We start from the raw sequence: 72,089 nt of genomic DNA on the forward strand, positions 1-72,089 counted from the left end.
GTGATAATATCACGTCTCAAGCCTTTCCTTTCTATTCTCTTCATCTAAATTCTAACAACAACTCAAACCCGAGATCTCTTATTAAGGGAGGAGTAGCACCATCCATTGCACCACCTCCTTTTCGGTGGTCACACATTCCCTTTTATATACCCACGTTTCCTACACAATCTGAATATTGACAACAAAATTACTAAAATTGGAATTTAAAACAAAATTAATAAAATTGGAATTTAAACAAACATCTGGCAGGCACTCGATATATACTCGTCTTAGAGAGAACTGATTACCATTTCTTTTTTTTATTTTTTATACTTGGTGTGTCCATAAAAAAGTTCCGTTCCTGAACTACTTTAACTCGACACTGAGTTTAAAACAATTTTTTGCGCGGATTGTCCTTCTTATGGACTGGTTTTTAATTTTTGTCCCTGCTTCTCATTTAATGAAAATTTGTAGGCCAAAGTAACCTTATTCACTGGTCTACGAAACTAGAGATTCTTGGTCCGATCCCCAGCAGACTCATAATAAAATCGAAAGGAAAAGTTTTTATACGGCATAAGTTCTGAAGAAATGAAGTTATCCGGCATGAGTCATGTAGTAACCAATTCACTTGACATAAGTTTATAGAAACTTTGACTTGTCAGACATAAGTTACTTAGAAATGAAGTTATGGCAGAGAATTTAATTCCTACGGAACTTATGCCGGATAAGGTAAAGTTTTTGTATAACTTTGCCAGAAAAAGTTGCGAAATAGGTCATAAATAAGGGTAGACTGGATTTTTTATTTTATTTTTCGATGTCAGGAATATTTTTGACCCCTTTTTTATTACTTAAAGTGTCGAAAGACAAAACTTAAAGATGAGATATTTGAGGGCCAAAAATCTATATATAATATAAAGCTAGGCATAGATAAGGTGATGTGGCACCTCTCTATGACCTAGAACCCTAATTATCTTTTTTCTCCTTTTTTTGAATTTTCTCTCATTTTAAAATCAATATACTATCTATTTAATAATTCGAAAGCCACTCTATTAATTAGCTTAATTACACCTCTTAATTATTTAATTGCACCTTTTCATCCACTTCTATCCGTTTGGTTTTTTCAATTTTTCCTAATAACTCATTTGTAACCGTTTTTCTTAATTCTTAATTAATAGAGCATAAAAGCTCTTCTACTATTTAAGTTGAAAACAAGAAGGTTGCAATCAATCATTCGATTAAATTCTTCCAAATGATAGAGTAATAGTGTGTTCTTTTGTTCTTCCAACGACGGAGAAATATTATTTATTTTTGTTTGATTATTTTGTTTTCCTACATTGTTGTTTTATTTCTAATATTAGATTGATTTGTTTTATCATACATCTTTATGTTTAATTTTTGTGCTATTGCGAATTTTAGATTGTTGTATTTTTTGTCTTCCCCTGCTTCGACAAAAGTCTAGGAACTATGATTCAATTAAATATGCTTTGGTTTCATCTACCCTTTACGAAATTAATGTTATGTCCAAGATTTTTCTTTGTTCTTCTTCTATTTTGTCCGCTTTTAGGATGAAGACCTTAAAGGAGATTCCTTGAGTTTTCCGGCAATTCAAGCAGGAGTAGAATATTGTAAAAAGACTGGAAGAGACAAGGCAATTCTTGAGGTCCTTGATGTAATTATGATATAATCTCAAAAAGTTACAAATGCAATTCCATAAGTTATTGTATTCTTTTTCACCTTTATATAGATTCATAGTAATTTTATGTCCAAAAGGAACATTGAAGAGGGATTTTATCTTTAACATATTCGGTTTCATAGCTTTTCTTTTCTTAATTATTCTCTATATATGTGAAGACAATAATTAATTGACTAACGAAGAAAAAAATGGAAGAAGGAAGACAAAAGGTGGAGTTGTAGAAATGAAAGGCTGTAAAATCTGCTTATTTCATTCATTATAGTATATCTATTTTAGTAGTTATATTCTTTTTTCCAAAACCCTCGGTCACTCTTTGAAAAATTAAAATCATTTTATTTAGAATAAGTCCTTTTAATTTGATAGTACGTATATTTTTCTGAAATAATTTAATTATTCTGACATAGATGAGGAGTTTTAATCATATTTTAGGTTTAAGTGATGGTTCAATAAAATAGATGTTATTTACGATTTAATCTTCTAAAAATATCTAATTAAAATAAAAAACTTTAAATTTTCAATTTTATTTACAAAACTAATCCAAACAATTGTATTCTCAAAATTATTATAAACTAAAAGCACAAGACATCCAGAGTATTCCAAGGTGAAAACTGACGAGCATACTCTCGGGTGAGAGATATAAATGAATAATAAAAACTAAAATAATTTTGAGTGTGTAATTGTTTAAAAAATATTTTGTGAGTATATACAATAAAACAATGTAATAATATATTGAATTTACAGTGCCCCCTCCACTTGCGCATAAACGAATTTGATGTTTAATGGAAAATGAGCAGGTAGGGAATTAAGAAAGAAAATGAAAATACAAAAATAAAAATAAAAGGAAAACGGGCAAGACAATAAATATACGAGATTCTGAAAATTTTATTCAGTGGATTTCAGATTATATGTATTCAGTTTGGTTTTAGTTTTTCCCTTTCCTCTTCTTTTATTGTTGTTATTAGTAGTTTAGAATGAAACATAAATAAAATCATAAAGTAAGCGTTAAAATTTAATTTTAAATTAACATTAAAACGTTAAATTGGATCTATTTAGATGTGAAGTCAAAGCTTTTAAATTAAAAAATGTCTATAAATTTTTTATATATTTTTCATTTATCTATTTTTTATAGATCTGCTAATGCAAAATCCTCTTCATCTAAGTTTACTTTTTTTAAAAAAGTATAATGTTTATTTAATATAAATTAAATTACTATTTATGTGCATAATAAATTTAATATATTCCATCTTGAGTAAATTTATAATGGTATCAATTATATCCTTTATTTATTAATATCGTGGTTGTATCGCGCAAAGCGCGGGTACTTCCCTAGTTAAAGATAACCCCAACATAGGCCATTCGTGCCAGTTTAAAGACTTTTAACAAAGTAAAGACCGGCCGAAAGAGGGGCATTTCTGGGAATGACCCATTGGGAAATTATATGAAAACCTAACAGTGTGTCGCAAAGTCATTCTTAAACCCTTACTTAAACCCTGCCTCGTCCGACAACAACGTCGTATTGTTCCTCTGAAACCTGAAAGAGGAAAAAGAAAAGTGTAGAAACATGGCACCGCCGAAATCTCAAAGCAAAAAAGTTTCGAAACCTGCTTTGAGGAATGTTGACAAGGGAAAAAGCAAAGATAAAATCTCAATTGAAGATGAAGTTCCCGACTTCCCCAGAGGTACGTGCTCAAACACCTTTCAAAAAGTTATAAAACCGTGTTAGAATTCCTGGAACGGAACAAAATAAAGTTGGGCCAATTAAATTATAGGGAAAGAAAAAACCAACGAGCTTTTGTTCTTAATTTCCCGTTAGAAATTTATTATATCGTTTGTTTGTAGGTGGGGGAAGTAGTTTGAGCAGGGAAGAGTTGGATGAAGTTCGAGGTGAGGTAGATGCTGAGTTTGAGGCTGAAGAGAGATTGTTGAAGAAGAGAAAGAAGCAAAAAAGGACTAGTACTAGTAGTACTACCCAAGATGATGATTTGGGTTCCCTTTTTGGCGGTGGCATCAATGGAAAATTGCCTAGGTTTCCTAACAGGATCACCTTAAAGGTTGGTATCCAATGGAATTTCTTACTTTCATTTTTGTTGACAACTCATCATGCGCCAGAGGCAGATTCAGGATTTAAACTTTATGGGTCCAACCTGAAAGGATTTTTAGTCGAGCTCATTGTATTTTCAAAGTTATGGGTTCATGTCTACTATTTTTACACATAAATTTATGCTCCGCGTCGAAAATTAGTTGTTCAACCAACATGTCTCTTGAACATTTAACTGCTTTACTTTCAGAATATATGTCCTGGAATGAAGCTGTGGGGAGTGGTTTCTGAAGTAAATGAGAAAGATATTGTTGTCAGTCTCCCAGGAGGCTTGCGCGGCTTAGTTCGACCATCTGAAGCACTTCCTCCTTTCCTCCACCATCAACCAAAACTGGTATGAATTGTATTCTTATTCAATTCCTGAACTCCTTTTATTAATCAAATTTAACAAGCCCGAGTTTTAATCGTTTGGCGAATTTGAATTATTATCTTGTGTACGGTGCATTGGTTTCTTCAATTTAATCTACTAAATAAATGGGAGGATAAAAGAAGAAGGTGAGGTACTGTAACCAACCAAAAAGTGATGTTCCAACACTAGTTCAATCTTATTGACTGAAATGCCCAGGCTATTGGATTAGATCTTCCAACTAATTCTCTCTGTGTTTACTTAAAATTTTTTCTAAAGTAAATAATCTCTCTTTTATAATCCCCATTTGAAAAGTGTCTAAACTAAAATATCCTCAACTTATCCAATAATTGTTCATGTGTATAACATTGAATTTCTGAACATTGCACTAGAAATACTTTTTTCCCTCTATTGAGAAAACTAAAAAACAAAGAAGAAAACAAGTGAAACTCAAATATTTAGGAGTGAATGAACTTAAGAAAATACATTATATTAAGTCCTAGTTAATGAAAAAAATATGTGTACCAAAAAATGTTTTTCCTTCTTGACATACTTTTAGCATTCTTAGATTTGAATTTTGAGAATTTTAGTTCATCCTTATGAATATTTTGTTTTTGATTGTCCCCATCCTTAAATTTTTGGGTTGTTATTTCCGAAAGTTTCTTTTCATTTTTTTGTATTTTTTCTTCGATAACCGAGAAATTTCTCTGAGTTTGTGGTGACATTTTGGTCAACACTTCAACAAAGCCAAACAGGTGTTGAAACATCATGCCATGGGTTGGGAATATTCTCTCATTTGAAGAAATGCAGTAGAAGCAAGTAGCATACACAGAGGATAAAGATCGGTTGAGATGGTTTGGTTATGTCCAATGTCGACCTCTAGATGCACCGGTCGTAGGTGTGAATCCATGGTGATTGAAGGTGTTTAAAGGGGACGGGGTAGGCCTAAAGTCACATTTAGAGAAGTTGTATAAAAAATCCTACAATCTCTCGGAATTCGTGTAGATTTGGCACAAAAATAGGGTAAAATGGAAGAAAAGATTCATATAGGCAATATCAATTAGTTGTGGTTAAGGTTTAGTTCTCTAGGAGCTTTCAATCTTGTTAGAGATTAAGAGCAATTCACTCCAGAAAGCAGTGTTATTAAAAGCGAAAAGCACTAAAAAGCTCTAAGGTCAGCTGGGGCTTTAAGCACAAAGCGCAAATAAAGCATGGACTTTAATGAAAAAAGGGGCAATGGTGAAAAAATGCATATATATATATATATATATATATGTTTAGTCCAATACTACTAATAATAAGCATGAACAACAAATATATTGACAAAGAAATTGTAAAAACATTACGATAAAGTGAAATATCAATTATCTAGCCTCACCTCTTCAAGAGAGGCTCATTGTCAAGGAAAAGTATGTCTTAGAGCCTTGTTGATGACACTGAAGCACAAATAAAGCGAGGCGAAGTGATTAACATGTTTTGAGCCTCGCTTCAGGGCTTAAGCGCGCCTTTGACAACACTGCCAGAAAGTTAAGATGAACTGTAACTTGATCTTCAGTTTTTGGTGTAAAGAATTTTGTATAGAGGAGGTTGACTCCATACTAGGCTTTTTAGAAGCCTTGTGAAACGTACATAGGCTTTTTACTTTTGCATTACAGTGGCCAGCACTCCCTTTGTGCTGATGAATAAAATGTTACCATTCTCAAAAAGTATTTTAGAGACTAATATTAGTAGAATATCTAGAGAATTTCTAGTGGCAGGCAATCTAGATTTTCAAATATTGAATTAGTATTGATCTAAATGAAGCATTATGGTTAGTGATGATTCATTTTGCCGATTCCAACTTGCTTGGCATTGAGGCACAATTATTTTTGTTGAAGAAATGCACTAGAAACAATATAATCAATAATTGGAGGTTTTACCTCCACTACTGTTTGGTTAAATTAAATGGAAAAGTTTTTGATTCCATATGTTTATTGTTTCTCAAGGCTTACTAAACGATCTATCGTTATTGCATCTCAAGAAAATTCTGTTGTACCACTTCCTTTATTCCTTAATGAAACCTTCGGTTAGCATTTCAATCAATTCATATCGTTTGAGTTCTTAGCCAATTTCTTGAGAATTACTATTTCACGAGAACCAACATGTCAGCGGTAAAATGATCTTATTACTTTAATTGAGTTCCCAGATATTACTATTGCAAAACATTTCCATTGTAGAAAGGTATTTTTGTTTAGGTTCAAATATAGATAAACATTGAGCAAATAAAACTTCTACCTTATCTCAAAAAAAAAAAAACATTGAGCAAATAGCATATTTGAAATATGTTATATCATGAGAGCTTTGGTCAGTCTTTTAATGGATTCATATCCTTTTAGTTCTCTTAGCCAATATCTTGAGAACCATCATGAGAGGTGTGGAGTAGTTACTATCTATATGAAAACCAACCGGTCAAGGTTCAAATGATTTTTTCCCTTGGACTTGAGTTTCCGGCTATTACTGTGCACCATTTTTAGAATAGAAAGGTCATATTTTTTATGGTTAAAGATGGTCAAACAATTAAGCTGTAGTGTATTCGAAGTATATTACATCCACAAGAGTCATTGTTTGGTACAAAAATTGATATTTTGTGGAGAGGAAGAGCTCAACTTTTTTCACTTTCCATGACCAGGAAAAGTTTATTAGTAAAATCGTCGAGGCTTGCACCACAAATCAAAAAGTGAGGGGAGATTTCCATATGTAACCCCATTACTTGAGACATATAATGTGAACCTTTGAATTGGAAGCTTTTACAGATTTATACACATACTTGGATTTGTGAGGATTATTCTAAATTGCTGATTTACTGTTCTATGCTAGAGGAAAACATTGGTAGTCTTTTCTAATAATGAAATGATGATATAACATCCAGATATGACATCTCTTTCGCAGTGCATAAATTAGATTGAGTCTTTGTCTATAACCTTTATGACTTATTAAAGATATAGTCCTCCAAGTTTTTTCCTTTCACCAAAGAGATCTTATCATTGACAGAATTTATCTATTTTTTTGTTTAATTTTTGAGGTAATAAACAAATTAGACAAATGAATAATAGCTAAAATATTGTGTGCAGACAGAGCGCTTGATTCCATATACATCTTGTATGAGGAGTTTCCCCTTTCAGTTAAAAATGTGTATTGCTTTATCAAATAGGGGGAAAACACTTGAATCAAGTAATTCTAGTTAAGGTAAATTGAAGCCAAGGTTCCTTTAATTTCAACATAGTTTATTGTCTCTCCTCTAATAAAGTAGTTGTTGAAGATATTGCCTATTCTATTATTGTGTTATTTTATTTTTTCTAATAGCTTAATTTACCTTCACAGTCAGAGATGGGCCATCTTCTTTCTAGCGTATATAGATATTGCCTATTCTTAATGATTGAGTTGTTTTGTTTTTCTAATAGCTTAATTTACCTTCGCAGTTGGAGACGGACACCAATTTTCTTTCTAGTGTATATCACGTCGGGCAGCTGGTTTCTTGCATCGTCTTGCACTTGGATGACGATAAGAAAGAATCAGGGAAGAGAAAGATTTGGCTTTCCTTGCGTCTTGCTTTATTGCACAAGAACTTAACACTTGACGTTATTCAAGAAGGAATGGTATGTTAATTACCTTTTCGTTAGCACCATTTTGAGTTATATTTTACTGTGCTGTAGCCTAAATAAGGAGGTTGTTACAAGATGAGGTTGTTATAATTACCTTTTGCTAAAAAAGAAAAAGTGAAAGGCTTCATTTTTCCCCCAAGAGAAATAGTCCTGCCTTTTGCTCTAGGTCGAGGAGAAAATTAGGAAATACCCGTCAAAAAACAAAATTAGAAATTATACAACAATCTGATTTGTGTTTCTGATTTTGAGACATAAGATGACAACAAATACTTGAGAAAAGAGTGAATAAACTTGACAAATTGTTAATTTTCTGTTACGGGTTAAAGCAATAAGGAAGATTTATTGTATGATAACTCAGAAATCCACCTTATGGAAAAGATAATTCAGAGATCCAAGTGAATGTATACATTAATCAATCAATCAATTATGTCTGAATTCGAAAAAAGAAGATTTGGTTATATGAATCCTCTGTAACCATTCTTCTTTATTCAAGCCAAGATCATTCCAATATTACTTTGCACTTTAAGAGGAATTCTCTCTAATGGTATAGCTGCTTTAAGTTCCACACTGAACTCTACACTGGCATACAGGTTTATCCAAAACCATTCTGCTTTATTCTAGCCAAGATCGTTCCAATATTTCTTTGCTCGTAAATACATCGCCCTTTAAGGCGAATTTTGGACTCTCTAATGTTAGAGCTTCTTTAAATTTCACACTGAACTCTATACCAGATACCAGTTTGTTAAAAAACACACACACACACACTAGCACGGTTAATATATTTTTTTTTGAAAAGGTAACACTTGTATATATATCCAAAAATAAGACCTTCCACAAACAGTTACAGGTCTCCATAGTTACAAAGGAGTAGTGAGAAGATCTTCAATCCTATAACAAAAACTTATATAAAACCTAAGACGATCTTCCATATACTCCTGCTTACACCAAAAATAGAATAAAGCAAGATTGTTCATCTTCATCTTATGAATAGAGTTTCACTTATCTTCAAAACATCTAAGGTTCCTTCCTCTCCACAGAGACCACAGATGCAAACTGGTATGATTCTTCATCTCTCTTTTTGGCCAGAAAGGATGCCATAACTACTCCACATCTCCAGGACTTGTACAATTCTCATAGGCATAATCCATGATAACCCTTTCATATTGATAAATAAACTCCATAACTGAAAGGTAATCCTGCAGTGTATAAAGAGCTAACATTGTCTCTTCTTCTCCACATAAGAAGCACCTTGGACTATGATGAATACCCCTTTTCATGAGATTTTCCCGAGTCAGAACTGCCTGCTTAATTAGCAGCCAGAAAAACAAGATACTTTGTGAGGGATCTTAGCTTTCCATATCAATTTCCAGGGCCAGTGATCAATCATGAAAATGTTAAAAGTCTTATATGCCTCCTTTACAGAATACATGCCTTGATTGTGATTCTGCCAGATTAGGTAGTCTTCAGCATCAGATAGTCCTTTAAATTGCTCCAAGGTCTTGAAGAAATCTGCTAATCTCTGAATCTCCCAGTCATTTAGAAGTGTTCTAAAACTCAAGTTCCACACTTGATTAGACCATACCTCTGCCATTGTAGCATTTTGTTGCTGGTTAGGGATGTATATATCTCGGAGTAAAAGTTTCAAATTACCCTGTTCTATCCAATTGTCTTCCCAAAAGGTTATCTTCATGCCATTTCCTTCCTTTAATCTGCAGTTTCTTTTGAGCTTTGGCCATTGATACCTGATAGCTCTGCATAGGCTAGTTCCATAAGTACTTGTTACAGTCTTAGTTGTCCAGTTGTTTTTCCTTTCATATTTCAAACCTATCACCTCTTTCCAAAAGGATTGTTCATTGGAAGCAAATCTCCAAAGCCATTTCATCAAAAGACTCGGATTCTGACCTTTCAAATTCCTTATTCCCTAGCCCCTGCCTTTTGCTCCTTATTAGTTCCTCCTATTTAACCAGATGGATCTTCTTAGTGTCAGTGTTACCCTGCCAAAGGAAGTTCCTTCTCAAGACATCCAGTCTCTCAATAACACTATTAGGAATGGGGAAGAGACACATCATTTATGTAGGCATGGGATTAAGAACACTATTAATCAGTGTTAATCTCTCCCCCAAAGATAGATATTGGCTCTTCCAATTGACTAGCCTTCTTTCACATTTCACAACCTCCCCATTCCATATTCCTATGGACCTGCTTTTAGCACCAAGGGGCATGCCTAAACAAACTGTTGGCAATTCCCCAGATCTTCCCCTAGGACCTCAATTAAGGAGGATAAATTGTTACCTCGTTTGCTGGATATAAGAAGCTTTTATTCCAGTTAATGTGTAAACCTGATACTACTTCAAAAAGGATAAAGATAACCCTAAGAATCTTTAGTTGCTCCGGGTTAGCATCACGAAAGATTAGAGTATCATCAGCATATTGGAGATGATTAATCTCCATATCTGCCTATTAGAAACTTTGAAGCGACAAAACACGTGGATAGGGTAAATAAAGCAAATGTGCGCACCGAAACACGTGAAGCGACAACCGAATGGATTGAGTAAATTAGCATATCAAATCGTTCAGGGTGAAGGTTGAAGGTTGTTTCACAAAATGGGGCGAATTTTATCATTAGGAGAAGATATATTATGAATTACATTGTGATTGTGATGAAGAAACAAAAATACACTAGGCAATATGTAGGAAGTTAAGATAAAAGGTGATTGAGAAATCTACAATGCTTTTTAACAGTATTATTACAAATGCCAGCATTCCTATGTATGCATTGTTAAGTGCAGGATCTAAAGGGCAAGAGTTCAACGCTTTTGCTGAGATGTGTGTTAAAAATTGGAGAGAGTAATCAGAAAGCAAGGTCACTATGTCTGCTGATTGACAGAAGGAACACACAGAGTAGGAAAGAAAAACTAATTAGCTTGTAGCTTAAACGGTATAAAGATCTGGTGGGATGGCCATTTTTCGGGCCTGCTTTGCGTTTCGAGCCACCATTTGAAAAGTAATAGGGAAATAGCCATACTTTAATGTGAAAATAAAATGTTCTTAGTTTTGAACTTATAAAGGTTTGAATACGATGAATCCTTCGTTAGTTTTGAAACTCCAGCAATTTTTTGTGCCTAATCAACTTTTGGAACTGGTGTAATAAACTCCCTTTTGTATTCTGCTAAATTCTTGTTCTTTAAATGATAAATTCACATTCCTTTACCTGATATTATGCGTTTTCCTGAACATGTGGCATGTTTTTTGCTATGTACAGATTCTTAGTGCATACGTGAAAAGCATGGAAGACCATGGCTATATAATTCATTTCGGGTTGCCTTCCTTCTCAGGATTTATGCCAAAAGAATCAGGTAATCTTCACGTCCACTCAAATACTCCCTTTTGATTCATTCTCTGACTGACAAAAATATTAGCTGCTCCTAGAAGCTGGATAATCTAAACCAATCAGATCTACATATCGATATGCAGATCCCTCAACCGTCTTGCTTTATTAAACCTAATGTAGCTCTGTAGGGCTAAGTTTTCTGTTTCTGTGGCTTTTATGCTGTGTTTATCTGGGGCTTGGATGTCATTTCTTGAAAGTGTGTTCTTGATTAACTTTCATAAAGCAAAAGGATATGCCTTTTTTCTTCATGCATTTGTTTGAAGGGAAAAAGAAATCTGATTGTAGGAAGAACCAAACTTCCTTATAATATCCTGCCAACAACAACAACAACATACCCAGTATAATCCCACCAGGTGGTGTCTGGGGATGCAGAGTATACACAGACCTTAACTTGTGACGGGTAGAGAGGCGGTTTCCGATAGACCCCCGGCTCAAGGAGAGATGAAAAAGCAGTAGTAGTAACAATAAACAGTAATAATAAGCAGTAATACCGGCAAGATAATAAGATAACAGAGTGAAAGAATAAGCAAACATAACGAAGATACTAATACTCCTAGTACGAAAAAGAAATCCGTGCGCAACCTACTAACTCTCTACCCTGATACTCGATCTCCACACCTATCAAGGGTCATGTCCTCGATAAGCTGAAGCTGCACCATATCCTGCCTAATGACCTCCCCACATCACTTCTTAGACCTACCTCTCCTTCTTCTAAGTCCAACCACGGCCAACCTCTCACACCTCCTCACCGAAGCATCTGCAGATCCCCTCTGCATGTGTCTGAACCATCTCAACTTCCCTTCCCGCATCTTGTCCACTATGAGGGACACTCCTACCTTGTCCCGAATAACTTCATTTCTAATCTTATCTTTCCTAGTATGCCAACACATCCTTTTCAGCATCCTCATTTCTGCTACCTTCATATTCTGGACATGAGCTTTCTTAACAGGCCAACATTCCGCCCCATACAACATAGTCGGTCTAACCACCACTCTGCAGAACTTGCCTTTAAGTCTTGATGGCACCTTCTTATCACACAAAATGCCAGAAGCAAGCCTCCATTTCATCCATCCCGCTCCAATACGATATATGACATCCTCGTGAATCTCCCATGGCCTTGGATATCAGACTCCAGGTGTTTGAAACTTCCTTAATTGGAGATGACTTGGGTATCAAGCCTCACGTCCTCGACCGCTTCTTGAATCACGCCACTGAACTTGCACTCTAAGTATTCTGTCTTAGTCCTACTCAACTTGAAACCTTTAGACTCCAGGGTCTGTCTCCACACTCTAGCTTTGTGTTAACACCGCTCCGCGTCTTATCTATTAGAACTATGTTATCTGCGAATACCCCATGCGCCATGACACCTCCCTTGAATGTGACGCGCCAGGGCGTCCATTAGGGGTGGGCACAGTTTGGGCCAACCCGAAATCCAAACCGAAATCCGAACTTTTTAATTTGGATTGGACTTCGGATTTTATTTTTTAAAATTTATGGATTTTGGATTGGATATGGGTTTAGTACTATGGATTTTTGGATATCCGAAAATCCAAAATTTTTATACCTTTTATCTAGCCCTACCTACATCATATGTGCCCAGTACTAATAAGTATAGTTTCTAAAGGTCCAATAGATTAGGACCTAAGGCCCTACCCATTAAAATATTAAATTCAATATACAATTCTCTACTAAATCAAATATAATATAGGGTTTTCTTACTTCTCAAGTCTCACGTTAGTATCACCCACGGCAGAATTCTTTGTTATTTTTCCAGATGACTACTTAAATTTTATTTTGTTCTTTTCCACTTTTCCAGAATGCTTTTATTTGGTATGGATTTACTATGTTGGATATGATTTGGATTTGTTAATCCTAATTTGAACTGGAATGCTTTTTTTACTGAGCAATTAAGATTTAGATTTACCTCTGTGGAACTAACACATGAATTTCGTTCCTAATAAGTTTGCCTTAAGTTTCAAGAGTCAAATCTGAAATATCCAAACCGAATAATCCGAAACTGAACTTAAAATATCCTATCCAATCCGAACTTATTTGGGTTGGATTTGGATTGTAATTTCTTCAATCCGAAAATCGAATATCCAAACCGAAATTTCATAGCCAATTCGATGGCCCGAACGCCCACCCCTAGCGTCCATCACCAAGGCATTTATAATATCCTGCCAAAAGTACTTAATTTGGATGATTGATGTTGCTCTGCTCCCAAAATGCAGAGAGACTTGCGAAGGCACATCCGGGTGAAGTCTTCTGCAGAAGAAAAGCCTGTTACGAGTAAGTGGAGAGGAGAGATCTCCAGAGATTCTTATCTCATTCCATTCCAGTGGCTCAACCAGTAACCAACGGTGAAAACTCAAAAATCCATGGTTTCCCGGTAGAACCCTATTTCTCCCAAGTTGTTTCGGAACCGGAAAAAAGAAGCGGGTTTTTCACACTTTCGCCTTTATTTAGGAGATATAAAACAAGCTTACTTACTAATAAAGCGGCAAGAAGCACCTTCTTTCTCAAAGTCAACTTTCTCTCCCTTTTTACTAGTAGTTGAGTGCTCGTTGTTGTTCGGATCTTGATTGGATCCGAGCTTCCCAAGCTCTATGTTGTTAGGGAACTCTGCAAGGGTCTTACCACCTTCTTGATTGACTATATTTGTGAAATAAATATATAGAAGTGTCTCCTATTTAAGAGTTAAGTTCTTATTTGAGGTGGTTCAAACTATTTAACGTTGTATTAGAGCAAACCCAACTCTTTGTATGAGCCTAATCGTCACTAATTAATAAAATACTTTCATGTGGTGGAGTGTGTTCCATACTTAAATATATAAATAAATAAAATTATCTCATCTCTAAGAGTGAAAAGTCAACTGTCAGGCACTTTTTTATCCTTTTCTATAACTAAGTTGAACTTTGATGTATTTATATGTTCAGGATATCATTTTTAGAATCAATATTACTTTTCGTTGTGGGATATGCTTATATCCTCTTTTTGCAAGGCCAATTTTGATAGCGATGGTAGTGAAGTAAATTTCAACCTTTGAACGGACAGTATGGAGCTAAAGTTACCATTGAGCTTCTTAAGGGGCATAGAATTTTTTTGGTTTGACTCAAAACATTCTTTCCTGTTGTCTTTGTTGGAGCACACAAGAATAATATCTTGTACAAATGACAAGGCGAATTTGATGATAGACATATTCGACAAGAACTTTTTCTTTTGTGGATATCTTTTATACATATTTATGTTTTATTGGAAATAAACTTCTTGAAAAATGAACAAATTAGGTCTTGTTAGTTTGAACCTTGTAATTTTGTGATGTGATGATTTTGGTGAGACTGTCTTTAAGAGCATTTTTCTTGCATCTAGTTTGAATCATATTTAGTGAGATGGAGAGTATACGAGGTTGTTTGGTTCACATATTAGTTATGCAAGAATTACGATGTAGAGTGGAGGGATCTTTTTTTTCCCCGACAAAAGTTAGATAACTTTATGAATGATAGGACAAACACCAATACACAAGTTACCGAAAAGTAGAACACCTACAAAAAGTATAGTTTTCTACGAATGACACCAATCTTCAATACATATAGGAACCTCATGGGTTCCCAAAAAGAAGTAAGGAATAAGAGGTTATTCCTCAAACGTGTAATATCATTCTCTACCCCTTCAAAAACTCTCCTATTTTTTCCCGCATGATCCACCTAAGTGTTTTTTATAAGGTAAGTAATTTTATAAATGATGGAAAAATATTTAAGATGTATACAAAAAAAGAGAGAACTTACAACAAAATATGGTTCTCTATGTGAGAACACCAGTCCTCTATACTCAAAGTCACCTCATGAGTGCACAAAAATAAAATAAAAACAAGAGACTATTTGCAACTTAACAAAATCACCAACAACTCCTTCAATTGCTCTCTTATTTCTCTCTCTCCTTAGAACCGACATAATGGCTAATGGAGCAATATCCCAAACCCCCTGTATTCTCTTCTCCTTGAAGGCCCAACTATACAATGCCCCCTTCACTGTACCCATAGTATCCCAAACCAATTTAGGACCACTGACCATAAGTGCTTAGCCAGTAGCCATGTGGCAATGCAACAAGAGATGATCTACATCTTCTTTCGAACATCTCCACATGTAGCACCAACTAACATAGGTGATCCTCTTCTTCTTGAGGTTCTCTGCTGGAGGATCACAACCACGCAAAGAAACACACCTTCCTAGGCATATATGGAAATTCAAATAGACTGTTGTCAAAAATCTGATTTCTCTCTCACTAGCAAGGTTTGGTAATATGATTTGGCGGTGAATAAGCCATCCCACTTTCACACCGTCTCCACAAGTCAGAAGTGTTTTATGGTGCATTTTGCCTATATAAATATAAAGATATAATCAGGAAGATCAGGCACTATTTAAAGAGGTGATCCCACATAAGTATGGCCAAAATGGGAAATGGTGTACATATGAGGTGACAAATACCTATGGTGTGGGGATATGGAGGACCATTAGAGCTTTCTGGCTGGCTCTGAAGGCAAATGTTAACTACAAGGTGCGTAGGGGTGACAAGATTCTTTTCTGGAAGGAAAATTAAGATGGACAGGGGACATTACAACTACTGTTTTCCGGCTTATTTTCTATAAGCACAAATCCAGATAGTACAATAGAGGAGATGTGGTCTCCCCAAGGCTGGAATTTAGTCTTCAGAAGACTTTTAAAGAATGGGTGGGGGAGAAATACCTAAATTTTCAACTCTCTTGGTTTCTCTTCTCTTTCTTTCCATATATGGTCCACATAAGCACGATATGAACTATTTTTCATGTTCTCCTCTTTCATTTCCTTCTAAACTTCCATTTTAGTTGCATGTCTATGTTAACTCCTAACATCACCCGTCCCTTTTTGAACATATCCGACAATATACCATAGACTATTGGTGAACTGGTAAATGATTAATATCCTTATCTGCCTTCTTCACATGAAATACCTATTTATGTAGGCCATTTTCTTTTTTCCAAGTTTAGAATTATAGCCCCATGCTATTGTAAATTAAAAAGAGACACCTGGTGCCGTCGGCACCCATGTTTAAGAATGAAGAAAGGTCATGTTTTACCTTGTCAACAAGTTATTATAAAATGATACCCTTGTAAACATGCCATTCCCTTATTCTTTTTCCATCCATCTATAGAGCTTTGGTTGTTATTAATTTGAGCAATGGTTGATCTATCTACATAGAAAAGATAGAATAAATAAACCGGGAGTATTTATTTAGGAGTACAATGAATACCAACTCAGTCTCGACGTAGAAAAGAATCCAAAACATAAAAAGAAAGTGGAATCACAGTGAATTTAGACTTGGAATTGGATACTTCATCAACACTTGGTATCTCTATACTTCCTGAACAACAACTTCTAGCAGCTCATCTAAGAAACTATTACAATACTGAGAAAGTTTCTCATGGAACGGGTTTCATTACGCCTTGTTTTTCGAATGGTCATGGGTTTATGGCAAGGGAACCTGTTATGTTCAATGTTGTTCATACTGAGCATGTAAATCTTCAGCAAGAGGATGTATACAATCACAAATGCTGTTATGTGAGATAGTATGCAGGTGTATTGTCTTCCTTTTGCAAACGATGCGCTTGTGTTATGCGATGCTAAGAAGGATCCACTACATCACCTGAAGGGTACTCTTTTATGGTTTCAAGCAAGTGTGAAGACTGTGGGGAAGTCTTAAGAAGTGTAAGGTTATTCTAGTGGGTCAAGTCGCCAACATAAAGCAGGTGGTATAGGTTATCCGTTTTTAAGGTAAGATCCCTCCCAACATCTTACCTCGGACCAGTGTTTTCGAGAGTGCAAAGCGGGAAATAAGTGTCGGGGGTCTACTTTGCTTAAAGCGTGAAGCGTTTAAGCGGTGTGAAGCGAGCGCAATTTTTATTAAAATGAAAAAGCACCAAAAAACCTTGCAGTTGGCCTGGTGGTAATTGGCTTGAGCCTTGGGGTGCTCCCTTTCAAGGTCTCAAGTTCGAAACCCACTGGGTGCAAACAATTTATGAGGGCCATTGGACTGGGGTAAAACCTTGAATTACCTATGGTGCATTTGCGGGAAACTCCTTGCCGAGGGCCTGTGCACCCCCGGGATTAGTTGGGGCTCAAAGAGACCCGGACACCCGGTGCTTAATCAAAAAAATAACTAAATAAAAAATAAATAACTCAAAAAAAATCTTAGAATATGATCATCCACCGGACCACCAGGTCAGCTTCATTGCATGGACTTTGTTGAGAATCTGTACGAACACGGTAAGAGATGTGATTAATACTCCCCATTTTTCAATTTAAGTGTCTTACTTTTCTTTTAGCCTCTTTAGAAAAGAATGCACCTTTCTATATTTATTAACTCTTTAATTGCTAGATTTTACGTGGCATGTTTAATACGACATGATTTGAAGGGCGTTTTGGTACATTGCACACATCCAGTATTTTTGAGAGCGCGAAGCGCAAAAGAGCTACATGGGTCCGCCGCTTATAGTGTGAAGCAAAGCACCCACACAACTTTCTTTAAAAACTGCCAAAATAAACCTTACACAAAGTAGGGTAACTAAATAGAAAAGAAAGAATTCAACAAAAATCTTATATATAAACAATTGGTTCAATTTAAGCAGTAGCAAACCCTAGACCTGAAGAGAAGCAGTAGTGAAACAGGTCTCTGAATGTATTTCTAAGAAACTAGCGACCCTTTTCTTTTCCTTCTTTAGAAGTCAACTTATTTTGTTTAAAAAAGAAAGAACGGTTCTTTTGCTTCACGATTCTGTCCAAAAAGCGGTCACGTCTTCACCTCACGTCGCCTCAGCCATCTGAAGTGCCCCACCACTGCCTCGCCTCACTTCATCGCTTAAAAGTGATGAAGCGAGCGCTTTTAACAATACTACCTCAGACTATCTTTGGTCACTTTTCACAAGGAGTGTGCCTTATGGAACTCGAGAGAGAGAGAACGTTATATTCTTTGCTGTCCTGAGTGTGGCACAGAGGTTGGGGAAATTGATGAGAGTTTTTTTTGTGGGAGGTACCAGAAAGTTCCCCCTAATTAAGCGGGAACCTATGCATCTCTTGTGAAGGTGGGGATATTGGGATCAGAGACTTGCAGGTGTTCGATAGAGCTCTTTATTAGGGAATTTCAGTTGTCAACCATATCCATAAGGTCTGTAAAGTCTTCAAAAGACGGAAATATTACGCATTATACTAGTTTCTTCTGTGTACTTCTGTTATCAATTATAAGAAATCAGTTGTGTATCACTAAGTTAATTTTTTTCCTCTAAATCATGTAGTCCTATTGGATTAAATTTTGCAAAAACTGGAGAGCTTTCACTAGCTGGATCTTGAAGCAGTTTCATGAGTTTAGGCTGAAACTATCGGACCATTTTCAGCAATATGCTTGCTGCAGTTCCTTGATTTTGATTGTTCTCCTTTTCCAATTTCTGGCAGTGCAAATTCTTTTTGCTCTTTCAGATACCAAGTTGGTACGATCAGTCTGTTCGTGAGAAATATTTCATCGGCACGAGTTTCCTAGTATAGAAATTGCTGTCTAAAAGTCATTTAAACTTTAATTTGCATATTTTCTTACCTTTCAACATCATTAGGTCATATTGGAAACAAAAAAACAGAATATTCTCTGCATGATAAAGCTAATTTATTGTTCTGCACCTTATAAAATATGTATTGCTGCTGATTTGTTCTTGAGGCATTATTTTCAGTTTTTCAAGATAAGTGCTGTTTTATAATGTACCTAACTTCTTATCTGCTTTGTTATATTGAACCTAATTTCTTATCTGGTTATATCCCTTTTGCAGAAAATGTGGAAGTTAAGATTAGAAGCGGGCAGCTGGTACAAGGGGTTGTTAAAAGTATTGATAGAACACGTAAAGTTGTTTATTTGAGTTCTGATCCTGATGCTGTCTCTAAATGTGTGGTATGTTTTTGGAATTCATTCTACGGTTTTGATTGTTGTTAACTTTTGCATATTGTTTCTTTTTGCCTCATGATGTGTTTATGTATAACATACAAAAAATTTACTTCTGTACAGACCAAGGATCTTAAGGGTATCTCAATTGATCTTCTCGTTCCAGGCATGATGGTTAATGCTAGTGTGCGTTCAATACTTGAAAATGGAATTATGTTATCATTCCTCACGTACTTTACTGGAACAGTAAGTTTGCTGTGTTTCACTCCTGTTCACCGGAGTTTAGCATTTTCTAGATTCATGGTTTCTACTTTCTATCTACTTATTTTACTTTCTGCTGCTACAGGCTGACATGTTCAATCTGCAGCAAACTTTCCCCTCTTCCAATTGGAAAGTTGATTATCCGCAAAATAAAAAGGTAATAACTCCTCACTTGTCTGTTTAATAAAGGCGAAACTGAAAAGGATTTTAGAACAATGCTTCGAATGAGCAGGTCAAATAAATTTATGCAAGTTGGTCTAAAAATTCATTGTGGATCATGAATGAAAGACTTGCTACGCCAATATATTCTTTCTTCCTTCTATAAAGAACGAGCTTGTGATTTCTAAATTTATAAAGAACGAGCTTGTGATTTCTAAAATACAAACCTCTTCTCTTTGGAAGACGATATCCATTGAAAATCAAGGCATTTACTTGGTGCGTAGCACATGATGGTATTAACCTATGATTTTCATTATTGCTAACTTTTAGATGACCGTACAAATTCATAAGCAGTATGTGTAGGAAGAGCGATGAAAATTATTCTCATGTGTGTTTGCATAGCAATGAAAATCAAGGTATTTACTTTGGTGCTTGGTACCTGAGAGGTTTAACACCAATGGTTTGCGACCATTAAGAAGACCTTACATATCCATAAGTTGTGATTGTAGCGTAATGTGTAGGAAGAGCAGTGAAAGTCATTCTCTTTTGCTTTGCGTTTGTGCTTTTGGATGGTTTATGTTTTTATTGTTTGAGGGAACTTTTGTTGCTCCATCATCAAACACCGAGATGTTTTCTTTTAATGAGAAATTTTTTTGGTACCATATGGAGGACCTGAGTCCTCTCAAACAAGAAGTGACTAAGATGAGTTAAACAATTAATGTTCTAGAAGTTGAGAGGATCAAGTTGCCCAATTGTGTTGTTTATCAGTTAATTTCACCATTAACCATTGCTTCTGTTCACAGTGTGTAAGAAAATCACTATCCCAGACCAAATACTATGGTGTCTAGAAAGTCCTAGCAGTTCTCTCAAGCCAAATACACCATGCGGCCACAAAATGGAAGTTGGGAATGTTACGCCCCATTTTCTGGAGGAGCACGTGACCATTACCCAATGTGTTTAACCTTCATCGAACGAACCAACAAAACATGTCTACCCAAAATCATGAACATGCATACAAAATTTTATAAAAATCTTCATATTTTTATTACGAGAAACAACCTCTTGGAGAAATGCGTTGGTTAAAATAGACCGGCTTGCCTGGACCCCGCGCATAGCGGGAACTTAGTGCACTAGGCTACCCTTTTTTATGGATCAATAGCCTAACCATAAATTTGAAAATCATAAGTACGACCCGTGGCCTCAAAACATGGTGCGAAAATCATATATAAATGTAACATAAAAGTCTCATGTACTACCTTCCACAGTGTGAGTCCATACACACCTCAGGGCTACTTTAATCACGTCATTTGGGTTGTAATTAGCCCGAACTAAATATTAAATTGTACGGGGCTTTACAAGGAAAAATTGTAAGTTGATGGTAGAGCAAGAAAATTTCACCAGTTATTCGGAAGCCTCTTCTGCAAGTTGAAGCAAATTTTCGGTGTCGGAAGAGGTGATTATGGGTTTACATTAGGCAAATATCAGGAAAAATTTAACTCAGTCTGTGCACCTGTAACAATTCATCTGTTTTCAGTCTATTTAAAACCAAGGATCATACATATGCCTTCATTTGGAGGAGTATTAGATTTTCAGTTTAAAGTCCAAAGGAAAAGGAGAGTGAGTCTGAGATTGCACTGAGTAATGGTTTGCAGATTCCATTTTGTCCACATCCTTGTATCAGGTCAAAGCAAGGTTGAAACAGATAAGTTTTTAAAGTAAAATAATTAGATCATCTACTGCTCTATCACCTAAAACGTGAAAATATGGAACTCTCGCAGAAAATTGCCTCCCTCTGATGAATTAAAATTTCCTAATGAGGGATTAGTAGATAAAGGAGTATTTCCCATCCACCTATCCCCCAGAATTAAGTGCAAAGTGCATAATTTATAGTTAGCAAGAGAAAAGGAGAAAGCATACACCCGAGATTCATTTCAGGGACTTAAACAGTGGTTTTAGCTCCTACTTTAGCAACCCAACCGTTTGCAGCCCATAGTTGCTTTTGATTACAGTTGGTGCGTTTTTAACCGTTGACTATTGATTTTAGTCGCAGCAAAAATGTCAGATCACCGAGATGCTTACTGTGTAGTGTGGTGTTTCTGTCAGATCTTATAGAGCACTATATACAACAACAACAACAACAACAACAACAACCCAGTGAAATCCCACAACGTGGGGTCTGGGGAGGGTAGAGTGTACGCAGACCTTACTCCTACCAAGGTAGGACGGCTGTTTCCGAAAGACCCTCGGCTCAATAAAAAAAGCATAAAAAGAGGTCAGATAAGGCTAAGAGCTTCAAAGCGATATGGATTATAGAGCACTATATAGGATAAAGTATTTTCTTATCCTCCGTATGGTGCAAGGCAATCAACCTGATATACACTTGATTGATCTTTAGTGAGGTTGTGGAGCTCTATGTTCTTAATTGATAATGATAGACTTCAGCCATCTTTGTGCTCTTCTTCCCTTTAAGTGAATTTTTTTTGGGTAAAAAACACAAATGAGTTGCCAAATATGTTTATCCTGGGCTGTGTATCTAAAAAAAGTTAGGGTTTATATTGAGTTTTCTTGCTATGCTTTTAATTTTTTCCAGTTAAGTGGTCCTCTCTTCTTTAATTTCAATGAGCACTTTATTTTCTTGGTATAGGTTAATGCTCGGATACTATTTATTGATCCCTCAACTAGAGCTGTTGGTTTGACATTGAATCCTCACCTGGTTCACAACAAGGCTCCTCCTACCGTAAGTTCATAAAGACCCTAACTATCCTTCTTTGTCTACTCTAAAATATTGCAAGCTGCAGGTTTGTTGTTTGCCAATAGAGAATTTTCTAATGAAGCTGTTCGTTTTGTTATACTTGGCTTGCACTTGTTTGATTCATAGCAGTGCCTTTGCTTAGTTGAAACATGCAATGAGGGAAAAAAGATTTTGGATTAGATTCGCCCTGAGAGCTGATGGAGAGAAAAGATTGTTTTAGTCAATCTTAAGGAAGACACAGACCCTCTGGACCTTTTGCAATTCGTGGGACGGTTGCAGGAAAAATCATTGTTTATTCTATGGATGAATCTTGCTAAGGTGTTTGATTGTCTACTGTGGATGTTATAGGTCCCGATTCAAATGTTTATTGTAAGATCTTGCGAGGTGCTTTTTAATGGGTAAGGCATTGCAGCTGGGTCTGTTCCAGGTCCTTCAGAGATGTCAGACCATTTCTCTGTGTTTGCTTTTTGTGCATTTTGGTCTGATCCGGCACATACATATCGCATCCTTAGTCTGTGCCCCTCAAAATGATTAACGAGATGATGAGAAACTGTTCTTTGATCTTAAGGGCATGAGAAAGAAGATGGAATGGACTGCTTCTATTGGCTGCTTAGAGCCTTTACCCCTCGAACAAAGAGGAAGTTAAACTTCTCTTGTCTTATGTTGTTGACTTTTCAAGTTTCTTCTGAGATGCAGCAAGTACAGTTTTACTTTTAGTGTTTAAGATGGAAGCTAAGAGGTCATTACCCGCATACAGTGAAAGCACAGTTCAAAAACCAGCAAGTAATCTACTAATATCCGTGGAAAATACATCTACTAATATCCACAAATTAGAGGATTCTCCACAAATCAAGGTTTTCTGTTGTTTTAACTTATGAGCCGATGATATGCAAATTGTATGGGAGTAAACTTTTATCTATTTAGTTAGTCCTATTGAAACACTAAGTTTTGGCTACAGTTCTTCTATTGTATTGCGAACTAAGAATGGTTGCATGCATTGCATTGTATCAACTCCATGTTTATATATTAATCATTTCATATTATAAATTAAACTAAGCTTTTCTGTTATGCAGCTTATCAAGGTTGGAGATATTTTTGATCAATCAAAAGTGATCAGGATTGATAGGGGTTTGGGTCTTTTGCTGGAAATTCCCTCTTCTCCAGTTCCAACTCCAGCATATGTTAATGTAAGAATATTCCTGGATTTCGTAGTCTTTGGATGCCTTTGAACTCATCTTTAAATTTCAGTATTAAATTGGCAAGTTTTGTAGGTATCGGATGTTGCCGATAAGGAAGTGAAAAAGCTGGAGAAAAATTTCAAGGAAGGGAAACTTGTTCGCGCCAGGGTTCTTGGGTTTAGGCATCTAGAAGGACTTGCTACTGGGGTTTTGAAGGTCACACTTATTTATTGTTGGAAATATTTTTTTTGGTCAAAGTCAACTTTAGATGCTGGACTGGTGTTTATTCAGTGCAAGATGTGATAGAGTCAAGTCCGATATACTTGTATGTGGGTACCTTAGTTGAAGAACTCTGTCAAGAAATTACTATTTTGGTTCTTGCACTTGGAACTGGGGCATAACACAAATTGAAAACTTTACCTTCCTCTTGATTTCTGTCTTGCCCTCTGTTTTCTGCTTGGTCTTGATAAGCTTTATGCATTGCTGTGTCAAATCTGATTAAAAACACCGTACTTTATTTTTACATATCGATTTTTGGAAAAGCTGAAGGAGCTACTTTTCTTTTTCCTTTTTTATAAAAGAGGGGAGCGGGGGAGGTTTGAGTAGGGTATATGGATGTTGCATCATTTTGTTTCTTGTTATTGAACTCTCAAAGTATGTCTAAGCATGCGTTCTCCTTAATTTTCTCTGCAATCCTAACACTTATCTTTTCTCTGTTTACGAACAGACCAGTGCATTTGAAGGGTCAGTTTTCACTCATTCAGATGTCAGACCTGGGATGGTGGTAAAAGCTAAAGTCATTGCAGTAGACAGCTTTGGTGCCATAGTACAATTTTCTAGTGGTGTGAAAGCACTTTGTCCTCTTCGTCATATGTCAGAATTTGAAATCGTAAAACCCAGGAAAAAATTCCAGGTAATCCAGAATAATATACAGGTGTTATTTTCATCTCTTTGGTTTGACCTGTAGAGAGTTGTTGATATCTTTTGCAGGTTGGAGCAGAATTAGTCTTTCGTATTCTTGGTTGCAAGTCAAAGAGAATCACTGTTACACACAAGAAGACACTAGTATGGCTCTTTTCATTAACTTGACTTGTAGAGAGTACTTGAACTTATTTTTCTCCTTTTAGCTTTTTTTTTGTTTTTGTTTTTATCTTGTATATTCTATTGATAAGTTTCTTAGCTCAAGCCCTCTTATCTATATTGCATCTTTTTTCGGTTTAACTTTTTTGTCTACTGATATGTTTCGAGATTGAGCCTCTTATCTGTATTGTTTTAGTATGATGCTGTTAGTGATATAGAGGGAAAAATGTTTTTACTTAGTTATCCTAAATGGAAACAAAGGTTTGGCATTACACCTTTCCATTCTTTTCCTACTCGTGTTGTATCTATCCTATCCTCTCTAACATGTTATTCAGGTACTAGCCCTCTTAAAAACGATTATCCGCAAGAGAATAAAAATCTGAAGAAATTCTTTATATTGATAACAATCAAAATGCAATAACAAGAAATTGCAGGGAAACATTAAAAAACAAGATATGAGTATGAGGATAACTCAAGAAATTAATTTGGAACAGAATTAGCAGAAAGGAATATAATCTAACAATTAGACTAGCATTTAATTATTAAAATTAATACAAGGGAGAACAGATTGAACTCGTACATGGCAATATGGCATCGATACAAGGAGGAGAGGTTCAATTTAGGATATCCAAGTGAATGCCCTTAACACTCACAAAGGAGTATAATCCTTTTATTCATCCATAAACTTACTTTAAAATGAAGATCTAATGAACTATTTATACCTAGGTCTTAATTAGGACTACAGTGAGTAAATAACCCTATGCCCTAGAATAAGTTTAATTGTCTTGAGCCTTGTTGTCTTCCTTGTAAATAGCCATTTTAGCACATTTGAATTTTAAAGTCTTCCTTCCGTGCACATCCACGACACTTTAAGGTCTTGATGGATGAAAAGTGTGGTTCCAACTCCATGATAGCCATTTTGGTTGCTGTCGTTCCTTTAAAAGAATTTGTCCTCGGATATAAACCTTACAAAACATGGATATATTAATAGAAATCCAACAAGACTCACTGAAGTGTACGACCAGGATATATCAAATAGAAGTCCATGCATCCGATGCAACCAATGATCTTTAATAATGCAACCAATGATCTCTAATGCATTCATCCTTAAGTTGATATATCTAGGAAAATTCTCACTTCTTCCCAAAAAATACTTTGATGGTAAATCCAAGAGTCATGAAATTCAAGAAAGACCAATTCTCCAAGATAAGTGAGACACACCTGGCATGAAAAAAGAACAACATGCATGAAGTGACCCGATTAAATCAACATGCTTGAGAAATAAAACTTGCACGTCACAATTAAGTTGCTCCAAAATATCCTTGTCAAATGAAATAAATGGAACACGTTTATGATATAGTCAAGTGTCTTAATATTCAATAAATATCATATTTCCAAATAAAGTAACAAATATTTGACTAGCGAATGTACTACAAATAAAGGGTAAATCAAGGAAACCAATATTTTTGGAAATGAAACTTGTATGATCATGTTGGTTCTAATATCTATAAGAGGATAAAACAAGAAATTAGACTGGGGAGAACAAAAATTTGAAGAAAGTCTCACAATTAGACCAGCATTTAATCAGAATTAATCCACGTGAGAAGAAATTGAACTTATACAATCCATTTCAGATCAAAAAAGAAAAAAAGAATGAACTCATACATGGAATCTAAGAATTGTACAGTTAAGGAGATACAAATCCTCCAATTCATCCATAAACTTCCTTTAAAATGAAGACCAATGAACTATTTATACGTAGGTCTTAATTAGGACTACAATGACTAAAATAACCCTAGGCCCCTAAAATAAGCTTAGTTGTCTTGAGTCTTTTTGTCTTCCTAGTTCCTTGTAAATACCCATTTAAACACATTTGAATTTTAAAGTCTTCCTTCCATGCACCTCCATGACACTTTAAGTTGTTGATGGATGAAAAGTTAGTTCCAAATCAATCGTAGCCAGTTTGGGTGCTATCATATGTCCACATACATAAGGGTTTCACAGTTTGAGTGGAAAGGAAAAACTAGCCCATTAACAGTGGCTATTAAGTTTATTCTAGTAAAGCAATCAAAGTTTATTCCTAATTTTGTCTTGTCTACTGCCATTATGTTTTAGTAAATTTTTTCTCTTTTGCATCTACAATTTATACATTACACTTCGTCTCTGGATTGTCTAAGATGGTTGCATTTTGCATCTTAATTTTCTTTACACTAAAATTGCAATTAAATTACAGTTAAATTTGACAAAGATACAGTAAATTTGAAACGAAAAATAAAACTGCTGGAATTTCATGACATTTTCTTTGTGCATTAATATGGATTGTTTTCCTTCCAAAGTTTGTTGTAGTGTGATCACTGTTTTAGTTGTTTCTTATACCAAGAAACATGTAATGCCAAGTGACACTAGTATTATTATTCTTTTGTCATTTTGACGACTATCATGTTTTTACAATCTCATTGTTCAAAAGGAATTTTTATATGTTTTTAGCGTTTTGAAAGACGATGTCAGTGAATATTGGTATTGGGTGTATTGCGTAAGATATGGTGAAGTCGGTTAGTGGTGCATCCTACCCATCTTTAGGCTGATCTCATTGTTGGCTTGTAAAAATTGCATTAGGTTGCAGTTAGACAATAGGAGCCTTAGGTTGTGTTGAAATCTTCTGTGAAGCCCATTTTGAGTCTGCACTTATCCTGTGAAAACCATCCATCTGTCTCTTGTACTGCAAAATCCAGTTACCTGTTTATCTGTTCTATCACTTGCTACTTATCCATTCTATTGTTGCAGCCTTATAATGAATTGGCATTTAAGAAAATTACTCGTAACTATTTGTATTCTCTCATACCTTCTCAAAAAACTATTTGTTTGTGATTCTCTCATCATTTGGACGTCTCTAACAAATTGTTCCTGGGGTCTTTTCTAGGTTAAATCAAAACTTGAAATTCTTGGTTCTTATACTGATGCTACTGAAGGACTAACAACACATGGATGGATAACTAAGATTGAAAACCACGGTTGCTTTGTCCGCTTTTACAACGGAGTACAAGGATTTGCCCCTAGGTTAGTCCCTTGCAATTCACTTGTCACACTAAATGCTAGCACCTGCCACTATATTTATATTTTTTTATTTTCTAATGTGTGGTAATACAATGATATTTCGCTTTTAATCTGATTATGTTTCTGTAAATGATGTAGTACTTCAATTCTGTACTGTTCTTTCATCCATTAATCATGATTACATTTCTGAGAGGCTTAAGTTTGTATTACCTATATGTTCCAAAGATATTTGTTCTCTTCTGGGTTATGAATTTGTTTTACCTTTGTGTCATCTCTGCTTGCATATTAATAATTTCTTTCAAATATCTGCACTAGGATCTCTTGTGTGGATGTTAATTTAAAGGAAAATTTGATTAATTCCTTCTTTGCATTCTGACAAAATGAAGTAAGACTAAATATAAATAAAATGAATTGGACGAGCAAATTTTTTTTAGGATCAGGGTAAAGGCTACATGTGATTTGAGATTTGTCAGTATATTTCACTCTGTATGTATTATATACACGCAAAAAAAAATAAAAAATCAAGGTTATGGTACTTTCTCTACCCTACTTATATGTCAATTTATATTTATGTGATATTTGCGACGTCTTATTGGCACTGACACGTCCATATATGTATCCAGATCTGAACTTGGACTAGATCCGGGGTGTGAAATAAGTTCCATGTATCACATTGAACAAGTAGTGAAATGTAGAGTTACCAGTTCTAATCCGGCTTCACGTCGTATTAACCTCAGTTTCACGACAACACCCTCAAGGTTTGTTTCTTTTTTGTCTTGGATGGTATAGCGATTGCTTTAATGAGGATGTAAAAAGAATTCATTTCTAATTTGCTCTTGAACTTTCTTTTATAAACCAGTGACTCTAGTCTGTGAAATATTTTTTCTTATTCCTTTAATGAGCTTATGTTAGAGAAACATGTCTCTGTAGGAATCCGTTTTTCTGTTTTCTTGATTTTATCTTTTCAGTTTCGAGTGGTATGAAGGAAATAGTTGAATATCTTTCATTTTTTTTTTTCATCAAGTAGTTAAATATCTTTCATTATGAAACAAACAACTTTTCATACACTTAAATGTATGGACTCCTTGTGAAAACTGTTTGTTCATATCTTGTTAGAATGTCAGCAATCTCCTTTAATTAATGGGCTTTATATGACAGTGCTGTTCCTATTGTTATTGTACCATCTGTAAATTTTGTGGATCATGAATATATAGATATCTTGAACTTAATATAGTTGGAAGCTCTTTTGCTTTCTTGATGGTGGTTCGGTAGAGTTGGTGTCTGTTGAATCCTTGAAATCTTTAGACTGGAATATTTACTTGGATTTTCAAGCTTTCTTCAAGAAGCGTTTTATTGCCACGTTGATCTATAATATGCATCCTTACCCTTCACGCATGTGGTTTTTTTTCTTTTCTGAGATTGCGTTTCTGCATTGCATTTTTTGGTTAAATATATGATTCCTCCATTTATTTGAATGTTAATGCTAGGGTATTCAGCAATGAACTGGTCAAACCAGGAATTGTTGTTTCTGGAGTGGTTGAGCGAGTAACTCCTCATGGAATTGTCCTAGATGTTACTGCTCAGGGTCATTTTAAGGGCTCAATCTCACCCCAACATTTGGCTGATCACTGTGGTGAATAATTACTCATTTCATCCTTTCTTTTTCTTCAATTGCTTTTACAGTTTTGAGATTTCCCATCATTATTTCCTTGTGTACTATCTGTATCAATTAGGCAGTTAATATTGTTGTTTTTACCGCTTGCAGGCCATGCTGAGTTGATGAAGTCCGCCTTGAGGCCTGGGTATGAATTTGACCAGCTTTTGGTTCTTGGTACTTTCTCTATCCTACATCCAGCTGTATTCGGTGATCTCTTTAGTTAATATCTGCTCATTTTTGACCATTCTTTTCCATAACTCACCTTTCAGTTGTCCAGTAATTTTGTAATGTATTTGTTGGATACACATAGCTAATAGTTTTACTGATAAGAGGCCAAAGTGGTAGTTCTAACTACTACTACAACAACAACACACCCACTGAAATCCCACAATGTGGGATTTGGGGAGGGTAAAGTGTATGTAGACCTTACCCCTACCTTGGAAGGTAGGGACGCTGTTTCTGAAAGAACTTCGGCTCAAGAGAAAGCATGGCAAACAAAAAGGTCAGATAAGGACAAGCAATTCAAAGCAGTATGAAAATGAAAATAACGAAAGCGAAAAAGTCATGATAAAATAGTCTGGAAAAAAAGCAGGAGCTACCACAGATAAACAAGATAATCGAAGTACAAGAAACAACAGATAGCGGCATAAATCAAAGGACAAGAAACGATGGAGCAAAATTGTGACTACTATTACAAAAGGATAAGTGGGACTACCTACTAGTCTTCTACCCTAATTTGCATCCTCCATAATCTCCTATCTAAGCTCATGTCCTCGGTAAGTTGGAACTGCCCCATGTCCTATCTAATCACCTCTCCCCAATACTTCTTCGGCCTGCCTCTACCTCTCCTGAAACTGTTCATAGCCAACCTCTCACATCTCCGCATTGGGGCATCAATGTCTCTCCTTTTTACATGCCCAAACCATCTCAGCCTCGCTTCCCGCATCTTGTCCTCCACCGAGGCCACTCCCATCTTGTCCCAGATATCTTCATTCCTAATCCTATCTCTCCTAGTATGCCCACACATCCATCGTAACATTCTCATTTCCGCAACTTTCATCTTCTGAACGTGAGAGTTCTTGCTAGCAAACACTCCGCCCCGTACAACAAAGTCAGTCTAACCACCACTTTGTAGAATTTGCCTTTAAGTTTTGGTGGCACCTTCTTATCACACAACACTCCGGAAGCGAGCCTCCATTTCATCCACCTTGCACCAATACGGTGTGACATCATCGTCAATATCCCCATTTCCTTGTAAAATAGACCCAAGATTTTAAACTTCCTTTATTTAGGATGGCCTATGTACCAAGCCTCACTTGCATGTCAGCCTCATGCGGTACGTCATTGAACTTGCACTCCATGTACTCTGTCTTGGTCCTACTAAACTTGAACCCTTTAGACTCCAAAGTTTGTCTCTAACCCTCCAGCTTCGCATTAACTCCGCTGCGAGTCTCGTCAATCAAGATTATGTCATCCGCGAATAACATACACCATGACACCTCACCTTGAATTTGCCAAATCAATCCATCCTCCGCTAAGGCAAATAAAAACGGGCTAAGAGTTGATCCCTGGTGCAACCCTATCACAACTGGGAAGTGATCCGAGTCTCCTCCCACTGTCTTTTCCCTGGTCTTGGCTCCAACATACATGTTCTTGATCGCCCTAATGCACGTCACTGACACCCTTCTGGCCTCCAAGCATCTCCATAGAACCTCTATTGGCACTTTGTTGTAAGCCTTTTCTAGATCGATGAATACCATGCTTAAGTCCAATTTCCTCTCCCTATACTGCTCTGCTAGTCTCTTTACAAGATGGATGGCTTATGTAGTTGAGCGCCCCGACATGAATCCGAACTGGTTCTCTGAAATTGACACGCCTCTCCTCACCCTCATCTCCACCACCCTTTCATAGTGTGGCTTAGCAGTTTGATACCTCTATAGTTGTTACAACTTTGAATGTCGCTCTTGTTCTTGTACAAAGGAATCATTGTACTCAACCTCCATTCTTCGGGCATCCTCGCCGTCTTAAAAATCACATTAAACAACCTAGTTAGCCACTCCAACCCTGCTCTGCCTGCACTCTTCCAAAATTCCCCAGGAATCTCGTCAAGCTCGATCGCTCTTCCCCTGCGCATCCTACAACAAATAACACCCTTAACCTCCTCAACCTTTTAATTGTGACGCCTCTCAGAGTATTCCAATTCTCCCATCACAATGTCTCTGTCCCCTTTTTCGTTCAAGAGTTTATGAAAGTATGACTGCCATCTCCGTCTGATGAGAGCTTTCTCCGCCAATATTTTTCCATCCTCGTCCTTGATGCGCTTCACTTGATCCAAGTCATGTGCCCGCCTCTCCTTCGCCTTGGCTAGCCTGAACAACTTTTTATCCCCACCTTTGTCCTCCAGTTCTGCAAATAGGCGTTCAAAAGTTGTCGTTTTTGCCGCCGAAACTGCCAACTTCGCCTTCTTTCTCGCGATCTTATACCTTTCCATATTCGTCCCCTTCTCCTCATTATCCTTAATGTCTATAAACTTCGTATACGCCACCTTCTTTGCTTCCACCTTCCCTTGGACTTCTCCATTACATCACCGGTACCCACGGTGTCCACCACGTCGACCTGTCGAGACCCCCACAACCTCTATAGCTGCTTCCTTAATGCAACTGGCCATCCTATCCCACATGCTACTCGTATCCCCCTACTCTTCCAAGCCCCCATAACCATCAACTTCTCTCCCATCTCCTGGCACTAGACAAATTCAAACTCCCCCACTTGATCCTCGGTCGGTCATCCATGACCTCCTCCTTCTTCTTCTTCTTCTTCCTTTTGATCTCCAAATCCATCACCAAGAGCTTATGCTGGGTCATTAGTTTCTCACTCGGAATGACCTTGCAGTCTTTACAAAGACCTTTATCATCTTTTCTAAGGAGCAAAAAATCTATTTGTGTTGCAGCCACCGAGCTACGAAAGGTTTTCAAGTGCTTCTCCTCCTTCGGGAAACTGGAGTTGGCTATCACCAATCCAAAGCTTTTGCGAAATCCAGAAGTGAGACTTCTCCATCCTGTCCCCGTAGCCAAAACCTCAATGCACATCGTCATAACCCCCCGAAAATGACCTGATGTGTCCATTGAAATTTCCTCCTACGAATAACTTTTTAGTGGGCGGTATATCTCCCACCACTTCGTCCAAATCCTCTCAAAATCGCCTCTTCTCCTCTTCGTCAAAGCCCACTTGCGGCGCGGAAGCACTAATAATGTTCAAAGTGAGCCCTCAGGGGTTGGCCTGGTGGCAATTGACTTGAGCCTTGGGGTGTTCCCTTTCAAGGTCTCAAGTTCGAAACCCACTGGGTGCAAACAATTTCTGAGGGCCATCGGACTGGGTAAAATCTGAATTAACCGTGGTGCACTTGCGGGAAACTCCTTGCCGAGGGCCTGTGCACCCCCGGGATTAGTCGGGGCTCTAAGAGACCCGGACACCCGGTGCTTAATCAAAAAAAATAATGTTCAAAGTGAACCCTCCAGCAACCAACTTAATCGCCATCATCCTGTCATTGACCCTCCTAACCTCTACCACCTGATCCCTTAGCTCACTATCGCCTAAAATGCCTACCCCATTCCTATACGTCGACTTACCCGAGAATCATAACTTATACCCGTCCACATCCTCAACTTTAGGTCCTACCCATTTAGTCTTTTGGATGCAAGCTATATTAATCCTCCTTTTCTTAAGAATCTTAACTACCTCTATGGACTTTCCCGTTAAAGTCTCAAGGTTCCTAGACCCATTGTCAACCTAGAAGCTCCCTTAACCCACTTACCTCCCCTAAACCTTGCCCCCGTCCCCGACCGAGAACATGACCCTAGTCTACCATCGCTCACTAAATCCACTAAAGCATTAAAAATAAAATGGCTAATCAAAGTTTTATCCTAAAACAAGCAGGAACTAAAACTAAAGCACAAGTTACCAAGAATCTAGAGGCAAGTCGGACTACTACAACAAGGATGATAGAACTAAAGACAAGAATGTAAAGTGAAGATTTAATAAAGCAAAGCAGATAAAATTTAACTACAAGGATAAAAGACAGAATGAATGCGGACCACCGGAGGTACCAACTCCAGGAAATCTGTTCGCCGCAGGAAATCACTGTTTGCCGGAAGTTACTGTTCACCGATGGAACCTGCCGGAAAACTTGAGTACCTGTGCAGGACTGACCGGAAACCTACTAGAGAGGGGTTTCTGGTTGCAGAGTGGAAAGAAAAGAAGCGAAAAGAGAAGAGGGGAGAGATCTGGCCGGAATGGGTCGCCGGCGATAAGGAAAGAGGCGATGAACAGCGTACCTCGTCGGAGCAGCGGTGGGTAGTGCTGTCCGTCGGCGAGAGAGGAGATAGCGGAGAGAGAATGATACCTGGTTCATTATCGGGGAAGGGGGGACTGGGGGTGGGAGGTGTAGTTGAGAGCAAAACTTATCTTTGGTGCAGTACGAAAAATGAAAAGCAAAAGAGGGAAAGGAGACTTCTACGTTTTATAGTCGCGTTCTGCAAAATCAAGTACCGAATACTATTTAATGAGTATTGCTGTAGATGTTTGTGATGCCCATTATACTACCTTATATTAATGCTGCAGTCATCTTTATATCCTCTTGTTATTTATTCCTGTTATTATGTTCAGTTTCAAAAAAGAAAACTGTTCTTGTTATTATGTGATTTTTCTGCAATTTAACCAATTACTATTGATAGATTAACCTGTGGTATTTCCATGTTCTTTTAGTTTTTTGGGGCTGCATGAGGGAGAGGGAGAGAGCGTTTAAACACGACACTTGCACTGACTAGATATTTGTTTGGGTCTTTGATGTATGTAGATGTTGAGGGCAGCAATTTAGTACTCTCTGCAAAACATTCTCTTGTCGCTTCAGCTCAGCAGCTTCCGCTGGATGTTAATCAAGTCCATCTTAACTCTGTGCTGCATGTAAGAAACTTACTTCATAGTTTTTGAGCTTCTTTTCATCCCTTCTTTCTAGGTAAGTTGGGCAACTGTTTATAAACCAAATGGCAAGGAGCTGAGGCACATTTTTTGCGTCTGTTTTTCTCCTAACTGTGATTGTTCATGACTGAAAGAGATCACAACAACTAAAGCTTTTCTTTTGAAAAATGCTCAGAGCACTAGTAGTTGAAGTGGTTTATGGACCATCACACTACTTTCTGGTAATTCCACTTCTCCGCTAACTACAACATATGTTTTTTTTTAAATCCAGGGGTATATTTGTAATATAATTGAAAGTGGTATCTTCATTCGCTACCTTGGGCGCTTGACTGGGTTTTCTCCAAGAAACAGGGTATATACTTCTTACAGTAAATCTATTACCTTCACGATTGCATCTTTTATTTGGACGAAGGGCACAATATGATCAATAAAAATGCTGAGTAATCACCTTTTTTTATCCCGTGAAGGCTACTGATGACAGAAGATCTAGTCTTTCTGAAGTTTACCAGATTGGACAGTCTGTCCGCACTAATGTTGTTGATGTAGGTCAACAGTTCGGTAATGTGAAGCTTTGGTATGTTATGATTTTGGGATTCCCAGTGAAAGTTTGATTCTTCCCTTCCCTCTCTCATTCAGGTCAACAGTGAAACAAGTCGAATTACAGTTTCTTTGAAGCAGTCTCTTTGCTCTTCAACAGATGCATCCTTTATTCAAGAATACTTTCTTGTGGAGGAGAAGGTAATTACTGACCATGATTTCTATGTTACAGAAAAACTCTTCTGATCTTTTGACAGGAAAAATATCCCTGTTTTCTTGTCATACACAGTGAGTGTTCTGCCTCTTGCATACTTAATCAATTGCTTCCTGGAATGTGCATCTGAAATTGGTAGGGAAAAGATCTATCAGAACATAGATCAAACATTTTGGAAATTTGTGAAATTACTGTATGGGCCTTGTGTAGGCAGGTTTTCTCTCGTTATGTTGGGAGGGACTTTCTATTTGGTAGTGCACTTCAAACTTCCTAAGTTCACTCTAATTCCTTTCTCTGCGGTTAAATGAAATTCGCATTATATCTTATGCCCGTAGGCTGAGTTATGTTATATATTGTTCAACTTTTCCCTAAATTAAGTCCAGACCTTTCCCATCCGATTAATATTCACCTACTTTTTATTCTTGGTTGTGTCGACTGGAAAGTTAAATATCACATGTTCTTATGATTTGCCTGTTTCGACTAGAAACTTTTTGAAGTACCATAGATCTCCATATTAGTAGCTTTTGACTTGAATGATCAAAGTCTGTTACGGCCCCTGCTCATCTGTTTTGCCATTTAATTAACCTTCTCAACTTTCAAGAGCGTGAATTCCTGCCCTGGGTCCACAACCGGTGGGCTTGTATGTGCACATTGTCTCATGCATTGGAGTCTCTACTCTAGTTTCATCATTGTTCCATGTCAGTAACAATGTTTTTTTTTCCATTAATTGGGTATCCGAAAACCACACTTCAACTCATAATAATAAGTAGCCGATGCCCATTTACAAGTTTCGAGCAATCAATGCTTAAAGAATCAGGTGCTGTTTTCTTTTGCTACTACAAATATGACATATCATCTATTGGATCTCTGTGCTCAATCAGATTTTGTTATATAAAAGGGGATGTAGGAAATACTCTTTTCTCTTAGAGTCTCATTCTGAATGGATTCATCTTTCTCTGCTATCAGATTGCGAAGCTGCAGTTGGTGGACTCTGGAGGTTCCGACTTAAGATGGGTGGAACAATTTAATCTTGGTAGCACTGTGAAGGGAAAAGTTCATGAAATAAAGGAATTTGGTGTTGTAGTAAGCTTTCAGAAATATGATGACGTTTTTGGTTTTATTTCCCACTATCAGTGTAAGTCCCTTTGAAACATTGAATAACCAGTTATTATTTGTTGCCTTGAGAACTAATATTAAGTAAATGATATTCTTTGCAGTAAGTGGAATCTCTGTGGAGACTGGCTCAAGTATTTGCACAGCAGTACTTGATGTTTCCAAGATAGAACGCCTAGTGGATCTGTCTTTGAAGCCAGCTTTTGTGAATAAATCAAAGAAAGAGACCACTAATAATCAAGCCCAGAAGGTCATTCTTGAATTTGCTATTTCATTGTTGTGCTGTACCGTTAATTATCTTGGTTTATTCGTCTCGTTAAAGATCTTTTTCGAAGAAATAGTATTGCTTCTTGCTTTTATACTATTTTTTTCTTATAACCGAGAGATCCCTGAGGGCCTGCGGTCCACGGTTCAGAATTTGGTCGATGATGGCCTGTACCTCTACCCTTTTGTATTTAGATACTAGACTTTTGTTTGCGGCAGGGTTCAAGCCGGTGACAGGTGGCTAACCCACACATCGCAAGCTGGGGCCTGTTTTCGTATTAATTCTTTGGAGAAAAACTATTGATTTTTGTATGAATATTGTATTTTATTTTCTTGTTTTATCTAGCATCTATATTGGTTGCACTACCTGTTCTTTTTCTCTTTCATGTATTTGATTACTTTACCTTTATAAACAGAAACGCAAAAGGGAAGCGCTAGGAGAATTGGAAGTAAATCAAACTGTAAATGCAATTGTGGAGATTGTCAAAGAAAATTACTTGGCAAGTTTTTCAGTTTTTTATTTTTGGCTGTATTCTGTCTAGCTTCAATCCATATTGTTAGGCGTGCTTAACTTTTCCTGTTAACCAGGTTGTTTCACTACCATCATATAATAACACTCTTGGATATGCATCGCGAGCTGATTACAATACTCAAAATCTTCCTCATAAATCAGTTGCCAATGGAGAAAGGTAAGAGAACCTGATAATTTCTATTCTATTTGTGTTTATTGTGTTTTCATTTTCAGTTCCTTTATGTTGTCTGCATGGAGAGGAAAAAAGATTGTCATTTCATTTATTATGTTTTTTAATCATTTAGTAGTTTAGCTTGTGTTTGGAATTTATTGTACTTAGTCGAGGTGCTAGCTCGCGTGCTCGAAGACCATGGTTATTAAAAAAAAAAAAGAAGATGTTGCAAGTATAAATATCTTCATATACCAAACACTCTAATAAGTACTGCGACTTAACATCACCCATGAAATGTTAACTATGACCTTACAGTATTACTAGACTTGGAAAGGAAGTAAAGAGAGAATTAGAAATTTCAGAGAGTAAAACTTGCTTCGACGTGGTTGCGTTTTATCCTTCGTGAAAAGCAAATGGCTGGACGAGGTAGCTACGATATAGAGGAGTGATATGATTGGAAGGAAAAAAGTATATTGAAGAATCTTGTAGTATGGTTTCAACTCAAATGTGGAGTAATCTATATATCTAGCAATGTCAATTTTCCGTATTATAATCCTGAAGAAGTGGGAACTTGGTTAGATGAAATTTAAGCTACTGTAAACATGCAAACCTTATAGAAAAGCTAATGTAAACATTCAATGTGCTTTTCCCATGGGTAGAAATGTAGGAGAAACAATCTTTGTGTAGCAGTCAGAAGATATAGCTAGCCGAGACTTGAATTGAACAATATAGAAGAGAAGGCTACCATGGAATTTGAGTCACTTTGGGAGAGGAACGTCAGGAGTGCACTTCTTTCTATCTAGTATTTAATATAAGGGGATTTCAAATTCTAAGTCAAGAACCAAGAAGTATTAGTTTAATTATGGGACGAGCCAAAATTAGAATTGACTTATTTTGTGAACTAGTAGAGTTGAGGGGTAAAAATTGTCTACCGCTACAAGTTGCTAAGAATTTGCTTTCCATGTTGATGTGGAAGAATGTTCTCATTCTTACTTCATTGATGTACTCTCCATTTCCAGCTTCATGCTACAGTGCTTTCTGTTTTATGGATAGCTAAGTAGGACATTTTATTTGATGCTTGCATTGTGGTTTCTATTTTGTAATTCATTTTTCTCAATGTAGTGTCATTGCCACTGTTATGGCCCTTCCGTCTCCTTCAACAAGTGGGAGATTGCTGCTGCTGCTTAAGTCTATCAGTGAAGCTAGTGAAACGTCGAGTTCCAAGAGGGCTAAAAGGAAATCTAGTTATAATGTTGGATCGCTGGTTCAGGCAGAGGTATGGATATCGTTCTTGGTAATACCTACGCTTCTGCATGAAGGATTCAGATCACAAATTAGTTGGGGGCTATATTTTGTCTTTTCGATTAACTGCAGATTACTGAAATACGGCCACTTGAACTGAGACTAAAATTTGGGTCCAGTTTCCATGGGAGGGTGCACATAACAGAGGTAAGCAATTACTTGATGACTTCTTCTCAAATGATTATGTAGTGGTACAATAAGTTCCCTTCTCCAACCTTAAGTTCCTCCTTTTGGCAATAGAAAAAGAAAGAAAGTACACCTCATAGCAGAAATCCTTGCCTTCTTGAAAGGAAAAAGAAAATAGGAGAAAAAGATAAACTTATAACTTGATTTTGGTGTTCCTAAACTTTTGCTTTCAATTTCTTGGTGAATAGGTATCAGATGACAATTATGCTGAAGCTCCACTTAGTAACTTCAGATTTGGGCAGTCTCTTACTGCAAGGATTATTTCAAAGTTCAATATGTCAGAAAGTGTTAAGAGAGGCTATCAGTGGGAGCTATGCATTAAACCATCCACACTTGCAGGTGAAATGATAACATGGCCAAGTATGGCATGAGGCCTTTTTTGTTTTTAGCGACTATTATTACCTCATCTTAATTCCTTTCTCTTGAGCTTGGCTTCTACCTCGTCCACTTTGAACATATTTGCTCTCATGTTGTTAGGTCAAATTCCACCCCCTCTAAAGCCTCATAGATTGTCAGAGTTTACCTTCGGCTGTGACACTCTAGATGGTATCTTGAGAGAGTGCAATAAACTGAAATTTGTATTTTGTGATATATTACTAGAAGGTTTGCTGCTTTATTTTTGTTTCTGCAAGCTCCACAAGCCTGACATGTGTGACTTTTACCCAATCTTGTGTCTTTGCATGTTTTTTTGGAGAAGGTAACATATTTGTATAAATATAAAATGGGACATTCCACTTCAAAACTGTGGACTGCATGCTTATTTTTATGTTGACTAACACCAAAAAGTCTCGTGATTCTGTCCTTTGCTATATACAGGATATGTGGGGGCATTCTCTGATTGAGCTATTTTCCCCCGTCTTATATATTTGTGGTTGACATGTATATATGCATGATACGGAGAACTCTTAATTTTAAATCAATATATCACATTCATTGTTTCCATGAGTTTATGTCTACGCATGTTCACTTTCTCAGCTTGAAACTCTTAGCTTTCTTTTATGAGTTCCACTGAATATGGTCAGAATAGATGCAGAAAAGGTTTATCCCGATCAAAGAAATAAAAACCAAAATAGATCTTATGCAGTAGGCGTTGTTTAGATGTTCAGATTAACATTTGTTAAATAAACACGATTCATCTGATGTTCAAGTGACGCAAGTCTGCATTTATTTTTGAAGGTATCCCTTTTGACTATGGTTGTTCTTCTTTCTTGTCCAGGATCTGGTGAAATTGAACCTGTTAAAAATTTGAGTTATTCAACTGGCCAGCTCGTTTCTGGCTTTGTGTACAAAGTTGACAATGAATGGGCTTGGCTAACGATATCCCGAGATGTTAAGGCCCAGATCTACATCTTAGATAGCTCAAGCGAGCCTAATGAGCTAGATGAATTTCAGAAAAGGTTCTCTGTCGGCAGGGCTTTCTCTGGTTATGTTTTAAGTTGTAATAAGGAGAAGAAGTTGGTGCGCTTGATTCCACATCCACTGTTGGTTGACCCAGAAAGACCTGCCTGTCAACGAGATGGTCTCACAGATCATTCAAGTGAAAGTATGGCATTTCATATTCGTGAAGGCAGTGTTTTGGGTGGCAGGATTTCCAAAATCCTTCCTGGTGTTGGTGGATTGCTTGTTCAGATTGATCCTCACCTATATGGTAAGGTTCATTTCACTGAACTTGGAGATCCAGGGGTTGCTGATCCGCTGTCTGGATATCACGAAGGACAATTTGTAAAGTGCAAAGTACTGGAGATTACTCATTCAGGCAAGGGAACTGTTCATATTGACCTCTCGCTGCGGTCTATTTCAGACAGAACCCAGAAGCAGGAACTCTCTGCACTCAATGATACAGTGTAAGTTCTAGATCCCTTACACTTGAATTTTCCAAGGACTAATCCTTAGACATCTACAAGTATGCTCTCTCTTGCATTATTTGTTCAAGGTCAACATACATGAGCTTCATGATACTGGATGCATTTATAATATCATCGGTAATAGCTTCTTATCATGCTGCAAATATAAAACATGCTACAGTATGTTTTATTTGTGGAATATGATGGTACTTCTAACTGATAAAAAATTTGTTGTTGCCCTAAGCCTTCTAGGCGGTTTCTGGAGAGTTCTCTTCAATGAATTTTAAGGTCAATGTGTGCTATGCACTTGATCCCATTGGTGACTTCTGTTATCCGAAGTGCACTGGACCTTAATGTGTTCAGTATCCTCCTCCTTGCGGACCCGAGGGAGTCAAATTTAGCTGATTAGGCGTTCAATGAATTTAAAGGCTGATGTGTGCTATGCACTTGATCCCAGTGATGACTTCTGTTATCCAAATTACATTGGACCTTCTTATGTGTTCATGATCCTCCTCGCTGCAGACCCAAGGGAGTTAATTTTAGATGATTAGGCCGAAATGTCCGGTTATGGTTGTCTCATAATATACTAGGTAAATTGGTTATAAAATTGATAAAGAAGTTGTATTACTTTGGAATCTTACCCAATACTAGAGGAGGGGGAAGGACTATTTCCCTTGTTTTGCTTAGGAAATTAAAGACAAGGGCAAGTAAAGTCAAGCCCTTCCACATTAGCGTTTCCTGTCCCTCTAAACCGAAAGAAACATTTTAGATGTCTTCTCAACTGCACCAAACACTTTGATGACAAGGTTGTTACTTATAGTAAAAGAAGTATTCTGTGACTCCTACTTCCATCTCTCCTTCCTTTCCCTCCTTGAGTCTATCTAACAATTATTTCAATGTTGATATTTAGGGTGTTGGCACCCATATCATTTCCGCACTTCTTTTTGTTTCTTGATTAATTTCTTCTCCTTTTCTTTGTTCAATTTTTATTCAGGGATTTTGCTGTGTTAATGGAGAAGATTGAGGATCTTCAACCAAATACGATGGTGCAGGTAGAACATGAGTTAGATTTTTTTTCTTTTGCAGGCTGCAGTCACATTCTTTACATAGTTTTCTGACCTTTAAACCTATAATACCCTTCTGTTCGTGTCTTTGTTTTCATTGCCCCTCCATGCAAAAGATAATGTGCAACATTGATGTATGGCACACTCTGATAGATGTCCTTAAGTTAACTTTGATGATATCTGGTATTGAATCTTATGTAGTACTTGTCGAATTGGAAATTAAAAGATTGAAGGGGTTCTTAAAGAGGAGAAAGCCTCATCTTCATTATAATGTTGGGAAGGCTTTAAAACCCTTCAAATTAGGTTCAATCCCTCTTTTCCTTGAGGTCCAAGGGATGTATTCTTTCGGTGGGTAGAGAAATCATATGATTCCCTTCTTTCATCTGAGAAGAATGAAGTCATCTTCCTAATATCTCATGGACTATTAACTAACCACTCGCTTCTTACAGACCATAATCTATCCTACTCAATCCCTTTCAACTTGCCTAAAATCCCACAAGGAGGATAATGTTCTTTGCTGTTCAACCAACATCTGCTTTTCTTGAAGTGTCAGCTTTCTAATAAATCCTTCACCGTAAGTGGCATACACCAACTGATACCCTACATATCTGAACATCAGATTGGGAGAAGAAGGTAAAGTTTAACAGCTAATGCCCTCCCCCTAAAATACAAAACAAAACCATTTACTACAGCTTCTAAATTTCAAGTCTTTCCTCAATGTACTGACCCAGCTACCAAGGATTCCCGATAGAATATCTTTCCTAATTTCAATTTACATGTTCTGAGTCCATGACATATCTTCATTGATCTGTCCCTTATAAACTGTCTAGCCCCTTGTATACCAAGTCCCTTTTTCATCCTCATACTTGTCTTAGTTAACCTTCTCCGTATTGCTGTCATGTCACTTACAATCAAAGCAAAATTTCTCAAGTTTCATTTTGCTGATTGATTGATCTCCTCTGCTACTGCTGGCTTCTTAAAAGAGATAACCCCCTCCAGCTCAATATAAGTGTCCACTTAGCACTCCCCTTAAGAAAATACTACCTCCTAGAAAAAATAGGTATTTTGACTAAACTACCCTTAATTAAATAATACCTAATTAATATTGTTTCTTTATTACATAAAAATTCACCTATCTAAATAAGGGTAAATTCGGAAGAAAATAATTACTTCCTTCTTGATTATACAAGTGGACACTTATTTTGGACCAAAATAAAAAGTGTAAGTGGACACTTCTTATGAACTGGAGGGAGTACATTATATTACGTGGGAAGATTCGAATGTGAACTTCATTTTTTATCAATGCTAATAACACTGCCTTCAGATACATTTTCTTTCTCCTGTCCACTAATATCAAAATTTTGAAGCAACTGATTCGGTTGCATCGCATATATAATTGTTCTCGCTTTTATCATTGTGCCACTGCGAGCAACTGCCTCTTGTATTTTATATGTAAAATAAATGCATGTCGACTGAGGTTGTAACAAACTATCCGCCCCCCACCCCTCTCCTCCTCCTCCTCCTCCTCCTAAGGATAGTTGTAACAAACTATCCTTAGTCATATAGCTGGTTATAGTATTTACGTATAGACATATCAAAGGGAATTCAAATGGTTTCTTTCATCAGCCTTACATTCTTATAGATGTGCAAAAAATTCTTGTTTGTTCATCCATTTCCATCAGTGTTGTCAAAAGCGCGTATAAGCCCTGAAGCGCTTCGCCTCACTTTATGTGTGCTTCAGTGTCATCATCAAGGCTGTAAGACTTACTTTTCCTTGCCAATTAGCCTTTCTTGAAGAGATGACACTAAATAATTGATATTTCACTCTATCGGTATGTTTTTATAATTTGTTTGTCCATATATTTTTTATTCATGCTTATTATTATTAGTCTTGCTAAGCAAATATATATTATTATTTTTGCACCATTGCGCCTTTTTTCATTAAAGCCCATGCTTTATCTGCGCTTAAAGCCCCAGCTGACTTTAGAGCTTTTTGAGCTTTTCTCTTTTGATAACACTGGTTTCCATTAAAATAGTTCAACATATAGGATATGAACTGATTTCTCGGTTATTAAAAAAAAAAAAACAGAGGATATATACTGATTGTATACTCAATACTCATTGGTATAATCATTTTAGGTCTCACTCTTTGGATGTTACTGCATCTATAGTTATGATTGATCTCCTCCATCTGCAAGTTAAATTAATGAGGAGGTTCCTTTCTTCTTTTCCATTTTTTACTTTTTAGGCATATGTGAAAAATGTAACACCGAAAGGATGCTTCGTAATGCTTTCTCGCAAAGTTGATGCAAAAGTTCTCCTGTCAAATTTGTCTGATCGTTATGTGGAAAATCCAGAGAAAGAATTCCCTGTAGGGAAACTTGTCATTGGCAAGTAAGTTTTCTCAGTATGGATAAATTTTTTATTGTCTCAATCCTCATATTGTTGTATACTAAGTTCCTTTACTGCAGGGTGGTCTCCGTGGAGCCATTGTCAAAGCGAGTTGAAGTCACTCTAAGGACATCAAATGCAGTCGGTGCTTCCAAGTCTGATAAAGATGCTCTAAATAATCTGACTGTTGGGGATGTCATATCTGGCAGAGTCAAGCGAGTTGAACCATATGGTTTGTTTATCACAGTTGATCACACAAATATGGTATGTAACAGGTCACTTCCAGTAGTTATGACTTGCCTTTGGATAGTAAGTTATGACCTAAGTGAACACATTGTTACTTTTGAACATGGGTCAAACTCACTTCATTCATAACTACTATTTCAGTGTACATTTACGTTATTGTAATTTCATCAGCTGTAATGTAATTTCTCCACTCCTTACTGATAAGTGTGTCTTTTCCTGTTTGTATGTTTATCAGCTATAAGAAAATTCTCTATTCTTTGAGAAAGTTCTGATGTTAATCATGAATGTATTTTTCTCGTCAGTTTGCAATATTGATGAGCTATTGTTCTTAGCTGAAAGCTTGTGCTTACTTGTATGCTGATGATTCCCGCTTCATTTTCTAGGTTGGATTGTGCCATGTTTCAGAGATCTCTGACAATCATGTCGACAATATTGACTCTATACACAAAGCTGGGGATAGAGTGAGGGCAAAGATTTTGAAGGTAAATGCTTGTTCAGTATGACACTACAGTTTAGCAGTGTAGACAAACATTTTGAAATAGGTGGAATTTTATCAAACCAAAAGGAAAAGGGAGAGTAATGGAAAAGAATTTTGTTTATGTGCCTTGTTTCATTTTCTTCTCTATGTTCTTTTCATGGTTTTTCATCTCCTGGTTTGGGGACAATATTAACAATGTTAGACCATGTTATATAAGTGAATTGTAAAAGTTGGTACTTAATTTTAGCATGTCAAATTCTTTTATCATCCTTCTGAAGCATTACAAGTGCTAATGTAGCTCCAGAATTGCATGAGTGATGACTTCGGCTGTCATTTCTGCCATCTGGGTGTGTTACATTCAAACTCATTTTTTAAAATTTTTGTCAGGTGGATAAGGAAAGACATCGAATTTCACTTGGGATGAAGAATTCATATTTTAATGATGCTACAAGTGGTGAAATAGATACAAAGCTGAGTTCTGGAGATGCTCTTTCCATAGGTATTGAGTCAACTCCTTCACCTGAGAGGAGCTCCCAAGGACGGGAGAATCTTGATGGTGAATCTGTTGATGGGAAGGACCTGTTCCTTGCTGAAGTTGAATCTCGGGCATCCATACCACCCCTGGAGGTCCCACTTGATGATACAGAAAATTTGGATATGGGTGATGTAATTAATCAAGACTCAGGTGATGCTACCAATTTAGATACTTCAGATGACAAGAACAAGAAACATGCTGCAAAAAAAGCAAAAAGATTGAGGTACTGTTTGAATCATTAATCTTTCTTACCTGTTCCTCTTCGGTTTACTAATTCACAGGGAGGAACTATATCATAACTGTCTTCATATGATACAATCTTTGTATGCAGGGAACAAGAAATTATAGCAGCTGAGGAAAGATTACTGGAAAAAGATATTCCCAGAGATGAAGATGAGTTTGAGAAATTAGTTAGAAGTTCCCCAAATAGCAGCTTTGTCTGGATAAAGTACATGGCATTCGTTCTGTCTTTGGCTGATGTTGAGAAGGCACGATCGATTGCAGAACGGTAAATCTTTGAAGTTATATTCTCCTCATCTAAAACAAACAATGAATTCCATTTCTGGCAAATAAAGAGTTGAAACAAGCAAACATCTTGGTAGTATAAAGACGTAGTTGAAATTTTATCCTTTAACTAAACCTTTGGTCATATTGGTATTTAAAATCTTGGATGTGAGCTGTTATTTTTGTTGTCTCTCTTCTAAACTATGTATGCTTCTTGTGCTTCAATGTGGTAGAACAGTCAATATGCCAGCGGGACTATAATTTTATTAATGGCCTGTTTAACCTGTTGAATTGCCAACCTCGAAAAAGTTTCTTTTTTGAACAGGTAATTAATGCATATTGATAGAAAAAGGAAAAAAGAAATATCTAGCACAAAGTTGGTTCTAGTACATTTACATAGTCAGAACCTTCCTATACAAAAAAAAAGAAAACAAGAAAGGGTCCCTTCTCTACAATTCCTATCCCTGTAGTGAGTGGATGAGATCTACCAAGCTATTATCATCTTTGACATCCTGAAGATTACACCAAAAAGCCATAAGCATCTAAACTGATCTTCTGTATAGAATCTGCTTTTCTTTCAAAACATCTTGCATTTCTTTCCTTCCATGATATCCAACAAAGACAAGCTGGTACAGTTATCCAAATCTTTTTTCGTAGTATTCCTTATTCTTTCAACCCCCTAGATGGTTAGGAGATCCCTCACTGTATGAGGCATGGTAAAATGCATCTTAAATAGGTTTAAAACTAGTGATCAGATCTGAGTTGCCACGGACAGTGAAGGAATAAATGGTTGCAGTTTTCTTCATCATGGTTACACATAAAGCAGCTGTTGTATAATGAAAACCCTCTTCTCTGTAGTTTGTTGAGTCAGGCACGCCTCTTGAATATAACCTTTTTTCTCTGAAAGGGTTCATTTGCATGGAACACTCAAAAGAACCACATGAGGTGCAAAGTCATACTTGGCCATGTGGGAGTGCCGTGTTTTTTGTTCTTTCCTGTGCGTAAGTGTTCTTAGGTACTATGAGTAGTAAAATGTGATTGAAAATTATGTATGACCTGTTAATTGTGTCTTGATTCTTTTCTCAAGGGCTTTAAGGACAATAAACGTGCGAGAAGAGTTGGAGAAGCTGAATGTTTGGGTTGCCTATTTTAATTTAGAAAACGAGTATGGAAATCCCCCAGAGGTACGACAAAACAATGATATTGACCCATTCTATATGTTTGTTACATCTCACTTTGCAATCCAATATTTGCCTCTGAATCTCATATTCTTGATTACGATCCAGGAAGCTGTTGCAAAAGTATTCCAAAGAGCATTGCAGTATTGTGATCCCAAAAAAGTGCATCTGGCCTTGTTAGGAATGTATGAGAGGACAGAGCAACACAAACTCACAGATGAACTTCTTAACAAGATGGTTAAGAAGTTCAAGCATTCGTGCAAGGTACTGACAGCTAGAAGTGATTTTAGATCCCTATTTAACTATTGCTAACTCTTTTTCTCCTCTTTTCATTTAGGTTTGGCTCAGGCGGGTTCAGTGGCTATTGAAACAAAGCCAAGATGGAATCCAGTCAGTGGTGAATCGTGCTTTGCTAAGTCTTCCTCCGCACAAACATATTAACTTTATTACACAGACTGCAATTCTAGAGTTCAAGTGTGGAGTTCCTGATAGGGGTCGCTCCTTGTTTGAGAAAATGCTTCGTGAGTATCCTAAGAGAACTGATCTGTGGAGCGTTTATCTTGATCAGGTACTGTACTAAACTGCTCTTTTATGTGCGTGTTGACATAAATCTTTTCGACTGTACATGACTCAAAATTAAATTCAAATGAACAGGAGATTCGACTGGGAGATGCAGATGTGATCCGTGCCTTATTTGAAAGGGCAATTACTCTCAGTCTTCCACCCAAAAAGATGAAGGTGATCCTTATATATTTCCAAGAATATTCTTGAAAATTTTCTTCAATTGGTTTTTCTTGTTTTAAGATGGGCCTTTTCTAATTGCTTGTGATGTCTGGATTGCAGTTCCTCTTTAAGAAGTATCTTGAGTATGAAAAGACGCTTGGTGATGATGAACGAATGGAGGCTGTGAAAAGGAAAGCAATGGAATATGTTGAGAGCAGTCTTGCTTGAATTAAATCCAGCAGTCGTGGAGATGTGAGTATCTTGACATGGTTCAGAGTCCTTCATAGTGCTGAAGAACAGATGGTATCACCTTGAGGTTGAAATTGTCTGCTTCTCATGCTGTTTTGACGTACAAACACGACTAAAAGTGGCTACAGGATCTGTTGAAAGTAACGCCCCCAGCAATATAACCAACTTGTATTGTTGGACGACACTTCAGTTATTGAGAATAGAGCAGTTAGGAGATTGAAATGCAATGCTCAGAGAAGCATGTGTATGTGGGGATTCTCGAAATGTCACTTCAATTTTGTAAGAGTAATTTTTGGCACGCACTGAGAAACTGGTGTAAAGAAAACCTCGATTTTATGCAAGGGGAATATGATAGTGTTAGGCATTTCTGTGTGTATTATTATCAATATAATTTTAGCAAATGAAAATGAACTCATTGTATGGCTATAAATTTTATTGCGCAATTCCAGTAGGTGAACCACTACTGATTATCTCCATGCTATTTCCCGTTTCTTAAAAAGCCAAAAGTCCAGCAAGAGTTCGAATGTAGGCTATTATATTTCTGTATGTTTATCTATATGAAGTCTTGAAATGGCAAATAACTATTGTATGTCCTTTTGGTATTGTGAAATATCTAAAGGAGACCTCTGGATACTTTTTCAGTGTTTGTAAAGGTAAAAGGAGCAACAAGACAAACTTATGGGGTTTAAGTGAAGTGTCATTTTTCTTTGAAGGGAAAAAAGAAGAAGGAAGTAGTACAAGCACACCTGGCAACAATTCTTCATTCATTGTTTCAGTTCTTAATGCTTCCAAAGCAAAACAATTTTTAAAACAATTTTACAACCATAAGTCTACTTTAAAGTTAAATCTGTCCCGGGTAATTTCATTAGAACTTGCGTAATGGTCAGAACTCAGAAGTGTACAAGTACAAACTTTATGGAACATAGGGTTGACTTTTGGATCCGCTGCCAGGAAATGTCTTTACGTATTTATGCCTTGTGTGGTTTTCGCTGGGGGCGATCTACCTTATGAGCTAGGAATGCCACACCATCCGCACGTTTCGGCAAAAATTTCGAGTATGTATACAAATATCTGTGAAAACACATATAGATATATTAAAGTAAAATTTTCACAAACAGCTACCTTTTAGCTCCTTAACCTATAACTACATGTTCTACATTTATAATTCGTAGCTAGAGGACGTATATTTAGCTAGTAGATGCGTCGACTTAAATATAGGATAAATATAATAGAAATACACATGCTGAGAAAACTGAAAGTGTTATATTTATGGAAACAAAATCTATTCCAATTTAAATTAAAATCAGTTTTTAATGTTCCCTGATTCACACAAATATCCTCCCATTCCATATCTGATCTCATATCTCATTCAAACAACTAACAAATTCAAAAAAAATTGAATTCAAAAAGTACATTTATATTTTTAACCAAAAAAAAAAAAGTTCAAAAACTAGTTCATCAAAAAACTTTGAAAAATAACAATATCAAACCAGTGAACAGAGCTCGTTTTAAACGACGAATATATATTTGAATTCATCTGTTGAAATATCGAATTCAAGTTGAGTTCATAATTGAGGTAACAACGTTTTCACTGCAACTTTTTTTTATTTTTTTATTTTTCTGAAATTTTGAAAAATATATGAAAAATATATCTGAAATATAGTCAACAGAAGCCAGAGTAAGTAATATTGAACATAATAATAAAAAATACAATTAAAATATAGTCATAATTGAGTTCATAATTGAGGTAACAACGTTTTGACGGCAACTTTTTTCCCTTTTTTTCTGAAATTTTTCTAAATATAGTCAAAATATATGAAAAATATATCTGAAATATAGTCAACAGAAACCATAATAAGTAATATTGAGCATAATAATCAAAATACAATTAAAAATATAGCCAAAATATATATGAAAAACAACTATTAAAATATCAATCCAAAACATTGGGAATTGAAAATTCGGGTTCTATACCTCTAGTCCTCATCGGATTAGAAACTTTCTTAGCCATTTCACTTGAATCTAACAAAAAACAACCAAGAACAAACAGTGATAACTAATTATTTAGAGTTGCATTGCTGATTCAAACAAAAAAAAAAAAACGAAAATATAAATATAAGTTAAATAAACGGTGAAATGTAAAAATCAGTATAGAATCTTACCTTTTTTGGAAATGAGATTTGAATTATGAGTGAAATTAATGAGTAGTTAATTAGAGATAAACAAGGAAGTTGAACTATTGTAAAACTGATTTGAAATTGGAGGAAAGTAAGGTATATTGGGCATAATGGCGTGTATTTAGGGGGATAGGAGAGAGAGACCTTTTTTTTTTTGCTTAAATTTAGGGGTGTGGGAAGTTATCAGATGAGTGGTAAAAAAGTGGTAGCTATAAGAAGTAAATATGTTATATTTTAGCTACTAAATATAATTATTGTAAAATTTATTTATGTTCCATAAATAGATAATAATGTAAGTTATGCCAAATAAATTTTATTATATTAAATAGCACCAGGCTTGCTGTGGTGCCAATGGTTCGTGCGGGTCACTTGAAGTTTTTATTTCTCTAATGTGCCCGAGTTTGAAACCAGAGTAGGCATTGATATCTGATTTTTCCCCTATGCCCTCACTTCTCTTTCCTCCTCTTTCCTTTTCTTTTCCTCTTTTTTCTTCTTTCTACTCTTCATTGTTCTAAAAAGGAAACTCTCTCTCATCGCCATCCTCCTTCGTCAGCATCTTTCTTTTTTCCCATTTATTTACAATAACCCTTATTTGTTTCTATAATTAGAGCATACTTCATAAGAAATTTTATTTGATAAGTAATTTGAATTAATTTTGTATATTTAACATATAGTTTTCTCTTTTTGATGGCGCCATTTAATCTGTGTTGGAATATAATTTGAGCAGTATTTTATTGCCTTTTAAAGGATAAAAAAGGTTAGTTTACTAGATATTCTGGGTTGATTCTTCTATACTTAAAATTTGAATCTTTTGTTATGCAAACAATTGCCTAAAACTTGATAATTGAGACTGAAAAAACTAACTCAAAAATATTGAAGGTAAATTAATGTAGTCAAACAAATAATATGTAAAAAAATTATGCTACATATTTAGCAAATTATCTAACTGGGGACGCTCGTTCAAGAGTTATTTGTTATTGTTTTTGTCATTTTCTTCAAGACTAAAATTTAAATTTTAAATCTAGTGTGAAAAAAATGAACTAAACCGAATTTATTTACAAATAAAAGACCTAATTAAATTAATCCAGAATTAATTTAACCGACCTATCCTTCCTACTCGATCTTTTGTGGTTAGTGATAGGTATTGCCTATATAAAAGGGTGGCACCCGCATCCTCCAAATTCTGGATCCTCCTCTGGTTGTCGCAATTTTAGAGAACTCGTAAATGGCTAATGTGACTGCAAATTAGAGTGGTTCGTTATGGAAGTAAAAACACAAATATACCACTAGTAAACATTTAAACTGGCAACTTCTTTCTCTTCTTCCTAAGCTTACCTGGTACGTGTGTGAAGTTCTTAACAACAAATATCCCTCAAGTATACTCCAAAGTTTAAGTGCATCTTTAATATATTCATCCCTAATAAAGATGAACATGTTTGATGCAAAGTTAACTTTCCATCAGAAAACTATTGTTGAAGCCAAAACACATGATATGCACGTGACTTGCTCTCAATATGCTTCTTTTGCCCCATTCCCAGCTCTTTGTTGAGTTAAAAATTATGTCTCTCTTCTTCTTCAAACTAAGACTGACCACAATTTTTTTCCATCAAATCAGTATTCTCATTCTCCATTCACGATTTTTTACGTGCTGATATATACAGTTATAAGTGAAGTTTAGGGCGAATAAAGGGCTCGCAAGGAATGCGATACTGCATTTGTTTGCATCAAATACATCCTCTTACACAAATGCAGGATCAGGCTGCGTACAATACATCCCAGAGGGGTATAATTGGAGATATCATTGTTTCTGGTACAAAAGTTCCTATAAAAATGGGAAATGCCCTACCTTTGAGTGCGGTTTGAACTATTGATTTACGTAATTGGAAATAACCAATTAGGTTTACGACGAAACCTAGAAATCGATCACTGATCCAATTTGAGTACCCTTGTGGTCCGGTCCAGCCTCTGACCCTGCGCATAGCAGGAGCTTAGTACACCGGACTGCTTTTTTTTTTTTTTTTTTTTAAAACTCGAGGTAGACAGTACCATATAAACTTTTAGAATTTAAAAAAATTGAAGAAATGTTACAGAAAACTAGTAGAAACTTTACGGCAAAAGTAAAGTTCAAGTAAGCTGAACTGTAAAGTAGCTGGACAGTTACTGACACCAAAAACTGAAAATAAACAGGATTTGTTGTTGACAACCAAAAGAAGCAGTTTTAGTGTTCAACCAAACATCCTTTGCCACAAATTATACCGTATATATATATATATATATATATATATATATATATATATATATATATATATATATATATATATTATTACGTATTATAAATATATATTACATATTGAACACATTAAACATATATATTTTGTGCAAAACATTCATCTGCTGTTTCTGGCATCTCATGATGCTATGGAAATTAATTACATGAATCACGTTAAACTTCAGAGTATGAATTCTGGAAACTAAACATATTACTATATAAATATGACTCTGGGAAACAGATTTGAAATAATGAATTCTTAGTTTTATATTTATTAAAATTTCCATAAAATTTCACATATAAATATATTCCGTATATGACAAATATTGGCCGCAATTAACCTCATCAAATAAAGTTGCATCTCCTTTTGCATATCAAACTTGACATTAAGAGCTACATTGTGTAGGAATTAATGGAGAAAACGATGATGATGAACAGAGAAGACATCGATGATGATGTCGATGATGAAGAACATCGATGATGTCGATGATGAAGAACAGCCGTGTTCAAAAGAAAATTAATGGGCTGCTGTGATATGAAATGGGCTGCTACAATTAATGGGCTGCTGTAGTGATTTGGTGTATTGGGTTGTTTAAACTATGGGCTCAACATTCAGCAGACCAAAGATATGGCCCAATACCTTGATAAATAAATATTACCCATGTAATAAATTAATCTTGTTGAACAAGAACAAGTCACTATCAAATTTACATAGAAAGGAATCAAAGTTAGTTAAGAAGTAGCCAATAGGACTTAGACAAAATTGTATAGGAATTAAACTTTACTTTTATTCTTATTTAGGATACATGTACAAATAGATGCTCCTTCTTTTGAGGAATACACACAGAAGTTTCAAATCATCTTCCATTACATTTTGTACATGGTATCAGAGCAGTAAGCTCGATCCAGTCTAAATATCAACATAGATCATATTTTCTGTCTCTTCTTCTGTGAAGACAAATGCCTCAATCACCACTAACTGTTGCTGAAGCAAGCAGCACTGAAAAAGCAGTCACATATGATGCCAATCACCCTTACCATCTCAATAATTCAGATTCACCAGGAATGACACTAGTTAATAGTGTGTTTGATGGTAGAGGATACCCGGGATGGAGGAGATCTATCCTCTTATCTCTCTCAGCCAAGAAGAAGCTTGGTTTCATCAATGGAACTTGCAAATCTCCAGATCTGAACTTTGGAGAATATGAACAATGGTCATGTGTCAATGATATGGTCATTACTTGGATCACAAATGCATTGACAAAAGACATTGCAGACAGTGTTATACACTCTAAGACAGCACATGAACTGTGGGAAAGTCTAGAGCAAAGGTTTGGGAGGTCAAATGGTGCTAAACTCTATCACTTACAAAAAGAAATAACAAGTCTGGTTCAAGGTAATGATGATGTTGCTAAGTATTTCACCAAACTCAAGAAATTATGGGATGAATTAGATGCTATTCATGTCATTGTATGCTGCTCATGTCCTTGTGTATGTGAGGGTAAAGCAAAACTAACAAAATCTCTGCAGGATCAAAGACTAATTCAGTTTTTGATGGGATTAAATGACATTTATACACAGGCAAGAGGGAATATTCTAATGATGAATCCCTTGCCTAGTATGGATCTTGCATACTCACTACTTCTGCAAGATGAGAACCAGAGAGAAGTGTATGCAAATGCACACTCAACATCTGATTCTGCATCTTTTATGGCTGCTGGATTAAGTCAACAGCCCCATGCTCAGTTGCTTACTGAGTTTGCAGCTTTCATGGCATCAGGGAATGGGAAACATGTTCAGAAATTCAAGAACCATTCATTCAAAGGAGGAAACACATCACAGAGGTTTAACAATTCTGCTCAGAGGTTTGTTAAGCCACAACAAAGGTTTAAAGGAAAGAAGAAGTATAACCCAAATGTTAACTGCACCTATTGTGGAAAAACAGGACACACACAGGATGATTGTTACAGGTTGCATGGTTTCCCACCTGATTTTGAGTTCACTAACTCCAAAGACTATCAAGGGACAATCAAGGCAAATGCAGCAGTGACACATGAGGAGGAAGAAAGCATGGGTGGATACAACAATGATATCAACAGTAATCTAGCACAGCAATACACCAAGGAAGAAATTAAGGAAATGATGCATTTATACAAACAAACAAAACTGGGGCAATCAGGAAATCCAAGCATAAATGCTAATGCTGTGGCTGGTACCATTCTTAAATACTCTAATTCAGTTTTTAGCAGTCTCAAGTCAAGCACCTGGATAATTGATTCAGGAGCATCAGAACACATGTGTTCTAATCCTAATTCATTCATGTTTCTCATTCCTCTTCCTGTACCTTTGAACATTAATTTACCTAACTCTTTCAAGGTAAGTGTTACTCATACATGAAGCATTCCTATTCTGCCAGGTCTTATTTTAGAAAAGGTTCTCCATGTTCCAGAATTTCAGTATAACTTATTATCTGTGCATAAGTTATGTGTTCAAATCAAGTGTGATGCAATATTTACATGTAGTAAGTGTCTCTTGCAGGACCATTCAATGAGGAGTCCTCAAGTTTTTGGTGAAGTGAGAGAAGGACTATATCTACTGGAACCTACTGATTCTAAGTCTAGGTGTTTGTTTAGTGCAAATGTTCTTTCAATTCCAAAAGGAAGAAATTCCAATTCAGAGTCTGTTCCTATTTCTGCACATGTTAAAGCTGCTTCTGATGAAAAACTTTGGCATACAAGGTTGGGACATCTCCCATTTTCAGCAATGAAGCATTTACATTTCCTTCATTGTGATTCCATTTCTGATTTTATCTGTGATGTGTGTCCTAAAGCTAAACAAACCAAGCTTCCATTTCCTGTGAGTAGTATCAAAACAAAAGGAATATTTGAACTTATTCACATTGATACATGGGGACCATACAAATCAACTACTTACAATGGGTTTAAATATTTCCTAACTATTGTGGATGATTTTAGTAGAGGAACTTGGACATTTTTATTAAGCACCAAGAGTAATGCTTTTCCCATTCTCAAAAGTTTTCTTTCTATGGTTGAAAGACAGTTCCATGTGAAGGTGAAGATGATAAGATCTGATAATGCCCTAGAATTAGGAAAGGGAACACAAGAGGCAGCTTATCTTGCTTCAGAGGGCATCATTCATCAAATGTCTTGTGTAGGGATGATAAGTTGGTATTTTACCAACTTATCTCTTCTTTAATCTTATATTTTTGCTATATTTGCTTGAGAAAATAGTGTATTTAATATCATTTACATCTATTTTACAGGTCTTATGTGATTTAGAAGTGATCAGGAGAAACCAAGTGAAAATTTAGTCAAAAAGAGGCCAAATGGGACAGTTTTGCAAAAACGGGACAGAACTGCAAACAACGGGCAGAACTGCAAAAACTGAAAGTTGGGGCATATTTTGTCATTGTTTTGACTTGGAAAAATCTGGGCATAAAGAGAGGCTTAGGGCAACAAAACATGATTATCTTTGGCTCAACACAAGTTCTTGGAGGCTAGGGTTTCATCACCAACACCATTGGAGGAGAAGATTTGGAGACACCAATGAGAAATTCTTTACCCATTTCTTCTACTCTTGTTATGTATTGAATATTTATGTGTGTAGTATTTCATTTCAATACTTGAATTTCGTTTATGGAAATACTCTTGATTAAAGTTTGGATTGAATCTCTTGTTTTGCTTATGTGTTGAATGATTTTATTCCTAATGAAGTGAGTTATTGTTTCTTTAATTAATCTCATTTTGAATGATTCTTAAGGGAGTAGCTAACCCTAAGACTTGCCCATTTATTTCGGTTTAAACTTGGAAGAGGCAAACTCGGGATTGAGAAAGATTAATTAACAAGAATTTGGGGCGTTAACCCTCATCTAATGGAAATCGACCTAGGAATAGGCGACACCACTTGTAGCCATATTCGGGTGTTCTTAATGCTCCTAATTGCTTTAGGGATATTCAATTAGGTAGTCTAGTTAGTCTTCGGAAGAAGCTAATTTAGAGTCATTATCCGAGGCTAAGTAATATAACTTCACCATTATTTGTAAATCATGAAGTACATTGGATCGTTACTTGAGCGTAGTTTCCCTTGTATCCATGCTTGTGGCCATTGATCATTTTACTTGCTTTCTAGGTTAGTTTACATTTTTGCTTTAGTTATAATGTTCTCTCAAACAAAACCAAAATATCATCCATCGTTTGGCTTTAGCGTAGTTGGTGAAAATTCCTACTTTTCCTAATCGCCTATATATTGTTCTCTGTGGGATTCGACCCCGACTCATAGTTGGGTAAATTATATTTGCATACGACCGTGCCCATTCTAATAGGGTGGATTTGGACGTTATCAAAATGGCGCCGTTGCCGGGGAACAATTTGGCGTATTTAGGTTAGTTTGGGATTTAAGCTAACTTGCTTTGGTCCAAATTTCCTTTGCTTTATTTTATCTTTTTAAAAAAAAAAAAAAAATTTGCAGAAACTGTCCAGTTCTGAAAAACTGCCCAGTTTTTGCAAAACTGTCCAGTTTCTGAAAAACTGCCCAGTTTTTGCAAAACTGTCCAGTTTCTGAAAAACTGTCCAGTTTTTGCTTCTGCAGAAACTGTCCAGTTTTTGCTTCTGCAAAACTGTCCAGTTTTTGCTTCTGCAAAACTGTCCAGTTTTTGCTTTTGCTAAAAAAAAAAATAAAAAAAAATGACATCATATAATGAAAATTGGTTGGATGGTAGTTGTTCATACTTTGATGACCCATGTCCATATTGTGGAGGACCTCACTTTTGGCAAGATTGTGAAAATGCTCCCGGAGAGAGATGTGTGCACCGTCTCAATCCTATGATGGGAATATTTGTAATATATGTGGTGGTCAAAATGGACATTGGAGTGATTGTCCTAATTATTCTCCTTCCCCTCCCCCAAGTTGTTCTAATGAAAATACTAGTTGTGCTTTTGAGTTTGATAGGAACAATGATATGGCAAACGAAGGGCAAAGTACCGGATATGAAGGTATCATGGAATTGCTCCAAGCATACTTTGACCGGGAAAGGGAGGAGGAGCGAGAACTCGTTGGGCAATCCATTTTAGAAATGAACAAATCACTTGAGGATGAAAATTTTTCAATTTCCATGGATGTGCCTATTCCTCAAAATGAAGTAGTTGAAGAAGAGATTTCAAATTTACAATATGAGCCCGAAAATTCTTGTGACCACAACAAGAGTTGTGAAATTGAAGAAGTGGTTCAACTTGAAGAAAATGAGCTAAGTCATAAAGAAGAAATCTCCAATACTCGAAAAAAGGAAATTGAGGAAATGTTAAGTGGCATTATGGAGAGAAATGAAAAATATGGAAAAATTGTGGCCAAATGGTGGGAAGTAGTTCAAAATGGAGATGATGAAACTATCCAAAACATGGATTTCACCATGTTAGGATTTTTACAAGCTTTGGACGATTCTCACCATGAAGAAAAACTTGACAAAGTGGATATTGTGAGCCAAGATTGGCTAATGAATCAAGCTCAACAACTTGAACTCTATGGGGATCACCGTGATGGCTTTTCACGGATGATAGAAGAATTGCTAAAAATGCATGTTGAGCAAAGTCAAGAAGTGGAGTTACTTGAAATTGCTAAAAAAAAATTGGAGGCCGAATTGAATGCAAAGATTGAGGCATGTGACGCTCAACATCAAAAGGCCATGGATAGTAGTTTTAAGTTGGTTTCCAATGAAGAAGTGGTCACTATTGATTTTCAAGAGCTAATGATAAATTACCAACCAACAAATCCAAAAATAGTGAATGATGCCGAGATTGAAGAAATGATACTAGAGTTGCATAAAAAAGTTCATGAAATCATTTTTGAAGACTCTAGTTCATTTATGGGTAAGGATGTCAAAATTCATGCAAATTTGAAATTTGAGCGCGTTGGACCACATTCGAACCATTTTTCAACATTGTGCTTGGTTGATGATATAGAAGTTGAACCAAACAAGCCAATGGAGAATTTTGGATATGAAGAAGAAAACGTTTTTATTTTGAAGTTTGCTATGCCAAGAAGACAAAAGGGCATTCCTCACTCAAAGGCCAAAAAGTGCAAAATGCGACATCCGAGAGTTGGCCTCTTTGTTTTTCTACCACCGCCCCATGAGCGTCATCATAATCTTGATTCAAAGTTGGGGCGCAAATTCATATCTTCCAAATGGAAGGAAAAGTGGTACAGGTAACCGTCGTGCCGCGACGTTAACTTAAGCGCTTGGTGGGAGGCAACCCATTGTTTTAAAAATTTTAAATTATTTTTGAAATTTGATTTTTTAGAATAGTTTTGTTTATGGTTTTTGACTAATCTGCAAAGTTTTAGAATTTTTGGAGTTGTTTTGAGCAGGTCGAATTTTCGGACAGCCCCAAACCAATAGCTGCTGAAAATTGCAGAAATTGTCCAGTTTCTGCAAAACTGTCCAGTTCTGAAAAACTGTCCAGTTTTTGCTTCTGCAAAACTGTCCAGTTTTTGCTTCTGCAAAACTGTCCAGTTTTTGCTTGTGCAGTGAGGACACTGCAATATTTTTAGTTGGGGGTGGCATGTGGTAGCACGTTATATTTTGATTATGCTTGATTGTGTGCCCTTGTCGGGTTTATTTTGTGACTGTTGGTGTGGCTGTGGATAAACGTTGCAAATGGAACTTGCTCAAATTCTTGAAAATTTAGTTCTTTTTGCATGTTGTGGATTAGTCACTTTTGTTATTTTATTTCCATTCTAAGTTAGGTAGTTTAGGAGTAAAAACTTTTGTTATTTTATTTCCGTTCTTAGTTAGGTTACTTTAGGAGTAAAAATGGTGTTGGGATGTGATTTTTTACCCCTTGGCTAATTTTTGGCTTGCTTGGTACCAACTTATTTAAACCTTAACATATGAACTCTTGATTTTTGAAAAAGAAAAAATGATTGAAGTAAGGTTTCTTGTTGTGACTTTTAGATTTAATTTTTGACTCTTACTTTCACTAATTAGTCTCTTTAGGCTATGAGTGACTTTTTGAGTTCATTTGTTTCAATTGGTTCTTGGATACATATTCTACTTGAGTTTTCATGTGCCATGTGTGATGAGGTTTATTTGTGAGTTCTTTTGCATTATTTGTGGTCTAGAACTTGCCCGGAATGAGTTTCAAAGCGAAATCCTAGACTACACTTGGTTTGAAAAATGATGTTAGGCCTTCCTTGAACCGCTTTTGTTGCCTTAAATTTCCTACCCTTGCATATTTTCCCTAGTCAACCCCTTTTGAGCCTTTAACCTTTTCTTTGGTAACCATATTACAAGCTTTAACATTCTGTTCTTCATTGATCCATCTTTTGGTACCCTACCTCCTTAAGTGCGTTGAAAGTGCAAACGTAGGCTAAAAGCCTAAGTTTGGGGGTGATAGTTAGAAAAAGTTGTGATGTGGGAGTTACTTTAAAAAAAAAAATGCAGTAGTAAAAAAAAAAAAAAAAAAAAAAAATTGGAAACTTCCTTGTTATTTTGAAAAAGAAAAAAAAAGGAAGGAATAATGAAGAGTTGTGAATAAAGGGAAGACTAGTTGGTGAAATGGAAAATGAAGAAAAGGGTGGAAAATTTTCAAAGGAAGTGTGCTTTGATTGTTGAAAATTGTAGTGCTTAGGGAGGTTTTTGAGTCACTATTTCCAAATTATGTTCCTACCTTAACCAAAAGCCTACATTACAACCCTTTAAGCCCTAATTGATTTTGAACCAAGTGTGTCTATATTAGTGGAGAAATACATGAAGGGCAAGCTTATGGTACTACTTGTGCAATTGAACATCTTTGTGAGAGAAGAGAGTTAATTCTTTCTATTTAATATCCCATTATGTTTTGACTTACATTTTCTAAGTGTGGGATTCTCTCTTGAGTGTGAGGGCACATGAGAATTTAAGTTGTGAAATTGTTCCATTTTCCAATTGAGAGGAATGAACAAAAGAAAGTTGTTTTGTGATAAGGAGTCAAATTTTGAAGCTTTAGTGTCATGACTTGATTGCTACTTTGATCAACTTGGTGTTTGAGCACTTGAAAAGAAAATGAAGTTTTTAAGAAGAAATTGGTGATTCATATGTTTTAAATTAATTGTTGGTACCAATCAAAGTCATGTTTTTTGTGGTTAAAGTAGACTTTTTAACTTGGTATGATGTTGGTGCACTATTGAGTCAATTCCTTAGAAAGAGATTTTATGTTTTGAATTGTTTGAGGACAAGCAATAGTTTAAGTTTGGGGGTTTGATAAGTTGGTATTTTACCAACTTATCTCTTCTTTAATCTTATATTTTTGCTATATTTGCTTGAGAAAATAGTGTATTTAATATCATTTACATCTATTTTACAGGTCTTATGTGATTTAGAAGTGATCAGGAGAAACCAAGTGAAAATTTAGTCAAAAAGAGGCCAAATGGGACAGTTTTGCAAAACTGTCCAAACTGGACAGTTTTGCAAAAACGGGACAGAACTGCAAACAACGGGCAGAACTGCAAAAACTGAAAGTTGGGGCATATTTTGTCATTGTTTTGACTTGGAAAAATCTGGGCATAAAGAGAGGCTTAGGGCAACAAAACATGATTATCTTTGGCTCAACACAAGTTCTTGGAGGCTAGGGTTTCATCACCAACACCATTGGAGGAGAAGATTTGGAGACACCAATGAGAAATTCTTTACCCATTTCTTCTACTCTTGTTATGTATTGAATATTTATGTGTGTAGTATTTCATTTCAATACTTGAATTTCGTTTATGGAAATACTCTTGATTAAAGTTTGGATTGAATCTCTTGTTTTGCTTATGTGTTGAATGATTTTATTCCTAATGAAGTGAGTTATTGTTTCTTTAATTAATCTCATTTTGAATGATTCTTAAGGGAGTAGCTAACCCTAAGACTTGCCCATTTATTTCGGTTTAAACTTGGAAGAGGCAAACTCGGGATTGAGAAAGATTAATTAACAAGAATTTGGGGCGTTAACCCTCATCTAATGGAAATCGACCTAGGAATAGGCGACACCACTTGTAGCCATATTCGGGTGTTCTTAATGCTCCTAATTGCTTTAGGGATATTCAATTAGGTAGTCTAGTTAGTCTTCGGAAGAAGCTAATTTAGAGTCATTATCCGAGGCTAAGTAATATAACTTCACCATTATTTGTAAATCATGAAGTACATTGGATCGTTACTTGAGCGTAGTTTCCCTTGTATCCATGCTTGTGGCCATTGATCATTTTACTTGCTTTCTAGGTTAGTTTACATTTTTGCTTTAGTTATAATGTTCTCTCAAACAAAACCAAAATATCATCCATCGTTTGGCTTTAGCGTAGTTGGTGAAAATTCCTACTTTTCCTAATCGCCTATATATTGTTCTCTGTGGGATTCGACCCCGACTCATAGTTGGGTAAATTATATTTGCATACGACCGTGCCCATTCTAATAGGGTGGATTTGGACGTTATCAAGGGACCCCTCAACAGAATGGCATTGTTGAAAGGAAACACAGACATCTCTTAGAAATTGCAAGAGGTCTGATGTTTCAATCCAACATGCCTGTTACTTACTGGGGGGAGTGTATTCTAACATCTACATACATTATTAACAGATTGCCTTCTAATGTTCTCAAAGGGAAAACTCCTTATGAAATCATTTTCAAACAATTGCCAGATTATTCTCATCTAAGGAATTTTGGGTGTTTGTGTTATGCCTCTACTCTAACTCAGGGAAGGAGTAAGTTTGATCACAGGGCAAAGGCTTGTGTATTGCTAGGATATCCTTTAACCCAAAAAGGATACAAGTTATTAGAATTAGATACCAAGAAAGTTGTGGTATCTAGAGATGTCAAATTTCATGAGCATAATTACCCTTTTGCTGTTTCTACTGCATCTAAGCTACCTATTTTTTCAGATCATTCATCACATATTTTTTTGGACACCACTTCTTCACCATTTGATATAACTAATCCTGATGCAACACATGATCAGTCTCCTTCTAGTTCTTCCAGTTCGCTGACAAATACACCTAATTCTTCCCTATCTTCTCATTCCCCTTCTGATCATTCCGATCCCACTACATGTCCTATCTCTCCTCCTATCTCTACTGATTTAACCCATGCTATTAACTCTCAACTTGAACCAGAACCCAGAAGGTCAGCCAGATCAAACAAAGGAACTCTTCCTTCCTATCTTAATGAATATCTTTGTAACACTATTTTTCTTAGTAATGTTACAGAGTCCTGTTTTGCTACTCCTACTACACCCACCATTCTATCTTTCAATGCCCTTTCTAAGCCAAATCAACTCATTTTAGAATCTGTTTCTACACTTAAAGAACCTACCAGTTTTAATCAGGCTTGTCATCATCCTGGATGGATGAAGGCCATGGAAGATGAACTAGAGGCACTACAATCCAATCAAACTTGGGATTTAGTTTCTTTACCCCCAGGAAGAAAAGCTCTTCCTTGTAAATGGGTATATAAAGTCAAACAACATGCAGATGGTGCTATAGAGAGGTTAAAGGCTAGACTAGTCATAAGAGGGGATATACAGACTGAGGGAGTAGATTTCAATGAGACCTTTTCTCCAGTAGTTAAAATGACTACAATCAGATGTTTGCTAGCTATTGCAGTAAAGAAAGGTTGGGATGTGTCACAATTTGATGTGAATAATGCCTTCTTGCAAGGTGATTTGCAAGAAGAAGTATACATGAAATTTCCTTCAAGTTTAGATCCCCCTACTCCTGGTTTGGTGTGCAGACTTAGAAAGTCTCTATATGGTTTGAAACAAGCTTCCAGGCAGTGGTATGCCAAGCTTGCTGGTGCATTAACATTTAAGGGATACACAGCCTCACTCAATGATTACTCTCTTTTCTTTAAACATACAGGATCTTTGGTTTCTATTGTTGCGGTATATGTTGATGACATACTTATTACTGGCAACAATCATCAGGAAATTAAGAATCTTAAGGTGTTTCTTCATTCAGAATTCAAGATTAAGGACCTTGGTCTCATCCACTATTTCTTGGGAATGGAAATTTTAAGGGAAGATCATGGTATGATTATCAGTTAGAAAAAGTATACCTTGGACCTCCTGGATGAATTTGATGTTTCCCACCTTGCCTCTGTCTCTTCTCCAATGGATCCATCAGCAAAACTATCTGCAACAACAGGAGAAATATTATCAGATCCCACCATCTATAGACATCTTGTTGGAAAATTGAATTATTTGACTCATACTAGGCCGGATTTATCTTTTGTTGTTTTGACACTGAGTCAATTTATGCAAACGCCTACTATGAATCATTTTAATGCTGGATTGCGAGTGTTACATTACCTTAAGAAGTACCCCTGTCATGGGATTCTTCTCAATGCTTCACCGACCTTTTCTTTATCTGCCTTTTGTGACGCCGATTGGGCGACTTGCCGTGACACTCGTCGTTCTGTAAGTGGGTTCTTCATTAGCTTGGGTGGATCACCTATTTCTTGGAAATCCAAGAAACAAGCTTCCGTCTCTTTATCCTCCGCCGAAGCTGAATACCGCTCTATGCGGCGATTGGTTGCGGAATTGACCTGGATGACTCGTTTGCTCTCAGATCTGTCGATTTCTTCTCTGATTCCGGTGCCTGTACATTCTGACAGCAAGGCGGCTATCGACATTGCTCGGAATCCCGTGTTTCATGAAAGAACGAAACACGTTGAACTAGATTGCCATTTTGTCCGGCAACAGTATCTCTCCGGCTTGATCTCACTTTCTTTTGTGCCATCAAAGAGCCAACTTGCCGATATTTTTACAAAATCTCTTGCTGGCCCATCGCATCATCATCTTCTTCGCAAGTTGGGAGTCACTACGATCCCCTCCAACTTGAAGGGGGGTGTAGGAATTAATGGAGAAAACGATGATGATGAACAGAGAAGACATCGATGATGATGTCGATGATGAAGAACATCGATGATGTCGATGATGAAGAACAGCCGTGTTCAAAAGAAAATTAATGGGCTGCTGTGATATGAAATGGGCTGCTACAATTAATGGGCTGCTGTAGTGATTTGGTGTATTGGGTTGTTTAAACTATGGGCTCAACATTCAGCAGACCAAAGATATGGCCCAATACCTTGATAAATAAATATTACCCATGTAATAAATTAATCTTGTTGAACAAGAACAAGTCACTATCAAATTTACATAGAAAGGAATCAAAGTTAGTTAAGAAGTAGCCAATAGGACTTAGACAAAATTGTATAGGAATTAAACTTTACTTTTATTCTTATTTAGGATACATGTACAAATAGGTGCCCCTTCTTTTGAGGAATACACACAGAAGTTTCAAATCATCTTCCATTACATTTTGTACACATTGTAGTAGTGTAACAACAACAATTGTGGTAATATAGATAAGATATACCTCCATCCTTAATTGAAGGTCTGAAGTTCGAGCTCTACGTATGAAAAGATCATGTTAGAGAGTACTTTTCCCTTAATTGAACTTTATGCGGTGCAAAGTCAAATTAGTTAGGCCTAGATGTAGATATTGAACACCTAATATTAGGGGTGTCAATGGTACGGTTCGGGCGATTATTTTATAAAATTTATACCGTACCAATTTTTCGGTTATTTCATTTTGTAGAGCCAAAATTAGACTTTTCAAAACCGTCCCATCATGTCGGTTTCTCTTTGGTACCGGTACGGTTCGGTTAAGTTTCATTTTTTTTCTTTTTCAAAAGGAACATCATGGTAGTCACTAGTAAAAGTCAAGACAAAGTATCATACATACTTCTATAGGACTTTGACAAAACTCTCTAGATATTTTTACTGATTAAAACGTGATGAATCAAGAAAACATGAAAGAAGACAAAAATAGAGATTGATATCACTATTTTACGATAGTGTAGAATAATGTTAAGCAAAAACAAATATATTTTAGACAGCACGAGGGGGAAAAAACAATGAAGATGAGACTCAAGAACTGAGACTACTAAGATTGAGTATCCACTAAGAGAATTTAAAATCATACGAGAGGAAAGATATCTAGTACTTTGTAACTTTCTATCCAAGATTGTTGGAATACCTTGTAGCTTACTAGTTACTACTCGAGATGCTAGAACTAAATTAAGTTCAATAGGAGTAATATAATATGTTTCAGAGTTGGAACTTTAGGTGTTAATTGTGTTGCCGGCTTGTAGTCATTTTCATCATCCCAAACCCAAGGCGAAAATCTTAATATTTTATTGTATGTAAATTTAATATATAAATATATTTTACATATATACACTTATTCGGTTCGGTTCGGTTTTTTCGGTTTATTTTTATAAAATCAAAAACCAACCTAACTATTCGTTACAGTTATAAATTTAAATAAAAACCGTTGGTTTTATTAAACGAAACCTAAAAATTGATTCGGTACGGTACGGTTTGGTCGGTTAAGTCGGTTTTTCGAAAACCATTGACCGAATATGTAACCCAAAAAACATATTGTATATAAAGGTTTTTAATTGTGGTAAGATAGATAAGATACTTCCATTCTTAATTAAAGGTCTTAGGTTCGAGTTCTGTGTATGAAAAAAAAAATTATGTTAGGAAGTGCTTCTCCCTTAAGTGCTTCAGATAGGGGTAAGGTCTGCGTACACTTTACCCTCCCTAGACCCGACATTGTGGGATTTCACTGGGTATGTTGTTGTTGTTGTTAGGCCCCAAAGACTTTTTTGAGTTGCTTAAAAATGGAAGGAAAGAATTGTATGAAGGATCCAAGTACTCAAAGTTAGAGTTTTTGTTAAAGTTGTATCACATAAAGTGTTTGTCTGGTCTAAGTGATAAAGAAATGACTATGATACTAGATCTACTCAGGGATGCCTTTAAATTTGCAAAGATCCCTAATTTTTTTTATGAGGCCAAAAAAAACATCAACAAGTTGTATCTTGATTATATAAAGATAGATGCTTGTCCGAATAATTGCATGTTGTATTTGCGGAGATGATGTCGATGAGAAAACATGCAAGTATTGTCACACTTCTAGATGGAGGCCTGATAAGAAGAGCACAAACAGTAAAGTGATTTCTAAAGGTTAGAAGAAAAAGAAGAAGCCTGCAAAATTTTTGCGTTACTTCCCATTCAAGTTAGGATTACAAAGATTGTTCATGTGCTCTGAGATGGCAGAGCATATGAGACGGCATGCGAAGGATATTAACAAATATGGAATCATAAGGCATCCTGGAGATGGTGAGGCATGGAAGAGATTTGGTACAACTTATCCTGAATTTGCCCCCTTACCCGTTTCTAGGGGCCCGAGTCTTTAGGAGACGGTTCGAGGGATTAACATTTTTTTCTTAATTTGATGTGTAAATTTTTGACTACTAAAATGATATGTGATACAAGTTAAATAATTTTAAAAAAATTCAAGGCCTAGCCTTTAATACTAGAGATAATTGGTGAGGATCCCTTCAGGTTTAGCTTCATAATACTTACTTCTCTTGTGATCTAAGATATTACACTTTTCTTCCCTATTTAATTCTTTTGTAACAATTTTTTTTTTTTTTGAATGATTTTTTTTTATTGATCAGTCACCTACAATCTATTACATATCTTTCCTGCTGCATATCTTTCCTATTACACATCTTTCCCTTGACTTTCTAACTCTTTCCTCTTTGCTTTATCTGTACAAGAGCTCATGTTTGCCTCTGCTTAGTTACGTAAGTATTCTTTCTATCCAAGCCTTTTCCTTTTGACTCATTTTCCTGCCCATAAACCAGCTTTTCCTCATTTTGCATTCTTGTTTGAGCTGTTGTATCCATCCTTCAGGTGATGGCATTTTCAGGTCCCAGACTGCTTTGTTTCTTGCTTTCCATATCCAGTACACCAGTGCTGCTAGTGTAGCTATTGCTAGCCCCCTACACCTTCTTCCTCGTATGCTTCTTGCCACCCATTTCCATATTCCTTGTATATCTTCTTGTTGCACCCCTGATCCAATCCACTCAAGCGTTGCTTTTAGACATTGCTGGGAGAAACTGCATTCAAAGTATATGTGTTTTACTGTCTCCTTGTGATCTCCACACATAGCACATTTGTCATCAGGGCTAACGCCAAACTGGTACAGTCGAGCCTTTGTCATTAGCCTTTGGTGCATGACTAACCAGCTTATAAAGCTGTGTTTTGGCTGGTTCTCTTTGTTCCAGACCCATCTGCCCCATTGCCATGCTTCCTTATCTCCTATTCGCCATTTGTACCCACTGCTTATAATGTATTTCCCTTGAGCTTTTAGCCATCCATTTGCACAAATCCAGGACCATATAGTTCTCTCATCTTGCATGCCTTTTTCCAGTACCAGCAGCAGTCCACTGGGGGGGGGGGGGGGGGGGGGTGTAACAATTTCTTTGACTGAGCTTCCTAGGGTCTTGTGGTTCACAGAAATTCAGATCACTACCATGAAACATGAAGAAACTATGGAAGACTTCTGAGAAGCTATTGGTGCTAGTGCTGCTCGTTTCCTCATGGACCGGAGGTTCATGACATGACCTGTTGGGAACCAGTTTTGATGAAGTCTTGCACCACATTTGCTGTGAGCGACTATCTTAATGTCAAGCTAGCCATAACAATCCTTCGGTTAATGATGCTACTATCTTGTAGAAACAAGAACTAATGGACTGCATTGATAGGCCAATACATGACCTCTTGTTTCGCAATGCGTATCCATATGTCGAACACGCTGTTACTGTTGTTTTGAATGATTATGTTATTAGAACTTATAAGCAAAGCTCATTTTGGTGATTGTTGTAGTTGAATTAAACTAAGATAAAAAAGACTATAGCAATTTCAGTAGCAGAAGGTCCAGTTAACAAATTGTGACATTTTTCATGTAAATTGTAATGACAAATACATGTATATCATAACGGTGGTTGTTTTGTTTACTGCAATAAACATTGGATATTTTATAGTGTGATTTATCACTTTTCTTTCTTCTTACGTTCATGCATTTTTCCCCGGGATAGCTTTTACTTTAGTCTCTTAGGATGTACAGGATTGGAGTCATGCTATTAGAATTGATTGACTAATAATCCTATTTGGCTGCATATTCATTTTTTCCTTATGTCACTTTGCTAAAGTACTATATTTCAAACCTTAAATGATGAACTTACTGCTTAGTGGTGGGTAGGTCCTGGCAGAAGATCTAGGGCCTAGAGGATTGGATAACATTTGTATTTGAAGAACCTATCGATTTGATGACAAACGTTCATGGGTTTTATTTCCCCAAAAGGGGTAATACAAATCAAGATTTCTGGTCCATTCACGTAAAAAGATTTGGTCTTATTTTGAAAAACTTTAATTTGTGTTCTCCCATTTATAACTAAGATTTTCCTATTAGTGACAATGTCACGTAAATGAGGGGTTTTAAGCAAATTTGTTGACCTTGAAATGTTTAGGTTCATTAGATTTTGTCATATATACTTGCTAATAGCAGATCATATTATTGAAATGTTTTGTTAGCAGCTGCAAAGAATGTGTTGAAGAAATTCGATGTATTTTTTTAATCTTTACACCTAATATGTATAATGTGTTTTTATACATTTATCATGCTCAAAATAATTTGTCTAGCATAGATATTCGATTATACTTTTTTATCTTTACATCTGATATGTATAGTTTGTCTTTTACATATACCAGTATACGTACCCGCGCTACGCGCGGATCGCTTCAAAGTAAAAAAAGAGCGGAGAGAGATAATAGAAACAAATGTATATAAACCATTTGTGACATATTACAAATTTTATATTCTCAGTTTTCTGAATCAGTCTTATTACAAATGATGCTTAAGCTAATATTCATGAATAAAATAACATAAAGACCAATTCTTGTAAGAAATAAATATATTGAATGATACGTAGTGAATAATCAATCTTTGTTTTCTCTATTCTTGTTAATTTGTACACTTAACTTTAGATTAAAGATCTGTGGAGTTCAAACATGTGGCAAGCCTTGAATCATGGACAGATTCTCCACCTTTAAGCCTAGTTTGTTGTCCTCCATTCCGAGGTTATTTAATAAGAGATCTAGCTCCATTATATGTCTTCAAATCCCTCACAACTGTTGTACTTCTACTCTACATTTACGACTCGACAGTAATTCAAAATGGTCTGTATAATGACATCATAATATACCAAGAAAGCTTTTTAACAGCTATTGTCGATGATATTATGATATCCCTAAGCTATGGTGAGATAAGTGGTTAGTCACTTCTTTCTGAGAAATTGCCCTATCGAAGCTTCCCATCATCCACATTTGTGCAGCATGACTACCCCGTTTTTGAAGCTTCCTCTAGAGAACCTAGCGCTTTGACGTCGAATTAAGTGCACTAACTCTTCCTTTGAGAAATTAAACATCTACTTACCTAGTCACAACACAATAACGGTGAAATACGTTCAGTAAATCCACGAGTTCATAACCATTCTCCTATCCTCATTCGACCCAACAGAATTATTTAATATGCAGCATAAAATCAACGCCGCTCACAATTTTCATTTTTACGTTTTGTATAACTAAATGTCGGCAACAACTTAAACAGAGAACTTCAATCATCTGGCTATCCTACATAGCATTGTTATAGGAGTTTGACAAAACTTTTTTTAACGAAAGAACTACCAAGACTTCACCGCATATAGTATCAAACTTTTCTCTATGAGCGCCTATAAAAATCAAGCTGTCAAATAGTCCTGTTTCTATGAAAATTTTGGCAGGTACCATATCACACAAACTAAATTTGCATGTCACAATGGACAATATGGAAGTTCAACACCAATTTGATAACAGTAATATTCAGTATGAGAAAACACATAGGTCTAATTTGAAGCATGAAAACAAAATAAATACACTGTTTATGTTTTCTTTTCTTTTCGGTTCCCTGCTCCTCCCTGTCCTCTTGTAATTACTGTAATCCCGCTGTAGGGCACTAAATAAGATGTAAGTAGCACATGTAAAATAATATGCTGGAAACACGCTAATCAGCTACTCAGCTAACACAAAGGATCACATTATATGACCATTCCATCAAATAGTTCAAGCCACGTCAATTGCAGCTAATTGCTCTTTGGTATCCTAGAATATCAAATTTAAGGCATGGCACAACATTCGATAATGTCTTCCTTCGCAAACAACGTCGGGTAATTCCATTTAGCCAAAATTGAGTCAAGTATAACTAATAATAACCAAAAGACTGTGAAAAACTTTATATGCAAGATTATAGCAATAGATGGAAAAAGAAGAAGGAGAAGTTACATGCAAGAACTCGATAAAAAGGGGAACTGACATTGAAATTGATAATCTGCTCCAGTCTTCTAAATTTAATCGCAGCACAATCATATGGTCCAAAGTTAATAGGAAAATGTAACACTATTATTTGACAGAGAGAGCGAGAGATATTTACCTCCTGCAGTTGGAAAAATACAATTAAGAGGAATAGAGAAGACAATTAGAAAACTATAGTAAATTACATCTATTCAGAATTTAGAGCCCGTTTGGATTGGCTTATAAGTTGCTTATAAGTTGTTTTCAGCTTTTTTGAGTGTTTGGCTGGCCAGCTTAAAGTCATTTTGTGCTTAAAATAAGCTCAAAAAAATAATTGGGTCCATTTGACTTAGCTTATCTAAAGCAGCTTATAAGCTGAAAACAGCTTATAAGCCAAAAAAAATAAGTTAGACTACCCCAACTTATTTTTTTTAGCTTATAAGCTGCAAATAGCTTATAGGTATAAGCCCATCCAAACAGGCTCTTAGGAGATAATCAAACTCAACTCATCATAAGATTTGAATTGTACTAAAGGCATGAATAAGATTATAATTGTGTTTTTACCATCTATTTCCTTTAGAATATCCTTTTCCCCGTTTTCCTCTGTAGCAAAGGGAAGACCCCTGTGGATAGTATTAACAGGGTGGCGACAATTACACAAACAATGAGGGCTACTTATTTTGGAATTCCATCATAAAAAATTCAAATTCAGCAAATGCTTATATTTAAAATTTGAAATGATTTTTTTCCTTTTTCCCGTACATAAGCTTTACTAAGCTTCCTAATTTCTGCAGAGTTCTTTTCATGTGATCACTACAAAGACCAGTGGAAGCTACAATAGGATTTGAATGACAATGCTCATACTATAAATCAAAATAGTGTATGTTAATGTATCCATAAAGAAAGTTGAATTCCCAGGAGATCTCTTAGAGCAATTAGCTGGCGATTATAACTAAAAGGAAGGAATTATCTCAATCACAAAAAATATTCAAGAAAGAAGTTGTCAGTTAGTTATAGGTCTCATTATATAGTCATACAATAGCAGTGCCTGCTACTTTACAAATGAGAGAAGCAGTGTCTGCAAAGCAAGTCCTGCTATCATTCTTCTCCATAAACCTTGCCAGATAAAATTCAAAATTGGGATAAATTAAATCTCTGTCGTAATCTTTTTAGGTTGAAATAAGTTATGAGATTCAAAAGTTCAAGTGTTTCCTATTCACCATCAGTAGTTTCCCATAAAACATGCTTACAAATGCAGACTTAGATTAAACTTTGATATATATATATATATATATATATATAGATAGAGAGAGAGAGAGAGAGAGAGAGAGAGAGAGAGAGAGACATGATCCTAGAGGAATACCAAAAACATAGTAAGATCCCAAATAGATATAAGCCACAAAACCTGACGATTATTGTGGATGTACTTCAAAAATGAAGGAATCTCTGGAAAGAAATATTGTTCATTGCCTTGCTTCCGAGAGTAGTGCATAATCTATATAAATGCTAAAAGATCCAGCAGAAGAAACAAAAAGAACAACTATTGAAAAAATCCACAATAATATGTGATCATGAGATGAAAGTTAGAATCCAATGAATATTTTGAAACAACTCAAGAAGCACTACACATTGAAGTCTATTTTA

The 72,089-nt window shown here is 36.2% G+C and overlaps 1 protein-coding gene across 4 annotated transcripts; it reads left to right on the forward strand.

Annotated features, from left to right (window-relative positions):
* The first annotated feature begins 3,111 nt into the window (after positions 1-3,111).
* On the forward strand, positions 3,112-48,203 carry LOC132623360 (rRNA biogenesis protein RRP5). Of its 4 annotated transcripts, none has more exons than XM_060338105.1 (40): positions 3,112-3,351; positions 3,512-3,723; positions 3,961-4,104; positions 7,575-7,751; positions 11,020-11,113; positions 18,995-19,113; positions 19,228-19,350; positions 19,451-19,522; positions 22,169-22,261; positions 23,350-23,463; positions 23,548-23,670; positions 24,182-24,367; positions 24,445-24,519; positions 27,455-27,591; positions 28,212-28,346; positions 29,076-29,221; positions 29,354-29,419; positions 34,101-34,207; positions 34,494-34,574; positions 34,690-34,764; positions 34,859-34,960; positions 35,940-36,108; positions 36,191-36,336; positions 36,767-36,850; positions 36,939-37,039; positions 38,156-38,309; positions 38,408-38,482; positions 38,710-38,881; positions 39,738-40,365; positions 41,360-41,417; positions 43,678-43,823; positions 43,901-44,084; positions 44,450-44,548; positions 44,932-45,302; positions 45,411-45,587; positions 46,671-46,767; positions 46,870-47,025; positions 47,099-47,329; positions 47,416-47,499; positions 47,605-48,203. In XM_060338105.1, the coding sequence occupies exons 1-40, from the start codon at positions 3,234-3,236 to the stop codon at positions 47,710-47,712; spliced, it is 5,739 nt and encodes a 1,912-aa protein (XP_060194088.1). In that variant the 5' UTR covers positions 3,112-3,233; the 3' UTR covers positions 47,713-48,203. The 4 variants fall into 4 exon arrangements, with proteins under 4 accessions (XP_060194088.1, XP_060194089.1, XP_060194091.1 ...); XM_060338106.1 differs by having other exon boundaries at positions 29,085-29,221; XM_060338108.1 differs by having other exon boundaries at positions 3,113-3,351; positions 29,085-29,221; positions 38,710-38,860.
* The last annotated feature ends 23,886 nt before the right edge of the window (positions 48,204-72,089 follow it).

This window comes from Lycium barbarum, chromosome 12, assembly GCF_019175385.1.
Source record: "Lycium barbarum isolate Lr01 chromosome 12, ASM1917538v2, whole genome shotgun sequence".
NCBI lineage: Eukaryota > Viridiplantae > Streptophyta > Magnoliopsida > Solanales > Solanaceae > Lycium > Lycium barbarum.

Excerpts from the sequence above, each read along its gene's own strand:
- LOC132623360 (XM_060338105.1), top strand. The coding sequence starts at position 3,234 with ATGGCACCGCCGAAATCTCAAAGCAAAAAAGTTTCGAAACCTGCTTTG. Across the intron at positions 11,114-18,994 it reads ATTTATGCCAAAAGAATCAG|AAAATGTGGAAGTTAAGATT; the intron begins GTAATCTTCACG and ends TCCCTTTTGCAG. Across the intron at positions 44,085-44,449 it reads CAGTTGATCACACAAATATG|GTTGGATTGTGCCATGTTTC; the intron begins GTATGTAACAGG and ends TTCATTTTCTAG.